Below are 53,061 nucleotides of genomic sequence, written 5' to 3'. Positions count from 1 at the left end.
TGTGTGTGAGAGAGAGAGAGAGTTTGCGTGTGTGTGTGTGTGTGTGTGTGGTGAGACTCACTGTGTACATAGATCTGATAGATCAATTCAGTTCTGAAAAATGTTAAAGGGACAGCTTTTAGTTTTAAAAATTTGAGTTGGAAGAGAAGCAATAGTATCATTCTTCACAGTGTGTTGTACCAAAGTTGATCTTTTTTGATACATATTGTGTATTTCTCATTGGTATGTGTTTATTTTTTCTTTTTAATAAAAACAGTTGTGTTACCACTTAGGAAGCTGTAACACCCTGACTGTTGCCCGCTTTCACCACTAGAGGCCACCCTAGCCACACTTTCCTCAGACTGTTCCAGGACTCTGATCACTCCATTATTCAATTATCATCGCCGCTGTTTTCCTAATGATCTTCACCTTATATACTCTCCGCCAAATGCGAAGTCTTGCCTTGCCTACCCGTAGCAATTCCGAGCCTTATAGCTAGTATTGTGTTACCAGTGTCATAACCATCTTGGCTTTCCAGACACCGCAACTGGATCCTAAATACTTCAGTCTCCACGGTTCCAGCCCTGACAGAAGCCTTGAAGGGTGTTTCAATTATCGGTCTCAATTGACTATATTATTAATTATTATATTACTATTATATATATTACTAAATATATTATATTAATAAAATAATGTTTTTTAAAGTAATGGCTGGCTTTAGGAAAATCCCAACTTTCACATTTTGAATAACTGTTTATCTATATTTATGTGTGTATGTGTGTTTATTTATAATCTAAATATATATGCAGGTTTACACAGGGGATCTTGAAAATAACATTTTGTGGAAACATTGCTATTATTTTTCTTAATTACATATTTCCCTGCTTTTAAGTCAGTCTAAGAGTGATGCACAACTACTTTAAACTTCAGCTTTAAATCTATCAATGATCTGGGAATTCACAACCCCTTTATTGGTGACCAAGTCAATCAATAAATTGATTGAGTGTATTACATAGTTGCGTTGGTCTAATAAAATGTCAAACCCAAGTCTTCTCATGAACACAATATGCTATGATGTGGATAGTGGAGAAATAGAGAAAGAATATGATTAAGTCATGGGTCTGTAACCAATAACTGAGCTTTGAAAGCCATGTTCCCATAGGATTGGGAGAGGCTTGTGTTGATTTTAGCATAAATACAATGAAGGAGCCCCTCCCCCTATCCAAAAAATAAAATAAAATGAGGTGAATGCATGCATTGTATCTGTTTCACACTCCATCTATGAATTTGAAAATAACTATCAAAACTACACACACACATTTTATAATTATATTGTGCACCACAAATACCATGATCAATTGTGAAGTTCAGATACTTATGATCAATTTAAAGAAAATGTCCTTGAACTTGTGAATTACGAATACTTTCTAATGTATTTGTGTTTGTTTGGCAACGGCGCCTGCTTTGTGGAACCATTGTTTTCAATTCGAGTATATGACGGAAGGATTTCCTTTGAGCAAGGAAAGGGTTTGTTTTGATAGTGCACAATACGAGGCACTGTTATTTGATGGACAGGACACTGCACCAATCATAATGTGAAGATTGCGCTGTGTCCAATACTGAAAGGACCAGCGGGAGTGCATTAGACGACAGGTGCATAGAAAGCGGAAGTTTCGATCATGGAAAAAGGTGGGTTGTACAGTAGTAATTTTAAATAATGAAATGTTTTTAAATATTATTGATGATCTCTGACTGTAAATCGGAAATTAACCCATAACATCAGATCAATCGAAATTATGATATAAAAATCAAATGTTATACCAGAATATTTCTATAGTGGATAGCTTATTAGCCTATTATTATTATTATTATTATTATTATTATTATTATTATTATTATTATTATTACTATTTTGAGTAGTAGTGCAGGCCTATTTTTATTAGTGGCATTTGTACAGAAGCGTCAATGCTGTCAATCGTTTTATTTTAATGAGTACGAAATCGACATTTTCAGTAATTTAAGATGATTGTTTTTATTATGATTTCTACTAGTCATGGAATATGGAGACACTACGATAGGCTTCATAATTGTAAATCAATGCTGCGATACATTGTATTACTACGATTGTTATCTAGAAACTGTGCAATCAAATAATGCATAAAGAAATGTCATTCGGATATCTAATATGACATTTTGACAAGTTATTAAACACTTATTTTTAAATGTCTGTTTTGCGAAAATACCATCATTTTTCTTTCTAGTATTACAGTTTTGTGGAAGATTCATACGTCATGTAAGCTATGTACTGTTTTACTAGATTAAACCATAAGACACTTTTCATACAAATTGAGCGTGTGAAACGGATTGTATTAGGTCAATTGAAATATTAAACGTATATTACGTGTTTTTCGTATGATCTCAGTGGCCGACAGAAAGACTTCATAATACTGCTTTCACTTTCAGTTTAAAATAAATGTGGACTAAGTTCTATATTAAAAATATTGTTTCTTTTCACAGATGTATTAAGTGAATCGATAGCTAAGCTAAGAATCTATATGCATAGTTGTTGCAAGTAAGGATTCTGTAGAGCAAGTCTGCAGCCCTGGCCTTGGTGAGCCTTAGTAGTACAGACCTTTAGATTGCTTAATATTGTCAATGACCTAATAACCGAGTTAACATCCTGATAAAGCATATTATTGGTCAATTTAAAGCACCCAGGGACCAGGGCTGCAGACCCCTGATATTTTGCTTAAAATGTATTCATACAAAGTTATAGCCATACACTGAAATGCAGATTGCCTTGTGCTGGCACACTACATTACTGGATAGCTTGAAAGAGTAAGGAATGTGTAGTACAGTCTTGTTCATATCAAATAAGCATGCAGATACTTATATGTATATATTCATAAATCTGATCGCTTTGTGTAAGGGTGGGCTGAAGGCTTCTTTCGTTCAGCCTAGTTTGATTCAGTTTTGCTCTTACTAAACCACAACAGAGCTGCCACCTTACCTAAAGTGAGAAATATAATTTGTAAGTGATCCTTTGTTATGAATTTATTCAACTCACAGAAGGTGACAAGGCTCATTAAGTGTACTAAATATGTGTAATGAGGCTGCATATAAATCAGTTGATGTGGCACTACAACATTCACACACTCACACAGTTCAATCAACTGGAGCCTGTAGACGACATTTTTTCTCTTAACAGTGATCAACAAAATGGAAAATATATAATTGATAAATTAATATACAGCAATATATATATATATATATATACACTCACCTAAAGGATTATTAGGAACACCTGTTCAATTTCTCATTAATGCAATTATCTAACCAACCAATCACATGGCAGTTGCTTCAATGCATTTAGGGGTGTGGTCCTGGTCAAGACAATCTCCTGAACTCCAAACTGAATGTCTGAATGGGAAAGAAAGGTGATTTAAGCAATTTTGAGCGTGGCATGGTTGTTGGTGCCAGACGGGCCGGTCTGAGTATTTCACAATCTGCTGAGTTACTGGGATTTTCACGCACAACCATTTCTAGGGTTTACAAAGAATGGTGTGAAAAGGGAAAAACATCCAGTATGCGGCAGTCCTGTGGGCGAAAATGCCTTGTTGATGCTAGAGGTCAGAGGAGAATGGGCCGACTGATTCAAGCTGATAGAAGAGCAACTTTGACTGAAATAACCACTCGTTACAACCGAGGTATGCAGCAAAGCATTTGTGAAGCCACAACACGTACAACCTTGAGGCGGATGGGCTACAACAGCAGAAGACCCCACCGGGTACCACTCATCTCCACTACAAATAGGAAAAAGAGGCTACAATTTGCACAAGCTCCCCAAAATTGGACAGTTGAAGACTGGAAAAATGTTGCCTGGTCTGATGAGTCTCGATTTCTGTTGAGACATTCAGATGGTAGAGTCAGAATTTGGCATAAACAGAATGAGAACATGGATCCATCATGCCTTGTTAGCACTGTGCAGGCTGGTGGTGGTGGTGTAATGGTGTGGGGGATGTTTTCTTGGCACACTTTAGGCCCCTTAGTGCCAATTGGGCATCGTTTAAATGCCACGGCCTACCTGAGCATTGTTTCTGACCATGTCATTCCCTTTATGACCACCATTTACCCATCCTCTGATGGCTACTTTCAGCAGGATAATGCACCATGTCACAAAGGTCGAATCATTTCAAATTGGTTTCTTGAACATGACAATGAGTTCACTGTACTAAACTGGCCCCCACAGTCACCAGATCTCAACCCAATAGAGTATCTTTGGGATGTGGTGGAACGGGAGCTTCGTGCCCTGGATGTGCATCCCACAAATCTCCATCAACTGCAAGATGCTATGCTATCAATATGGGCCAACATTTCTAAAGAATGCTTTCAGCACCTTGTTGAATCAATGCCACGTAGAATTAAGGCAGTTCTGAAGGCGAAAGGGGGTCAAACACAGTATTAGTATGGTGTTCCTAATAATCCTTTAGGTGAGTGTATATATGTATGCAACAATATTACACACAATGTGTATTTGCCTAACTGAAGGAGTCCCCAAATTTGCGTTCCAAATGAAAGTTGTCAAAAATGTAGACTACAATTGTATGTACAACAACAAAGGAATAGCCTATACGTGTGCCATCGTTTATTTTTCTTTCTCTTGGGTTTCTCATCTACAGAGATGCTTCCTGATATCCTTGGAGAAACCAGAGGACTTGTTTGCCTTTCCTGGGATCTGATACTTTGAAAAGTCAGCCCTCTGTATCCCAGGTGTCTGGTCCTGTCTCTGTTTGCTGCTTGTGCTTCTCCCTCTTGTCCCTCTACATTCAGGATGGATATAGTAGTGGCCAAAGTGCTGTGCCTGCTTGGGGTCTTCCTTCTCATGCTGGCTGGTGCCCTGGTGCCAGTGCGAGTCATGCAGGTGGACTATGAGAAGGCACAACGCTCAAAGAAGATCCTGGCACTCTGCAACTCCTTCGGAGGGGGCGTCTTCTTGGCCACCTGCTTCAATGCTTTACTTCCTGCTGTGAGGCAGAAGGTATTCTCATCAAACTGACAGATTGTCACAGTCTTTGTGTATAGATCCACCGCAGCAGAGGTGTAGGTTTAGTTTAATGCGCTAATTAACTGATTAATTAAATATGTCACTACAGGCTGCAAATTATGTTACTTGAATCATAATTTCAACCATTTACTGTGCTTTATGTGTTCTAGAACAGTCTTAAACAAGGTGTCTCAAACAAGGAATCTTATATCCAATGTTGAATAACTGGTTGAATTAGATACATCTCTACATGCAGTGGATGTTATTAATAATGTACCTTGACTCAAACAATCTAAAGTCATGAACTCTATAAACCCTTTAATATGTTTTGTATGTTGATCAAATAACTTTACTGAACAAAAATGTAACAACATGTAACGTTAATTCCAGATTTTCCATATACACATAAAGTTTATTCCTCTAAAAGTTTGTGAACAAGTTTTGTTTAAATCCCTGTTATTTTATTTTTCTCTTTTATCAATATAATCCATCCCCCTGACAGGTGATGGCATATCAAGAAGCTGATTAAACAGTGTGATCATTGCACAGGTGCACCTTGAGCTGTGGACAATAAAAGGCCACTCTAAAATGGGCATTTTGTTTTCACACAACACAATGGTGCAGAGTATTGAGGGAGCATGCAATGGGCATGCTAACATGTGGACCACAGTAACAATCTTTTAAATTGTTGCATGTTGCATTTATATTTTTGTTCAGTGTAGGTTAATTAAGTAATTGACTGCACCAGTTGGAAGAAAAAGAACAGAAGATGCTAACCACATGACAGTACCTTGGTTTGAGACACCTGATTCAGTGTTCATGGTGTATGGGGGGAACATGTTGGCTCTCCACCAGAACTAATTTATGAGTTCCTGGCTTTTATGAGTTGGATCTTGGCCTGTAAGCATCATATTAGCATGTACACAAATTACACAAAAGTAAATGTCAAGTTTGTTATTATATAACATAATTTTAAAAATGCTTTCCTGTTTGTCAGTGTCATTTTAAAGGAGCTTGAAGAGCGTGAAATATATGAGACTGCTACTCAATTGCAATCTCATTTCCATCCCTGCAAAGTTGGGCATTTCCATAACCTGCCCAAGTCAGTGGCAGACTCCAGCTTTTACAGTGTGCCCATATCTCCCCCTCAGGTGGATGAGGTTCTGAAGCTGGTCAGCATCCAGACTGATTACCCCTTGGCCGAGACCATGATGCTGCTGGGGTTTTTCCTGACGGTGTTTGTCGAGCAAGCAGTCCTGACCTTCCGCAAGGAGAAGCCCTCCTTCATCGATCTGGAGACCTTCAACGCAGGTGGCTCCGATGCCGGCAGTGACTCAGAATACGACACCCCCTTCATCGCCCAGCCCCGAGCCCTCAACGGGGGCCACCACCACCACCACGGACACCTCAATCCTTCTGAGCTGGCGCGTGCAGGGCCCCTGCGCCTGGCCAGCTTGGTTTTCGCCCTGTCCGCACACTCCATCTTTGAGGGGTTAGCCCTGGGACTGCAGGGGGAAGGGGCCAAGCTGGCCAGTCTCTTTCTGGGAGTAGCCATCCACGAGACACTGGCTGCCGTGGCTCTGGGGGTAAGCATGGCCAAGTCTGGCCTGCCCATGAAGGATGCTGCCAAACTGGCTGTCACCGTCAGTGTCATGATCCCATTGGGCATTGGCGTGGGCATGGGCATCGAGAGGGCCCAGAACTTGGCAGGCAGCATAGCCTCTGTGGTTCTCCAAGGCCTAGCAGCTGGCACCTTTCTCTTCGTTACATTCTTCGAGATCCTGGCCCGAGAGCTGGAGGACAAGCATGACCGACTGCTCAAGGTGCTGTTTCTCGTCCTGGGCTACACCGTGCTGGCAGGCCTTGTGTTCATTAAGTGGTGAGGGTAGAGACTGCAGAGGTTAGCTCACCCAGTTAGCTCAAGAGTTTCTCTAAGAGATTTCTCTGCCAGTTTTGCTAGACCAAAGACCAAAGGAATGACCCAGCCCTCACACACCTACTCCTTAATAAACTTATTTGGACTCTGTGGCCAAATAGTTGTTGGCATCCCTTTTTAGCAGTCTGGAGCATCTTAATGATTGTTGCACCTCTACTTTACTCTTTCTCAGTTCCTGGCCTTCCATAATATACAAAAAGGAATTGCTGTTGATGAAACTTATTTTCCTCTAGGTTTATTTGGGCTATTCCCGCTATTCAATCTTCCAGTCCAGGACCCTGTTGTTATTCGAAAGGTATATAGAAGATGTGTGAGAAGAGAAGAGAGACGTGGCTCTTTGCAACTTTAGGTTGTGTAATTCTCTTTTGAAATGTAAACAGTAAATAGGGAGGCACCAGATAGTTCACAATTCACCTTATGCTTTATGAAACATAGTAACTGCTGGGATAATAACAAGACTGCTGCAAACTTGACTTCTGGGCATGTAAAACAAAAGTCACCATTCTTGGGGCAAAGCACTTTTACTTGTACCTAACCTATGCAGTTATTTGCAGAAGTATTTTGTAAGGTAAAGATAAAAAGACTAATTAGTATTTTTCCACTTTCATGTCCAAGAGCATAGGTGAGTAAATTACTGGATTCAGCTTCTCCTTTGATCGTCAGGGCCCTGTGTTTTGCATGACTGAAATACATTAAAAAGCCATGCCATGCAAAACATAAGGTATTTATCATAAAAATTGTCTAAACATTGCCTTTATTCCCTCCCCACCTCCCCCAGCTTGAGGAGTCCTTGAAAATGTAGTTTTGTGGAAAGAACTGATGAGCTGAAACATTTATGTTTTTAAATGCTTTTTTTACACCTTTACAGGCAGCTTTTACTATTCAAGGCCCCCCAAACCCTACTTACGAATATCAATTTATAAATGTCTGTAAAACAAGGCTGATGTTTGGTAAAGTTTTTATATTTCTGTTGGTTTATTAATTAGAGATTAAAATAAAGATTGTTGTGTATTTGTGGGAATTACAATACCATGGATGAATTTAGTGGGGTGTATAAAATGTATAGATAAAGAGGGATAGATTTACAAAAGCCTATAGCAGTATTTGCTGCTATAAAAATAGGTATGTGGTAGACATTTTGGTTTATGTTTTGTTTTTGTTCATGTAAATTATTATTATTATTTATTTATTGGCAGACACCCTTATCCAGCGGGACAGGTTACAATAACAGTACCTCCTTCTCTCCATTCAAGCCTTTTCATACTTAGCTAGACAAAAATAGTGTTATTTTATTATGACATTTACATTGTTATTATTATGATTATTACGTTTTTAGCAGGATTACCTTTATCCAAGATGACAACACTAACATACAATATTCACATATACACAATATTGCAAGGGTCACAACATTACAGTCACCTTCACATTAAAGTGAATACAGTTATGGTATAAGAGAAGATTAGAGTGGTCTAAAGTTATACTGTAAATAGATGCTTCTAAAGGAGGTCAGACTGTGGAGTGGAGTTCGAATACACCAATCTTGGGCAAGAGAAGGTAGAGACATAATGAAGGGAAATGTAGATGGCAAGACTGCATATACTGCATGTCTATTTTTTTTTTTTTTTGGCAGCTCTTGAGCAATAATGGTTAGGAAAACACTGAGAGTGGTGGGTATGGAGTAGGGACGTCAATTTATTACCAACCACAATAGGAAGCCAAAGTAATCTGATGATGGTGGTATGATTTTAAACTATTTTCAAAAGCCCTAGAAAAGCCTAGAAATATCTGTACGTAAGCATGTAGCTTATTCAGTGTTGTAGGTGAATGAGATTAAGGTGTAGGATGCAAAACTACAGGTGGTTATCAGAATGGCACCTGCTTTAGGCCTCAATGTGAGCTCGTCATTACAGAAGCACTTGAGAGAACTAGTATAACAGTCAAAAACTATCAAACTCAAAAGCAATTTTTACTGTTGTAAAACTGTTACTGCTAATCTGCAGTATTTCATAAATTTGATTAATCTACATTTTGATTTGTTTATTTTTCAGTTGTTTCCATGTCAGTTCCATGGCATATGAATTCAACAAGGCCTGTACACCAAGGATGATGCTTTAAAGATACCAAGAATCTCAAATTAGTTATTTTGGAAAGAAAATTAGGTAGCACTAGAGTTTAAAATAAAAATAAAATGTATCCCTAGGGTGTTTTTCCATCAGATATTCTAGTGAATATTCTAATTTGTGACTGATGACTGGATCCAAATTTTGATTAAAGCAGATGTCTAAGTTACATTTGAAACAAATGGCTTTTTGACCCTCTTCCACAACTCTTTAGAAACCAAGCTGATTGTATGAGTGGTATAGTAACATTTACAGAATATTTATGACTACTACTGAAATAGATACAGTTTACTTGTTTCATTTATTACTTTTGTTTATTTAGTGTTTGTGGGTGGGTGTTAGAACATATCTCTTTTAAATTAAATTATTTATTTGTAATGGGAAATGTTGTGTTTTACAATGTGTTTTCATGTACTGTATTATCTTTCACCAAACAGACAAAACTGTATTTTGTTTGTTGTATTTGTTCTTGCAAATTTTGTTTCCATGTACGGTACATATAGATTTTAGTTAAATGGTTGTATTAGTCAGGAAGTGAGGCCAGGAATGCAGTTTTAGTACATTGTTGTATGTTTTTTTTTTTTTTTTTTTAACTTTATGTTTAATGCAGAAAAATGGCTTAATTGGAAATAATGCAAGTCATAATCACAGAGAAAACATGTATTGCAGAAGCAGAAAGTGGGGTGCAAGGGGGTGTGATGACAGAGTCATGAAAAGTCAATAAAAAAGACTACAATAGCCTAGAAGAGTCCTGCAATATAATCTCTTTGATATTATGAGATCCCAGATTAATTCTGAAATTCAGAATTCTACAAACACTCAGATATTTGATCCTAACTTAATGTGGTGCCATTCCTGGAAGAAAAGCAGTTTTCCACAAGGACCGCTAATTTGCTGTCTCATTGGATGAGAATAGCAAATAATATTTATATCACACATATTGTCTGGTCTTGTCTGGCATATGTTTCTAAATCTGGATATACTGGCGATCCTCAGACTATTGCCTCTTCAGGGAATGGGTTTCTGAAATAATCAGTTGGTTACAAAGGACTTAACCCATGCTTTAGATGGAATCCAAACCATGGTAAAACGGTCCTCTGATTTTCAGAATCTTGGATGACTTTTCATATTCTCAGCAGTGGTTAAGTACTGTTAGATTATGTTTTGTGGAATTGTTCAATAGAAGACACCCATAAATTTGAATGTGTCAATATGATACAGCTGTCCAAATCACATTGCTTCCAGTAGGTCTACAATGTCTATGGAAAAGCAGCTCTGCTGTCTTATCCGAGAGAACTGCATTCATCTTTCCGATTATGCTATAGCTGTGATGTTTATAAACAAGCAGGTGGATTGGCAGAGAAAATTTCAAGGATGTTGGTATCTGTGTGTGTCTGTGTATGTGTGTGTCTATATTTTAACTGTTTACATCGCTCCTCCCTCCTGCCTGCTAATGGTAAATGAAAAAAATGAAATCGGAAATGCGAAATCAACAAATTTAAAAATATAATTTCCTTTCACAATTATTCATATAATATTTGGGCTAAATATAATGATTCTCAACAGTACAATTTGTATTTATTTGTTAGTATGTACATATTGATTTGTATGCTTGATCTTGGCCTTAGTTACACAAAGTGTGTGATTTTGGGGTTTATCTAGCCCAGTTAATGCATTATACAGTGAGGGAAAAAATATTTGATCCCTTGCTGATTTTGTACATTTGCCCACTGACAAAGAAATGATCAGTCTATAATTTTAATGGTAGGTGTATTTTAACAGTGAGAGACAGAATAACAACAACAAAATCCAGAAAAACGCATTTCAAAAAAGTTATAAATTGATTTGCATGTTAATGAGGGAAATAAGTATTTGATCCCCTATCAGTCAGCAAGATTTCTGGCTCCCAGGTGTCTTTTATACAGGTAACAAGCTGAGATTAGGAGCACTCTCTTAAAGGGAGTGCTCCTAATCTCAGCTCGTTACCTGTATAAAAGATACCTGTCCACAGAAGCAATCAATCAATCAGATTCCAAACTCTCCACCATGCCCAAGACCAAAGAGCTGTCCAAGGATGTCAGGGACAAGATAGTAGACCTTCACAAGACTGGAATGGGCTACAAGATCATCGCCAAGCAGCTTGGTGAGAAGGTGACAACAGTTGGTGCGATTATTCGCAAATTCGTCTCCCTCGGTCTGGGGCTCCATGCAAGATCTCACCTCGTGGAGTTTCAATGATCCTGAGAACGGTGAGGAATCAGCCCAGAACTACACGGGAGGATCTTGTTAGTGATCTCAAGGCAGCTGGGACCATAGTCACCAAGAAAACAATTGGTAACACACTACGCCGTGAAGGACTGAAATCCTGCAGCGCCCGCAAGGTCCCCCTGTTCAAGAAAGCACATGTACAGGCCCGTCTGAAGTTTGCCAATGAACATCTGAATGATTCAGAGGAGAACTGGGTGAAAGTGTTGTGGTCAGATGAGACCAAAATCGAGCTCTTTGGCATCAACTCAACTCACCGTGTTTGGAGGAGGAGGAATGCTGCCTGTGACCCCAAGAACACCATCCCCACTATCAAACATGGAGGTGGAAACATTATGCTTTGGGGGTGTTTTTCTGCTAAGGGGACAGGACAACTGCACCGCATTAAAGGGATGATGGACGGGGCCATGTACCGTCAAATCTTGGGTGAGAACCTCCTTCCCTCAGCCAGGGCATTGAAAATGGGTCGTGGATGGGTATTCCAGCATGACAATGACCCAAGTGGCTCAAGAAGAAGCACATTAAGGTCCTGGAGTGGCCTAGCCAGTCTCCAGACCTTAATCCCATAGAAAATCTGTGGAGGGAGCTGAAGGTTCGAGTTGCCAAACATCAGCCTCGAAACCTTAATGACTTGGAGAGGATCTGCAAAGAGGAGTGGGACAAAATCCCTCCTGAGATGTGTGCAAACCTGGTGGCCAACTACAAGAAACGTCTGACCTCTGTCATTGCCGACAATGGTTTTGCCACCAAGTACTAAGTCGAAGGGGTCAAATACTTATTTCCCTCATTAACATGCAAATCAATTTATAACTTTTTTGAAATGCGTTTTTCTGGATTTTTTTGTTGTTATTCTGTCTCTCACTGTTAAAATACACCTACCATTAACATTATAGACTGATCATTTCTTTGTCAGTGGGCAAATGTACAAAATCCGCAGGGGATCAAGTACTTTTTTCCCTCACTGTATATATATAACTTTAACCGCCCCCCACCCCTCTGTGCCAGCAGTCAGCGCCAGCAGCCTTCAGTGCCCCCCTTCTGAAGGCCCCCACTTACAAAGGGCAGGGACTCTAGCTGCGGGGACTCCAGCGAGGAGAAGACTGCGAGGAGACGCTGCACAGCAACAACAGGCAACCATGACAATCTCTCCGATTCCCGTCCTGCTCTCTCCGTCTTTTCGGCATGCACCTGCGCGCCATTGTTTACCTAATCCCTCCAACCTCATCTCTTTGCCTCTCATCCACTCTCTGGGGGCCTGTGGAACTGCCATTCAGCTTCCAACAAAGCCGACTTCATCTCCGCCTTCGCCTCCCACCAGTCTCTGGATTTCTTTGCTCTCACCGAGACATGGATCTCCCCAGACAACTCTACCACTTCTGCTGCATTATCCTCTCTGTTCGTCCTGTCCCACTCTCCTTGTCTTACCGGACAGGGAGGAGGAACAGGGCTCCTGCTCTCCCCTTCTCTCCTCTTCTCTGTCCCCCTCTCTCTCTCCTCTATCTTGACCCACAGCTTTGAATTCCATGCAGTGGAAATCACCTCTCCCTCTCACCTCTTCCTTCTAGTACTCTACTGTCCACCTGGTCCACTCACCTCCTTCCTGGATGAACTCGACTTTCTTCTCTCCTCGCTGTCTTCACCTACCATCCTCCTGGGAGACTTCAACATCCACCTCTCCAACTCTTCCCACTGTGCCGGATTTCTTCCTCTCCTTCACTCCTTTAACTTCTCTCTCTCCCTGTCTCCCCCCACTCATAGGGCTGGCCGCCAGCTAGACCTCATCTTCTCTAGAGGCTGCTCCCCTTGTCTCCGTGACACCCATGGACATCTCGGACCACCACTTCATTTCCTTCTCCATTTCTCTCCCCTCCCTCCCCACTCCAACCACTCCCTCTGTTGCCCAGATCTTCCTGTCTTTTCCCTCTTCCGACCCTCTCATACCCTCTCGCATCTCTTCCTGCTTGTCCGCTATTTCCACCTGGATGCACTCGCACCACCTCAAACTCAACCTCTCCAAATCGGATCTCCTGTTTTTCCCCCACTCTTCCTCACCTTCTGCTGACCTCCCCATCTCGATCCCCTTGGAATCCACCACACTCTCTCCTTCTTCTTCCGCTAAAAATCTAGGAGTCACCCTCGATCCTGCGCTCTCCTACACCCAGCACAACACCACGCTGACACGCACCTGTAGATTCTTCCTAAGCAACATACGCCGGATCCATCCCTTCCTCACCGACTACTCGACTCAGCTGCTCGTCCAGTCCCTGGTCCTCTCCCGCCTGGACTACTGCAACTCCCTTTCTCACTTATTGATTCTTCTTGATACTTTTGCACAATGTGTGTCTCACTGGTGTTGATTAATAACGAAGCATTGCTTCTCTTATTCTTCTTTCTTGTGGATTTTATAATATTTCATTTAATTGATTGATTGGGACATACTGTTTCTTTGTCCATTGCACGCCACCAAGTATGTCATGCTTATCAAAATGGACCAGTGTGTGGTGATTCAGACCACTTGGTCAATGTGTTCTGGACCTCAGCAAGTGTACACAGATGAAGACTTAAAATATATAATTTAAAGCGGGCATAACTATATGCATAACCATTGGGTTAACAGACTTATTCCACCCCCTGTATTGTACGGAATAATAATAACAGTAAAACATTATTATTATAATAATAAATACATATGTAATCAATGCCCCACTCAAGATTTGAACCACATTCATTGAGCGCTCTCCACCACAATATAGTGTTCAGCTTGCTACACCACAACACAGAGCCTATCTACAAGTGTGGCTTAATGCTGTACTGAGGGGTTATGTCATTTGTAATGTGTTCATTATGCAGAATGAGCTTATTTACGAATAGGCACATGTAGAATATGCTAATATGAACATGTTTATGATTATTATGATTGTAGTTTGGATAGTTTTTAGGAATTGTGTCAAGAAAACACGTTATGGTATCATAGCAGACCTTACTTTAATTAATAAATACTGACAATAATCAATTAATACGAGCTGATATACATATGTATTACTGTCCTTGTTGGTAATATTGATAAATATAAGTATAATTGACATTATATTTTAAACCATTGATCGTGATGTTATTGTGCTTAGGCTACCTCACATATAGCCCAGACAAAAACAACAATATATATATATATATATATATATACACCGATCAGCCATACCATTATGACCACCTGCCTAATATTGTGTAGGTCCCCCTTTTGCCGCCAAAACAGCCCTGACCCGTCGAGGCATGGACCCCACTAGACCTCTGAAGGTGTGCTGTGGTATCTGGCACCAAGATATTAGCAGCAGATCCTTTAAGTCCTGTAAGTTGCAAGGTGCGGCCTCCATGGATCAGACTTGTTTGTCCAGCACATCCCACAGATGTTTGATTGAATTGAGATCTGGGGAATTTGGAGGCCAAGTCAACACCGTGGTCCAGTTCTGATGCTCACGTGCCCATTGTAGGTGCTTTCGGCAGTGGACAGGGGTCAGCATGGGCACCCTGACTGGTCTGCGGCTACGCAGCCCCATACGCAACAAACTGTGATGCACTGTGTGTTCTGACATCAGAACCAGCATTAGCTTTTTCATCAATTTGAGCTACAGTAGCTCGTCTGTTGGATCGGACCACACGGGCCAGCCTTCGCTCCCCACGTGCATCAATGAGCCTTGGCTGCCCATGAACCTGTCAATGGTTCACTGCTTTTCCTTCCTTGGACCACTTTTGATAGGTACTGACCACTGCAGACTGGGAACACCCCACAAGAGCTGCAGTTTTGGAGATGCTCTGACCCAGTCGTCTAGCCATCACAATTTGGCCCTTGTCAAAGTCGCTCAGATCCTTACGCTTGCCCATTTTTCCTGCTTCTAACACATCAAATTTGAGGACAAAATGTTCACTTGCTGCCTAATATATCCCACCCACTGACAGGTGCCATGATAACGAGATTATCAGTGTTATTCCCTCCACCTGTCAGTGGTCATAACGTTATGGCTGATCGGTATATATATATCAGAAACATAATGTACTAACGCCAACTAAAACCAAACAACGATAAGAATAGTCTTCCTCAAAGGACTGAATTCAAAGCACAGCATAAGGTGCTCAGCGGAGGAGTCCGGGGAACAACAGAGACCACTACGCAGTGGTTCCCACCACTCCTGGAATCACTGCAAGGACCACTCAGACCAGTGCAGGGACCACTCGGACCACTCGATCAATATGGTCCCTGACACTCATTCAATATGGTCTGAGTGGTCCGGACCACAGACCACAGAATGCTACAAACCCCTCTCTTTAATTGGGTTCCCAGTATGTAGTATTGCTATACCTCTCTATTGTTGAACACCAACAGGCATCACCAATTGCTTCAATTGAAAAGTAGACCCTTTCTCCACTTCCCAATGCCAAAAGACCAGTCTCCCGATGTATATGTATACACTGTATTGAAGTCAGAGGAATTGTGTCACCGTAAGGAGCTCATGTACACAGTGAGCCCTGTTACATAATGTGTGTTATTAAACATTACATATTTCAGAAGTACACAATTGTATTTAAATGATGTTCCATATTCTCTTAATGTTCAACTATTTGGGTGGATGGTAGAACAGAAATGCACATATACGGTATTGATGGTGTTATTGCATTGAAATATTTTCATGATATGATCATGTTTTTGTTAATCCTCATATCACACAATTGGTACATGCTACTGTCCTGTTTTCATTCCTAGATCCAAGTGGCCCAATTAATTTAAACTACCAAGTCAAAAATGTATATTAAAATAATAAAAGTAATACATTGTTTCTTAGATGTGACATTTCTAAGATTTCAAAATGCTATGAAAAAAAAAAATTGAAATATGATTTGTAAATGCTGTGTTTAGAGGGGAGTACATGAAGGAGAACATGAATGAATGAATGAATGAATGCAATTACACTTATTCCCTGTTTATTCACTAAACTAGCATCTATTCTGGAAGCCCTAATAGATTACAGCAGCTAAATAAAACACTCGGAGTATAAAAGACGTCTGTAGTCCTCGCTGACTAGAAGTTATTATTATTAGGGGCTCTAAATTCCATATACAAAGTGCTGATCTACCTCACTTTTCACTACCTACCCAGTCTGTCTGTCTCTCAAGCAGTCTCGTTATTGGCCCTTATGTAACTGCGGTGTGATGACATTGTAGGGAAACACAAGAAGCACAGCTCTAACGAAATGGCCTTTATTTCACCCTCCTTGAAATAAAACAGATCGCGAGGGAGTTCGATTATATTTAACAGCAGCAGCACAGGACACATAAGATACGACTCGCAGATACATGTATATACATATAATATTAATACAGTACCAGAATACGTTGCCCCCTGACCAGTGTCCTCTAAACAATATTATAAGCCTTTGTTACACAATCTATGCAATTGCTTTAACCACATTTCTTTAGATCTTTCTTCAATATTAAAAGTTAATTATTTGTAGGATAAAACCCAATGCCCATCTCACAGAGGGGGCATGCAATCACATAGATTGCAAATATCTATATTTATCAAACTACAATTACAGGAGACATTCCAACATATACAATATTAAATTAAAATTAAATAGTCCAAAAATACAAATATTTTATAAAAATATTTGATATATTCCCTTTAAAATGTTCATAAACAAAATGAAGATTGCATATGGAAAAGTAATTTAACAAATTGACTGACGTGTTTGAAAGGTGCATATGAATCCATGTAGTGTAAAAACACAGTCAACTTCACAGTAAGATTCTCTCAGATACCTGCAATGAAATACAAATGCCTGCAATAAAATAGGCACTCTCAAACTAATTTAGGTGCATTTGTATTTACTTTGGTTTGTGCTTTGTGTTTTGTGGAAAATCCATTAGTGTGCATCAAGGCTGTTCATTTTTCTGTTCACGCTGTTCACGAGCATCTGCTGCTCCTACCCCACAACTCTGACCTCTGCACCGGTCTCCTACATCAGTCTGCATGATTAAGCAACTGAAGATGGTCTATTTGTTGTAAATTAAAAACTAACATATCCTTCTCATTGTTGTGCCTTTTTTGTCGGGGACACTTGGGTTATAGGATAAAGGAAATGCATCTTTTAAAGTATGTGCAACTGCAGCATTTTGTGGGCTACTAGCTGCGATGGTCTCAACTAGGCTATTTATGGTCTATTCTCGTATATAGCCTAAAACATAGTGACATCATTTTGCACGTCATTATTCAAATTATTTCCAAGGTGGGCATGGTTAGTGATTCAGGCGCCGCCCCGACAGTACTAATGGCCACAAGCTGCTATTATATATGTAAAATAAAAAAAATCAACATATCTTTATGCCGAGTCATTCACATTGATCACAAATGGACTAATGTCCCTTACACAGTTTCTGGTATGTTAGGGCTTGCATACACTTCAAGACAGGTAAGTGCGGTAAACAGTTAAAACAGAGTGCACAGAAAATATCATTAGCATAATTTTCAGTACTTTCAGTCAAATTAAAACAGGTACATGATTACTTTTTTTTTGTAAAGTTGGTGAAACCTTTTTTTTCTGATGATTAATGTCATCTTTACCCAGTATGGAATGCTAACAACAATAACATTGTATTTTTCCAACTCTCTATCCTATATATATATATATATATATAAAATATGAAAGTTTAGACAAACTATATATGTATCTTCCAACATTGGATTCAGGTACTATGTTTTTCCCTGTGAGTCATTACATTTTTTATACCCGGTGCATTTCTAAGAGATACACATGTCTCTTTTCTCCTTTGTAGAAATAGCTTACCAAAATATGATTTTATGGAAACCTTGTAAACAATATGTTGATATTACCTTGCTTTGGCTCTGAGACCAAAAGAAGAAGGAATATTACTTCTCTTGAAAAGCACCTTCAGAATGTACTTAGACATTCTCCAGACTTCTCAAAACATACTCTTACTTTAAGCCATTGCTATATTTCCAGTAGCCCACTTTATGCACTGTTTGTACCGATTTAATCTACAGCAACTAGTGTACTTAAGAGTATGTTCAATCTCCAGCAAGATGATAAATAACCTTTTGGTTATTATAACAGTCTTTGGTTTTAAAACCAAAGCAACCAAAGGCTGCTAGCATTAAAAACATTGTTTATTAAAAATGAAAAGGTTTTCCTCCTCTGAAGTCTTGAAGAACCTTCTTAATCATCATCCTGGCTGGACAACATTATCCATTCACTCAGAACACTAATCTTCTAAACCCTCTGCACTGCCATGGGGCTGTGTCTCCTTGTACCTGAGAGAAAGAAAAGGGAGGGAGTTTAGCATATTCTTTCATTTTACATTAAACAGAACACCTAAACATATACATAAAACATATGTATTTTTTTTTCACAAATTTAGAATAATTTATTTTTTCACACCCCAAACACTTTTGCACATTTTACTGTTACAACATAGAAAATAATGGATTTACTTGGCGTTTGTCACTTATCAACACACAAAAGGCCAGAATATGTAACTGAAAAAATTATCTACAAATTGTTTTAAATGTATTAAAAATATAACACAGAAAATAACTGATTTAATATGTATTCACCCCCTTTGCTATGGCACACCTAAATAAGCCCTGGTGCAAAGACAGCCAGCATCATCGGCCCAACACTGGCATTTCATTGGCACTCTCAGCTTGCCGTTGCAGTCTTTTTTTGTGTCAATTCTATAATTTAGGTTCAAAACATCACCCATTTGACTCCTTTAAAAGCACTCTTGTGTAGTGAGCATTTTCAGCGCACCGTCCATTGTCCTCTGAGGCTTAAACATGTTCTAGCCCATAAATAAACAGCTCTTTTCAGAATGCAGACTATCATACATTTCATAGTTAATAAAAGGACTTTCTGAAGTAAGGTCTATTTGGGTAAGCAAAATAGAGACAATTATGTTATATGGGTCATTGTAACACAAAAAAGAAGAGGCTTTAAATGTGGCAATAAGCAATAGGCCAAACTGAGACACAACTGTATGTCACACAGCCGATTATTGCAATTTGTTATACATAACACATAAGGCTTCTAACTCTGTTTCCTGGAGGGAAGCTCTGACAGGAATAGGAAATAGAAAAATTACCAAAAACAAAAAATTAAAAAATGGAAACACTCAAGAGGCCAAGAGAATACAAAGAACAGAAGTAGAAGAAAGTGAAACAAAGAAAAGAAGCAAAGAATGGGAAACAATTGCCAAAAAAACACCTATTGATCACTGCTGGCTGACTGATCTAAAACATCATACAGTTCTTGTGAACAGGAAACAACTACCAAAAAGAACCAAAAAATAAATGCCCTGACTATTCAGAAATAATATTCCCAATGGTGAATAGTAATCATGTGCACAAATTATACAATGTTCTGTATGAAAAAATAAGCCGATTCCTTATGGATCCCCCCAAAAAAAACCTCAAATGCCACAACAAAACAGAAGACCATACGACCTGGGTCTTTTCATGTCATCCATCCAGGTACCGTTCTTTAAAAATTAAATTAGTTCTTAAAAACCAACTGAATAATAAACAAACTGTGGACTCTTGAAGATTTGACATACACTACTGAATACATACTCACTCATTCTGCAGGGAAAACTCCATAGAAGCCCCCATAGAAGTTATCTGTTCCTCTAATGCTACAATACGCAGGCCGATATACCCTGAGGACAGCAGCAGCAGGACAACCCTGAAACAAGCACATACACGCTTATAGAACATACTTGGAGTCAGTCTACTGAATCAGATTTGATTGATAATGCCAACAAAATGATCCTGGGTACAGCCTCAAGCCACTGGCAAAACCAGTATGGAAGTAAAAAAATATATATATTTATAATGATGCATTTATTCATATTTTTCATTTTCTTTCAACTGCCTGTGATTTTTAAACAGTTGTGATAAATCATATTTTTTTTCTCCATACTGAAACAATATATTATTTTATTGTGTGTAAAAGACTGATTCCTAACTTACAACATTAGATAAATGAACAGGAGGATGTTGACAGTGCTGAACTCTCGCAGGAGGAAAAAGGATGTGATCTTCTGAGGTATTGACCAAATCCTGGAGTCACCTGACAGAGCACAAGCAGAGTTAAAAACTGGACAAAAATTAATCTCCCCTTACATTTATATAATTATTGAAGTAAATACTGTAGCAAGTAGACGCTAAATCAGCTAAATTACCTGAGAGGGATTTACCTGCATTGTATTACTGATCTGTTTTTGCACTTAATTTAATATTTGAGTCAAAACTTACACTTTCTAAACCACTGAACTTGTAATTGTAATTGTGTAATTTAGATTTTAAGTCTTTCACTTACTGGTGAAAAGGAAATGAGTGGCATACTTAATTATTTTAAAGGGTAAAGGGCTAATTTAATTACTAAAAATGAATTGCTCTCATTGTGTTTATACGAATCAGAATATAATTTTGTAATGAAAATTGAAAGAATGCAGATTTCTGGACTGGAACCTTCTTTTGCCCCCCAAAAAAGAATGGTTGCATGAGCCAATCATATTTTAATTGGAGTGGATATATTAATACATGTGTTGTATTCTGTTATACTGTCCAATTCATTTTCTTGAATATATATTTTAGGGTTGGCATTATGCAAACCAGGATCACAATCTGAAAATGAAACATTTGATTCACAAAAGGACTTTGGTGGGTTTCACAAATTATTGAATACAGCCTCATCACATTTTATCTTCTGTTATCCTTAGCTTGTACTTCGCAGTTAATGCTGAGGCAGTGCTGAGGCATATTAACCTGGCAAAATGCACACAGCTCTGAGATTAACCATGTAGGTAGGTAAAACATATATTATATAAAACCCGAAAGGTACCATAAATATATAAATATAAAAATTCTTATTTTAGGTACTCTGCCTGGGAAAAGCAAACAATTTAGACCAGTCTTTTTTTAGTATCAACATACATATATATGTATATATACAACATATGTATATATGGTGACACACACTTTGCCTCTTTGCCGGGAGACTAAACTCCCATGTCACCTTGCAGCCTTTGGGTAGTGTTTTCTTTTTCAGATAACTTCAGATAATCATTTGATTAAATTAACTATACAAATAATACATATTTATTGGAATATTATTATTTTATTTAGAACCTGTAGAAATTGGTTGCTCATTAAGTTTTTCTCTATTTTATAAAAAATAATTAAGCTAATACGATCTACCATTGTCAACATTTATTCAAGGTGACTGCAGATCTTTTAGATTTTTTTATGTTTGTTGTTTGTTTTTAAATAACCGATAATTTTTTGCCATGCCATCCATTTTGATGGCACTGCATTTCAGTTTAGCACTTAAAGTTAAAGTTCCAGAAAATGTAAATTCACCCTGAAGCAGTACATGAATTTCTGTGAGTCAGACACTAACCTGGTGCGGATTTTGCTATGACTGAAATGTCTTGCGGTGAATCTTTCTCATCTGGCTGATCAAAGTCATCTAGGCTGGATTGGCTAGAGTTCTTTGGGGAAAATGTATTAGTATAAATCAGATGAAGGAACATATAGATCAAAAGCATCTCTACACTTAAAGAAATTGCTTAAATGTGCTAATTTTAGGCCACCAATGCCAGAAAGTGAATGGTTGCACTCACTATTTACTATTTAATTATATTATTAATAATAATAATACATCCCTGTCAAGTTTCTGTCGTGTTACAGGTTTCGTTTGCCTGTTGCAAATATAGTAGGGATATAGCTAGGAAACTCACTGTCTAGGATGTCGGAGCAAGGACATTAACATGCTATTGGTAAAAGAGTACTATGTGGGTGTATAGATACATTACATAACCCTAAGGCTATAGGTTTCTCCTCCTAGGGAAAAGCATATTTTGGAGATGATCTTCAGGACAGGCCCTGCAATGGCCTTATTGCGTTTGAGCTAGAGTAGCAACGGACGCACAGAAAGCGCAATAATCAAATCATCTCTATATCAAAGCTGCCAATGGCCCCTGTGCACGTCACTCAAAACAGGTCCCTTCCTACTTCCTGTTTGTATAAGAGGTCTGCACAGGAACTTTGTCTTTTGCCATTTTGCTTTTGGAACATCAAGTCGTGAGAGCTCTCTGTGTTTGTGTGCAAACTTGTGCTTTCGGTCGGCTGATGCCACATATTTCTGTCTCTGTGTGTATTTTGTAGTTCACCATTCTGTGCCGTATGTGCCCCAGAGGTCCGGCTGCACTTCGGTTTCAGTTTCAGTTTTAAAATACATCAAGCCTGGCTTATCTAGTCATTTTAATATAATTATTACGATATATTATATAATTTACAGACTAGTCGCTGTGTTGGTTTTTGTCCACAGGGCTTTTCCTCTACAGCGAGAGCATCAGCAGTGGCAGTAAACCCGAGCCCCGGCCACCCGGCCTAAGTCTCGGTCTGTCATAAGAGATCTCACCTACTCACTCCACTGGTTTGTGCCCACACTACAGCCTGCAGTTGCGGCTGTAGGAGATCTCACTATGCTCCCCCATCTGTGTGTGCCAGTTGCTGTGTGCCTCCAGTGCCTGCACTGATCGGTGCCACCGCTGCATGTTCCTGCCAATGCGCTGTGTGGCACTCACATCATAGCATGGAGCTCCTCCTCCGCTCACCCCCACCATTGCACTGCTTGTAGCCATAGAACCTTGCCCCCCGCGTGGAGTGGAGAGGTCATCTGCCTTGTTTGTTTGCCAACCACAGGTCGCAGTTAAAATTTGGACCCCGACCCTGCTACAGCACACTTCGGGTCCCTGTCACATACCTGTCCCTGTCACACTGCAACTCCCTCCTGGCCGGCCTGCCTGCATCTAGTATCCGCCCGCTCCAGCTCATCCAGAACTCTGCGGCTCATTTGGTATTCTCTCTGCCACAATTCGCACACGCTACCCCACTGCTCCGCTCCCTCCACTGGCTCCCGATACCGGCACGCATTCAGTTCAAGACACGGACCCTCACCTACCGCTGTCTCGACCACACTGCACCAAGCTACCTTCAGACACTCGTCTCTCCATACATCCCCTCCAGAACACTGCGCTCCTCCAGTGCCAGAAGACTAACTCTACCTCCTCTCCACTCTCCTTCCTCCAGAGCCCGCTCCTTCTCATCCCTGGCCCCTAAATGGTGGAACAACCTGCCCACCGAAGTCAAAACAGCAGAGTCCTTGACCTCATTCCGGCGCTTACTCAAGACGCATTTTTTCCGACAGTACTTGTAATATTAGTCCTCTATCCCTGCTAGATAGCACTTCACAGTTTTGATTATGCTTCTAGCGTTCTTGATTGTTTTCCTCCTTGCTCCCTTTCCCATAACCCTTGACTGTGACCCTACATCTTGACAGCACTTAGCTTTCACCGTCCAGGATGTAGGACCTCACTTACTGTACTTGTGTAAATTGTAAATTGGAATTTGTAAAATGTATTATTTTGAATTGCTATGTTTTAGCTAAATTGAATTTGTAATGAATGATGCCTTGTACTTACTGTATTTTTGCACCTATGTTTTAAGTCGCCTTGGATAAGGTCGTCTGCCAAGAAATAAAAATAATAATAATAAAAAATAATACCGAACGCCAACGGCATTGCCACAGCAATCCTAAGACCCTCCACGTTAGCAAGCAACAGTAGGGGCTCAGTGGATCAGAGTTCCACCTCTCCCTGAGCCCCCGTCTTCTCCTCCAGGCCAGCAGCATCGGAGGCAGCCAACACATGATGTGCCTGCTGCACCAGCTGCACCTGCTGTTCTTGCTGTGTGCACTCTTGTGCAGGCAGCAGAGCAAAGAAGGAGACCACTGGAGCGGTGCCTCCAGGCCCCCTCCTTTCCTCACTCCAGGCTCCCTTCTTACCAGACTGTGCCTTCCAGTGTTCACAGAGTCTCTCACGTGGCCTCCAGATACGTTGCATAACGAGGCCGCCTGGCCTTCCAGTAGACCACTGCCACTATTTTCACCTGATGGCGCTCTAGCTGTGCTTGCTGCCTTGCTGTGTATATAGTTTCTTGGTCAGCATTTCTGTGGCCCGCTCTGGCTGTGAACCATTGAGCAGGAGACTGCTGCTGCTGTCCTCACCATAAGAGCTACCTTTGCCCTGCCTTAGCTGTGCTAATCTGCAGGTGTCGACTGCTCCTGTGTTGCACAGGAGGTACATGAGCTGGCTGTTGTACCCCACGGTGTATATATATTTTTGTAATGGTAGAGCCTGCTTTTGTCCTGCATCTAGCTTTGCTAGTAGGTGACAACTGCTCCTGTGTTACGCAGAGGGTGAATGATCTGTTTCCTGCACCCCGTGATATATATATATTATGACAGCACAATGGAGCTGGCTGCTCTGTACTGTTCAGTTAAGCGAGATGGGTCCAATGTTGAATTACAGTGGGTCTGTGGCCCTCCTCCCATGGGATCAGGGGTCCACTGCCGCATGGTAGCACAGGGGGTGCAAGAGTTGCTCTGCTTGCCCTGCACTGTGTATGATAAGATCTGTGGCCTCACTCCTAGATGTGCTAGTAGAGCAATTGGCCTTTGCTACTGTGTAAGCGTAGAGTGTAAGAGTTGACCTCTGTAGCTTTGTATACGTTGTTTGTAGACAGTTCCCAGTAAGAGCGTGACTGCAGTCCTTGCTCCTGGGCAGCTCAGGTGTGGCTCCAAGGGGCACCTGTTGCTCCTGTCTGAAGTTGTTGCCAAGCCCCACTAGCGGTATGCCTCAGGGCAGGCTCCCTCATCAGCTCGCTGCCTCCTGCACCCCGCGGCATATATTTTTGTGACACAGGCCTGGCTTGTGAGGACAGTTTGCACTAAAAGGACAGTCAGTATTATGTGCATTACAAGTCTGACACCACTATACAATCTGTGTATTGCTCTGTGTGTGACACAGGCCTGATTTGTGAGGAGAGGAGAGCAACCAGAGTTATTCCAGGTTTGAAGGGAATGTCTCGCTCGGAGAGGCTGAGCGAACTGAAACCTGAAACAGAGAAGACTACGTGGGGACTTGACGTCAAGGCACTGACTACATCAAACCAGAGGAGCATTTTCCAGATCAGCAGGGACATATAGACCCGGGGACACAAATGGAAATTGGGCTTCAAGGCATTCTAGACGGAAAACAGGAGACACTTCTTCACACAGAGAGTTGTCACAATCTGGAACAAACTCCCCAGCGATGTAGTTGAAGCTGAACATTTGGGAACATTCAAAAATAGACTGGATAGGATACTTGGATCTCTTAGTTATTAATGGACAACAAACGAGCACGATGGGTAAAGTGGCCTCCTCTCGTTTGTAAACTTTATTATGTTCTTAAAAGTTGGCCTAAAAATCTTTCTCTATCTATATACTCTGTCGCAATGTATAGACAGCACTGTTGTAGCTACTGCTCCTCTCCACCTCTCTTCCTTTGTTCTCCCCTTAGCCTCTTTATAGGCCTAAGTGACCACACCTGTACTTGACAGGTCAGTTTCATGAGGTATAATTGGGGAGGTGATTTTCTATAGCCCTCTAGCGGACCCTATACTGGTAATGCAGGCCTCATAAGGGAATAGAGCTTTGGACAGTTGTAGGCTGACCACCAGTCCACACACTTCACCACAAATATATATATATATATTTTTTTTTTTTTCTTCTTTTTTTTTTCTTTTTCTGAAAAACAAAGTTAGGGAACATACCCTGGTTTTTTTTAATCAACAAATACAATTTAAGTTGAAACTTGAACTGTGTAAATAAATCAGAAATGTGCAAATAAGTTTTTTTTTTCTTTTTAGCACTCAAAAATGGAAAAAGTTAATTTTTTAATAGTTTTAATTTAAAAGGGAAGGGTAAAAAGCGAATTATTGGATTTATATATTTAGCATAATTCATTATTCTCAGTTATATAGTTGATATTCCCTTTTCTCTACAGTATACACTTGTGTATAGTCCTTGACACTACCTCACCGACTTTCACAAGCCAAAACATTTAAAAAGACCCCAAGTCTCTCACCTAGTACAGTGTGGCACCTATTAAAAGTACTGTGTGGAGAAGTGGGGTCACATATATAGTGCATGTGTTAGGATGCATTACATATATTGCACATTTTAGAAAACTGCAAAACAGTCTATGTCTTTACCAAGTTTCTCCCATTATCAAAGCTGTTTTTTGCAGAGGAGAATACAGGACTGCTGTTCACACTGGCATCCTACAGGGAAGAACAAAATGGAACTATTAATTATTGCCTGGAATTTTAAACATAATTGAAATTTTCAAGTAAGTATGAAGGTATATCATAACAGACTGCAAGCGGAAGCTTCTTACCTCTAGTTGAGCACACAAAGACTTCAACATCTTGAAACAGGCTTCTCGATTCCTCATTGACACAAAAATATACTGGGGAAAGAAGAATTTGGATGGATCTGCATGAACAGCTTGTGTGGTACATATATAGACTGAGTTGTATTTGTGGACTTGAGGCTGGTGTATAAAATCTTTACAGAGATGTACACACATCCAACTACACATGCCTTATATTTAACATTCCCCTTTAACAAAAATTAATTTGAGTAGGAAAAAGACTTTAATACTGAATATTTTAATAGTAACAATACACAATACTATTTTACTATGTTGTTCAATGTTATTACTGTTACTGATAGTAATAATTATGATCATTAATGGTATATAGTTATATTATAATTATGAAAACTTTGGTTAAATGGTCAATCCCATTATTAATGTGAAAAAGCAGAAAAAAACCTGAACATTATTAACAATTATATATTAAAAGAAATATATAGGCCTACATAACGATACAATAATAAAGTGCCTTACCTTTTCACCATCACTGGTGTGGATAGATAGTGCATTGGGCACCAGGAGGGCTGTGTTCTGTTTTTTTATAATGGCAACTGTGGTCACAGGGATCACCACCTGCAAAACATGATAAGCTTTGAGATAAAACATTATATTATAAGAACATATGAAAGTTTACAAACGAGAGAGGCCATTCGACCCACCATGCTCGTTTGGTGTCTATTAAAGTGATCCAAGGATCCTAGTATGTTTATTTCTGAATGCTCCCAAATTGTCAGCTTCAACCACATCCCTGGAGAATTAGCAGCAGATCCTTTAAGTCTGAGGTGGGGCCTCCATGGATCAGACTTGTTTGGCCAGCACATCCCACGTCAGTTGCTGTTATCCCAAAAAGGTCCACTTTTTAAACCCGTACAAACTATATATTATTGGATTAGGGCAGAAAAATGCAACCAACCTCGAATCTGCATGTTATTCACAGCCCGAGTAATACACGATTGAATTAGTGTGTTTTGGTTTTAAATTGGTTATGCGAGAGAACAATGGCTGCCATTTAAGACCCCATTCACATTTGAGATTTAGTCCGGCCCAGGGCTGCCTTAACTCGAGTGTGTTTCAAAGGAGACGCCACTTCTCGCCAATGCAAAAGTAAATACAGGCACCAGAAAAGCTTACATGACTTCACAAGACAAACAGTATATTGTTTTAATTTCACTCTGTCATATCAAGCTAGCCTTAAATGTACTGATACATTTCACTAGCTCACATCTTTATATATATATATATATATATATATATATATATATACAGTGAGGGAAAAAAGTATTTGATCCCCTGCTGATTTTGTACGTTTGCCCACTGACAAAGAAATGATCAGTCTATAATTTTAATGGAAGGTGTATTTTAACAGTGAGAGACAGAATAACAACAAAAAAATGAAAAAAGTGAAAGCACTGTTTACAATGTGGATGGAAGATAAAGTTAAAAAACAAACCGAAGGAAGTGTATGAGCGCTGCTGTCTATCAGGATATAACTATAGAAGCGATCACAGAAGGCTTCTTCGATGGGAATCAATCACTCACCTGACCAAGTTAAAATGAAAATACAAATGCAAACATGCAAAAAAAAAAAAAGTTGATGACAACAAACATCCAGGTTGCAAGTTTTTCCAGGGACATATGGGACTGAAGCAGAGCACTGAAGACACACCAACACTTTTGACGTACTAATACTATAATTTATTTTCAGATTTCAGATTTCAGATTGATAACTAATGCATACGATTTCTTGTGATCTTGTGTAGATGTCCTACTAAATGTGCTTCACTGGTAGAAGCAAAGATAGACATTTGAAGAGGGAAATATATTCGATTCCCCATTGAACCAGCTGCATTTTTTTTATATTAGAAAGCTTCAGCTGCAAAGCGTTAAGATTACTTTCAAAGAAAATATAGACGCGATCAATATATACATCTCAATATTAATAAGTTGAGATATAAATACATTGCATACACCAAGCAGACCTAATGTCATGCATAACTGGTTTGTTTGAGCAGATTTGTTTAATTTCCACCATGCAGGCCTCCTTTTTGGCCGCATATGAGAAAGCACTTAGGCCTCATAAAACCGCAACTAAATTTTAGGCGGCCGAGGGCAGGCCTAATAAGTGTGAACGGGGTCTAAGTTTTGTTTTGGTCATTAAAAAAAAAAAAACATGGCAAAATGGCTCCCCCAGTGGTGAAAGTATATGATTTCAGGCCAAGTATAGGAAAAATATGAGTTTAGACAAACTGTAAGTCAGAACTGCACACAAACCAATAGCATAACAATTGGTATCCTAATGTAATTTATCAAATCACGTGGTACTAGCTTTAAAGCTGTAGGAGGAGAATATGTTAAGAAAAAGTGGTTGGAAAGGAGAAGAATAATAAGAAAAAGAAACCCAGAGAAACCAACCTCTGTGTTTTTCAACGCAGACAAATAAGCAAAAAAATTATAAAGAATCCGAGAAAGAACAAGATTTGCTTTTTACAACGCAGATAACTAAACCACAAATTTTTTGCCACTGAAGCATGCAATCCCAACAGTCTTTCCAACATGTTCCCTGGCAGAATGCTTAGCATTACCCCTTCATCCAGAATATAAACGAAGGCTGAGATTAACTGAAAACTTTGACCACCCCCCGCTAATACAAATGTATAAATCTGTATTCAGTGGAGGGTTCATTTTTTATATAATGCTACTTTCTTTGACTCATAAATTTAACCACTATGATGTACAGGTTTGAAGTTTGCCATTAGCGGGTAGGCCAATGTTTTGATTTAACCCAGCAGGATTTACAAAAGTCCACTGTAATAATTGAAACATAAAAAAAAAAAAAAAAATTAGTAATCATGTATATACAATTCAAACTCAATGCTGGAGAGCTGGGCTCTTACCTTGGTGTCTTTGAGCAGCACAGAGGAGTAGAAACAGATGTAGTTTTCTGAAATGTACAGCTTGCCGTGGTAAAGTACTTCCCTTTGCATCGCACATGTGAAAGCTATAAAGCAACATCAGGATGAGAAAACTACTCATTGGAGCTGCTAGTCAAGATGTAACTATCATTATTTTGTAATAAGATTTTTACATTACCTAGTTGTTACATGGTGTTTTGGCAGAGAATTGTAAGTGCATTTCTTCCAATTAGTATTTTTACTCAAACCTTGTTTTGTGTGCTTACTTGTTCTTAATTTTATTCTTAATTGGTTCAGTTTAAAACTGATCATAACCATTGAAGCATACACTAAATTAGATTGCATACTTATGGTATATGATATATACCTCAACCACAATTAACACTCAAGATGTTTATAAAGTTAGACTTTTATGAAGTTAGACACTGAAACACTGAAAGTCAGGATCTTAATTTAAAATCTAATTTTAAGGACAATACCTTCTACAATAATTAAATGGGATGTTTATTGATTTTAATTTTTTCTACATCACAGTGCAATGTTTTCACAATTTATTGGAAAAGTTAACTAACTTGATAGGTACTAAAAAGCAACATATGCATCATGTAAGCAATGTCACCTGATTTTACATAATTAACTACAATTCTCCAAACACAGGTTAGTAGAATGAATGTTAAACCCTGACTTTTATACATTATCTTTCCCTCTGATCTATGCTGTATACTTTATATGTACAATAATTTCTATACATAAAAAACATTAAAAAAAAATATCATAATAAAACCTCACCATCTGTTAAAGGTTCTTTATCCGGAACCTCTCGGAAAAGCTTGTGGAATGTCTTATTGTGCTTTATAAAATTCTGCAAACAAACACAAAAACAACAGTAGGGAACAAGATATCAAAAACAAAAACAAACATAATCTAATAATATTTTATGTTCATAGTATCTGAAACATTTTCACAAAGAAAGATATTTATATGTTATCTGGGTACATCCTGTACATGACCAGTATGTGTTTACTCCTTGTTTACACATTCTTGTTAGTCTTTCTTGGAGAAAGGTCATAAAGATGATTCTTAATATAGAAACTTACACTCCTAATTGACCCGGTGTCTTCTGATCTCTCAAAGGTTTTTTCATATGCCAAGTCAAATGTCTGGGACCTGTGTTAACAAAAAGGATGAAAATGTAACATTGAAACAGCCTGAGGCCTCAGTTATTAAAAAAAAAAAAAGAAAGACAAAAAAAGATTTTGTTAACTGTGCTTTTGAATAAGAACAAAGTTTACAAATGAGAGGAGGCCATTCTACCCATCGTATTTGTTTGGTGTTCATTAATAACTGATCCAAGGATCCTATCCAGTCTAATTTTGAATGTTCCCAAATTTTCAGCTTCAACCACATCGCTGAGGAGTTTGTTTCAGATTGTGACAACTCTCTGTGTAAAGACTGTTTTCCATCTTGAATGCCTTGAAGCCCAATTTCCATTTGTGCCCCCGGGTCTGTGTGTCCCTGCTGATCTGGAAAAGCTCCTCTGGTGATGTGGTCGATGCCTTTCATGATTTTGAAAACTTGAATCAAATCCCCATATAGTTTTCTCTGTTCCAAGGTGAAAAGTTTCAGTTCAGAGCCGGGCGGCCCTATACGCTCACTACGAAAGTTGCGTAGGGCCCCTCCCAGGACTGGCCCGACATACAGGCAAGCTAGGGCCCCATAATATCAAAGGGATGCTAAAATGACATAAATAATATTTAAAACAAATTAATATCCAACCGAGCGCTTTTGCGCTGCACACAATATGTTGGCTATGAGCGGAGTGACCGTTGTGGGCCGACACCTGGAAGATGAAATTCAATGTGGCCAAGTGCAAGGTATTACATGCAGGTAACAAAAATGTCCACTATAATTACACTATGGGAGGAATATAACTAGATGAAGTAATGCATGAAAAAGACCTAGGAGTCTACGTGGACTCATCACTTTCCCCATCCAGACAATATGGGGAAGCAATATAAAAGGCAAACAAAATGCTAGGGTATATTGTCAAAAGCGTAGAATTTAAAACAAGGGAAGTAATCTGGATTACTGTGCACAGTTCTGGGCACCACACTTCAAGAAAGATATTGCTGCTCTAGAGGCAGTTCAGAGGAGAGCAACCAGGCTTATTCCAGGTTTGAATGGAATGTCCTACTGAGAGACTGAGGGAACTGAACCAGAGCCGGCCCTAGCTTTTTGGGGGCCATAGGCGAGATTTGATTGTGGGGGCCCCCACCTCGCTGCAAAACATTTTAGTGGTGCACAAAACAGACCTACAATAATATAGAGAGCATAATGATAATAGGAAAAAAAAAATAGCACTTTAACTTTAAACCCACAATAAACGGACCAGTTATGGTGCAATTTTAAAATGTGACCATTTCAGGATACATTATTTCAAACAGTAGAATTTGCACATAAACTGCTTGCTGAGGAAATGGGCGTGTTTCCAACTTTTTTGTGGTGGAGCAAAAATGTAATGCATCAATTACACACTGCAGCAGCATTTAGAACTAGTCAGCAGGTAATTAATTTTGTCATTGCTCCTTAACATTTGGTTGGCTAGTTATCTGCTTACATGGTATGTTGTGTTGATTTCAAAGCTAACTACTGATTCTGACTGAAAATTAGTTCAATAATAGTTAGCTTGTTGCATGCATTGAGGTCACACACAAGCATCACTCGACAGGTGAGGTTAAATTATGAATACTAATACTAGTTCACATTTTTAGGCGCGCTCACACTATATCTCGGTCACTCCGCTCATAGCCAACATATTGTGTGCAGCGCAAAAGCGCTCGGTTGGATATTAATTTGTTTTAACTATTATTTATGTCATTTTAGCATCCCTTTGATATTATGGGGCCCTAGCTTGCCTGTATGTTGGGCGAGTCCTGGGAGGGGCCCTACGCAACTTTCGGCTCTGAACTGAATCTTTTCACCTTGGAACAGAGAAGACTATATGGGGATTTGATTCAAGTTTTCAAAATCATGAAAGGCATCGACCACATCAAACCGGAGGAGCTTTTCCAGATCAGCAGGGACACACAGACCCGGGGGCACAAATGGAAATTGGGCTTCAAGGCATTCAAGATGGAAAACAGTCTTCACACAGAGAGTTGTCACAATCTGAAACAAACTCCTCAGCGATGTGGTTGAAGCTGAAAATTTGGGAACATTCAAAATTAGACTGGATAGGATTCTTGGATCAGTTATTAATGAACACCAAACAAATACGATGGGTAGAATGGCCTCCTCTCATTTGTAAACTTTGTTCTTATTCGAAAGCACAGTTAACAAAGTCTTTTTTTGTCTTTCTTTTTTTTTTTTTAATAACCGAGGTCTTCATTAATTTAACAGTATATTGCAGTTAGTTCAATTAAGGATTCAATTAAACAATTAAGATCTCGATTGGAACAAAAACCACCAGGGTAGGGGGTACTCCAGGACCGGTTTGAAAACCCCTGCCTTAGGGAATGAGTGAAGGGAGCCTAGTCGAGCTTTTTGTGCCCTTCAATACTCCCTTCGGTGGAGTGTACAAAAGAGCACACTTATGCGGAAAGTGTTTTAGCGCTGAAGTCCCAGAACTCTTTGCGTTAAAGGTGGACACAAGTCAATTGGGAAAATGTGGCAGTGGTGGGTGTATATCACTGTAATGTAATGCTAGCTAGACAGTTGTAGAAATTGTTAAATTATCTATCAAGGAAATTATAACATAGAGAGATAATATACAATTATTATATAATCATGATTTAAATATTTGATTAGAAAGTTCAGCCCAAAAACTTTTCGGCACCTATCAATTAATTAATTACTGAACCAGTACGTAGCCTATAAAACTTGGAAATACATTGTTTGCTAATACCACCTCCTGATTATAATTATAATAATAATAATAATAATAATAATAATAATAATAATTATTATTATTATTATTATTATTATTATTATTATTATTATTATTATTTTAATTAAATATAGAGACAGGTGACATGAAAAGATTGGGTAGGTACTTTTTCAGTCTGAATGCTGGCGCTGAAGTGTGTCCCATTGAGCGCTTTTAGCTTCACCCTACACCCTCCACCCTGGCTCACTCAAGTGCACACTCTGTGACATCAGCACAACGTCAAACGAAGTGTACACTTGTCGAAGGGTGTAAGAGCGAGGGTGCGATTTGGGACGCAGCTTTGGACAGGTTCATCGCAGTGTCTGTACAGATTCTGCGCAGACTCGGCAAAGTATGCGTGTTGTGAACGCAGCCATACATTGCACACCAGTCACCCCAGCACTGAGCGATTGGCCGTGGCTCTTAGAATCCCCCTGCTCAACCAACAAAAACACACAACCATACAACCTGATGACCTGGTCATAGCACGGAGACGCACCCATGAACCTACAGTAATTTGCCCTGAAAAGGATTGTCAGAAAACAGGTGATTGAATTCCAACATCCTTCAGCTTGGTCAGCCCTTACCATCACATAGGTTTTTGTCATTACTACATTAAAATGGTTAATTACTTCAAAACGTTTTAATCAGCTGCATCGTTATGTACATCTTACATTTTAAGACATACAATACAGGTCCTTTTGTGGTAATGGACAGTAAAGAGGAACTTGAACCTTATATTTCCTTGTTTGGCAAGGACTTGGGCCTTATTAAAGCTCTGGATCTCCAGTTGGGCTTCTTCCAAGCTCTGTGCTTTCCTTGGCTCAGTCTTCTTATTGTACTTCCCTTTCTTTAATTTCCCAGAGATGCTCCCACTTTCCATCTGATAGCTAAAAGCAAAAATAATGATTGTGTCAATTCACTTTCACATTTCGACCAATTGCTATTAATTTCAGGTGAATTGAAGCTAGTCTAGCTTTTAGAAAGGGTTACCAACTGAAGGGTTAAAATATAGTTGTTATGCTAAGTACTACTGGCACATTTGTTCTCAACCACTTGCTGATGACATGCTGTTTGCTGAATATGAGGTGTGTTTATTCTCTTTGCAGTAGGACTTCAGACCCTAATTGTTTCAAATTAGATAATTTCTGCATTGCCATCGGACAGTCAAATATTCTAGGTGAGAATAAATATGACCGTTTCAATGTAGTATACAGTTTGTTTTACAGATGTCTTAAATGAGAACAACCAATGTGTATTATTCTTATTCAGAAAAAAATGATTTTTGACAACTTACTTCTCAAAAGTATACCTAAATTACATTTTTCGCCCTATTGAATACAGGATTATCAGAATCAAAATATAAAATCACCGTGAAAAATATTTGATTAAAAAAAAAAAAAAACATTTTAATTTAGGTGATGTTATGTATACACTCCAATAAAGCAATACATTGTTCTAGACATGTGATATAAGATGTCAGTAATAGACAAAAAAATCTTAATATTGTTTTGCCCATAGTTAGCATCTTGAATCAAGTCAGTAATTTCCAATGAAAAATAAATTTAACATTTAAAGTAAAAAAAAAAACTTAAATGCACCAAAAACACAATGTAAACAATGTACATACAACGCAAACACAGTACAGGCTATATATATATATATATATATATATATATACACTCACCTAAAGGATTATTAGGAACACCATACTAATACTGTGTTTGACCCCCTTTCGCCTTCAGAACTGCCATATTCTACATGGCACTGATTCAACAAGGTGCTGAAAGCATTCTTTAGAAATGTTGGCCCATATTGATAGGATAGCATCTTGCAGTTGATGGAGATTTGTGGGATGCACATCCAGGGCACGAAGCTCCCGTTCCACCACATCCCAAAGATGCTCTATTGGGTTGAGATCTGGTGACTGTGGGGGCCAGTTTAGTACAGTGAACTCATTGTCATGTTCAAGAAACCAATTTGAAATGATTCGACCTTTGTGACATGGTGCATTATCCTGCTGGAAGTAGCCATCAGAGGATGGGTACATGGTGGTCATAAAGGGATGGACATGGACAGAAACAATGCTCAGGTAGGCCGTGGCATTTAAACGATGCCCAATTGGCACTAAGGGGCCTAAAGTGTGCCAAGAAAACATCCCCCACACCATTACACCACCACCACCAGCCTGCACAGTGGTAACAAGGCATGATGGATCCATGTTCTCATTCTGTTTACACTAAATTCTGACTCTACCATCTGAATGTCTCAACAGAAATCGAGACTCATCAGACCAGGCAACATTTTTCCAGTCTTCAACTGTCCAATTTTGGTGAGCTTGTGCAAATTGTAGCCTCTTTTTCCTATTTGTAGTGGAGATGAGTGGTACCCGGTGGGGTCTTCTGCTGTTGTAGCCCATCCGCCTCAAGGTTGTACGTGTTGTGGCTTCACAAATGATTTGCTGCATACCTCGGTTGTAACGAGTGGTTATTTCAGTCAAAGTTGCTCTTCTATCAGCTTGAATCAGTCGGCCCATTCTCCTCTGACCTCTAGCATCAACAAGGCATTTTCGCCCACAGGACTGCCGCATACTGGATGTTTTTCCCTTTTCACACCAGTCTTTGTAAACCCTAGAAATGGTTGTGTGTGAAAATCCCAGTAACTGAGCAGATTGTGAAATACTCAGACCGGCCCGTCTGGCACCAACAACCATGCCACGCTCAAAATTAAATCACCTTTCTTTCCCATTCAGACATTCAGTTTGGAGTTCAGGAGATTGTCTAGACCAGTACCACACCCCTAAATGCATTGAAGCAACTGCCATGTGATTGGTTGGTTAGATAATTGCATTAATGAGAAATTGAACAGGTGTTCCTAATAATCCTTTAGGTGAGTGTATATATATATATATATATATATATATATATATATATATATATAGAGAGAGAGAGAGAGAGAGAGAGAGAGAGAGAGAGAGAGAGAGCATACTTGCTTTACCTTTGTTACATTTGTGAAGACATGTCTTTTTCTAAGCAATACAACAGTAAAAGCATCTAACACACTGTAGCAGACTTGTTTCCAGGCATTCCATGTAATGTGCGAAAATTTTTGATTTAATCCGGCCCTTGATAAATTTAAAGTCAAATGAAGTTTGCATGGCAGATGACAAAAAACATAATTTAACAAGTGTTCCTCTGGCCTCTTGTATATCAGAAGTAAGCATATATTTTGTTTCCAGTTGTTATCTTCACTGAGAATTAATATTATGATTATTTAAAACATGAATTGCTTACAATTCAGTGCTGGAGAGCAAAACATGTATACGCTTTTATCTTCGAAGTAGCATTGCAGTGAAACGTAGTATGGTATAGTTCGGGAGGTGCACAAAAGTTACTACACAATATGTGTGCAATCTGTTTCGCTGATTACAGCAACAGAGATATTTGCCCGAGCACTGCTGCTGCTTGACCGTGACATGAGAGTTAAATTATAAATGCCTCCTGGGTTTGACAATACCCACTAATAAAATTAACACTAACACTATAACACTAATCTAGAAAAACTTGATTTTTTGACCACGCCTTGGAAATGGAGTTAGGCTTTTCCCACATCCTGTCTTTACATCTTGTGATGGTTCAGAGTTAGATTCAATGCAGGCTTTATTGTACTCAACTACTCTAAAAGCTCATTAATACCTTTCTAGTACACAATCTAATACAGGTAATTGAACATTTATTTATTTATTTATTTATTTATTTATTTATGTGAAGAAAAATAATTCCTACTTATTTCTGTAGTTGCACTTCAGTAAATGCTAGGTGCAATATTGTCAATGGAAATGAAAAAAAAAACTAATATAAAGTATATTTGGCAGTTATACAATTGAATTTTGCAATGTCACTGGACACTCTGTGTTGCAATGCATGTATTCAAAGCTGGCATGGGTTAACAGTTCAAACTGGTATAGCTGTGTAGACTACAGAATATAACTTTCTATACACTCATACCCAGCATGTAAAGTCATCAGATTAAAAAAATATAAAAGATCGTTAAACATCCTTATAAGAGGCAAAATAAATGTTATGCAGTAAGTAAATCAGGATCACATATGCTGATTTAATGTTGTGTGAAGGTTTCCATTGCTATGTAGTTTGATGCATTGAAACTTTAAAAATACTATGTTGAGTAAGTCAACAACAGCATCTCTATCAGTTCCACTTTGATTGCACACTATCTCTAAAGAAAGATTAAATCCAATTTAGCGTTACAAACCTTAAAAATGCAACATCATCCATTCCAAATGGACCTCTCTCTATTTACTTTGAAGTCAACTTATATTTCAGCATGATCTCTACTTACTGAGAAATTCTATAATTCAAAATTGAAGGATGAACAGTATCTACTTAAAATGTGGTTGCAGTTTAATGTCGATGAGTCTTAAATCAGTTCCAAATAACTGCAATAAATATGTATGTCATATATAAGTTTAGTTTAATGAACAATATATATTAACAAAGACTAATTATTTAATAATGTTTCAAATGAAGGGTGTTAATACTTTAGACTAAAACTGTACTTTTCCAAGTATGTCATGTCACAATAGCCAGGTTCATCAGGCTTTGCATACCTCACAATGCTATGATAACTGCATTTTCAGATGTAAAATGTCTGAAGTCAATGTACCCTGAGGAATTTGTATGCCATTTTCAAGCCTCTTCCATTTGTTTGTTTCTGCATATGGTTTACATACTTACAAATACCCATAGTAGTTGCTGAAAACATTGAATACTGCAAAACAATATTACACTTAAGTATTGTTCATTTCCATAAATTTAAACATATTTTTGCGCAAAATACAACAGTGTTATCCCATCTCACACTAATGCCAGTTTAAACAAATCATTCCTATACTGTTAGCAAATTGGTACAGCAGCATACAGTACACCCTCACAAAAGTCCACAGCTTAGTTTTAAGAGACAGTGTTTGATAGGACTGATAAGTACTATTAGCAATATGTAAATATGCACTTACTTTAGACTGTCTAAAGAAAACTTCCTATCCACACGTGGCCTCATGATCTGCATTATTTCCCCCCAAAAAAAAAACAACAACAACACAATAGTTCTCTGTTCTGCTAACCAAATACCCCCAAGTCTATCTCCTCACTAATAGCAATAATGTGACCTCCCCTTCTACTTGACTTTTCTTATGTACTGCAAGATCAATGGCTGATAGAGACTTGTGTGGAACACTTCCTGCAGTCTCGCCCAATCAGGTTTGCCACAACATTCTGTGGCAAAAGCCAACTGTTGCTATAAACAGTGCCTTATCTACACCTTTCACCTGCAAACACATATACATACACATGAGCACACTCCAAAAAAATATTTAAAAAACATAGGCAAGTTCAACCTATTAGCAAGTAATATTTGTTTCCTTCCTTTAAGGTTTTAAAGAGTTTTATAACACTAACACGATATACTATACTGTCACTTTACAGCACGTATACTTCAGGTACTGTAGATACTGTTTTACATTATTATTTTTCACTTTATCACGTTGTGTAATTACTTTAAATGTTTTAACATTCCACCAATTCCACTTTTTACATTTACAACTGCCTAATTACTTTAATGCTACAAGTGTATTTCAGTAACCATCTAATGATTAGATAGGTCAGGTAGGTAAAGTGGAACTGAGGATTAATATTTAAATAAATCTTCAATATCCCTGAAAGCTCTTGCTTCAGTACACATTTGCAGAAAATGAAAGTTTAATACCCTTTTAACATTCTTGACTTTGACGTCTCTGGAGCTATTACTGCAGTTTACGTTTGAATGTGTTTATAGTATTATTCAAGGCAAACTAACAATTAAAACAACTACAATCTACTTGATTCCAAAATGTATTTCTGTTACTGCACCATTTACCTGTAAATCATGAAATTAAAGCTAAATGAATATAAACAATGAATAAAGTCAATTCAAACTCAATATATTTAAACTGATGTATTATGATTCATGTATTGAACATATAACTTAACTATTACCATACTTGTTTGAACCATATTAAGTCTGAACAATAACTAATCTGAAAGATCAGCAAGTCAGTTTCTAACCTCTCACACTGATGAGCCCTGTATGCATATTGTGTAAGCACAGCATTTAAAACAGGTTTACCACATCCCCAGGAAGTTACTGCATCTGCAAGATGAATTGCCAGACACATAAAACACTCACCCGAATCAGGGTGCATGATTCAGGGCTGAGGGAATCTCCAGCAAACTCAAAGTTAGAGTAAACTCTTCATCTGATTTCCAAGAAATTTATTTGAATAACTGGTTATTCCATGTTGTAATTTTAGGAAGGACTCTTCTTAGACCCACGTTAAAACCTTTTCAAAGCCATACATTATAATAACACCAGACAAAAGAGAAAAAATAAATACAAATTGAACATTGGATTCAATCATGTAAATCAAAAAATGGTGGAACTGTACAAAGAAGTACAGAGTTAGCAAAGCAGATTTAGGTTAGGATTAAATAAAAACCTTGACCCACCCACAGTATCATTTTTAGTTAGATGCCATTTTCTTCTAATTAGAAATGTAACAACGGAAGCGTATTGCTGCCACACACAAAAATAAGCACTTGGTCGTATTTTGGGGGCGTGTTGCTGCCAGTAGTCCAAGGCCACTTGTAGTTAGTATGGGTAACCTCGCATTATGGTATATGAGCACATTACAAGTGACTTGACCACTCATCAAAAATGTCAGTACAGTGTTAATTCATATTGTGAAACCAGGTTTTTTGGTGTAGTGAGTTTAACACTCTACTGTGTTAGAATGGCTGTGGCTTCTGTGGTGCACAGTTCGAATCCTGGCTACACTTGCCATTAGCATTTTGTCTGGTACATGTTTCAAATTAATATATTTTGTGGCAGCATTTTGTTTTTGTTTAATGACAACACAACACAATGAAATGTATCAAACTTTTAACTAAAGAGACGCATTTTTTGAACGATTTGCAGGAGCAATATAGTTTCAGTTCCTTTCCAGTTCTTTCGAATCATACATCACCTTTATTATAAGTTTGTTATTATCATGTAAACCGGTTTTGGAAATTAATGTTTAGGGATTTATGTTTTTGTAACCCCTATTTTCTAATGGTTGGGTCTAGGGGGTGGAGCTAAGCTGAAATAGTCAAATCCACTAATTACAAGGGGTGTGCACATAGTGTCCATGTAGTGTATATACTGTACACACAAACACTTTCTATTACCAAAGGTATTAGGACTATTCACAAAGTATTTATTAGGTTATTGGTTCCCACATAAGATAGTAAAAGAAGGGTTCATTTCCACTACCATTTCAAACAATGCATAACAAATATTGTGCAATACTTGCTGCAGTGCAATGTGTCTTATTGATGCCTATTCATGATAGGCCCTTACCATAACATTCCATCATACTATGGTCAGTAGATACATTTGTAAGATGCTTGTCTCCTAATTGATGTACAGCGTGTGTGTATATATACACTGTACTAATTCACGCAAACACATACATTAGTGTGATATTCATTACTCATTATGATTATCAACAAAACTGAAAGTTATTTTCTTTTCTTCATGACCTGTGCTGTTGCTAAACCTGATTTTTAACATTCTTAACATTAACCCCCCCTCCCAACAAAAAAAAGGAATTTGCTCAGCATGTGACTATAGTGTGCAATATCATCTTTATCTAGGAAAAGTTAACCTGTGCTCAAGTACATATGTGACATGATTATGTAGTAATAGCTGCATTTTTGAATGCCCTATTTTATACAAACAAACAAACAGTACTACTTGCACAACCATACATCAGAGTTTTTACACTTCAATCTGTAATATTACACATCTGTAATCTGACACTTTGTCTGACACTAATTGTTGATGGAGAAAAAAGTTATTCTTTTGAATTTAAAATATTGATCCACCAATTTTTTTTAACTGACTTTTTACTTTGTCACTGGATTTATAACTTCTACAATTTATATTTCCATCAACTAATGGAGCTTTTTGTGGTATACCCAGTGTCATTGTGAATGCAGTTCTAATTTTGTTGTAGGTGTTGTGCAAGCCTATACTTTTTCGCTTGATCTTTTTGTACCAAAATCTAGTGAACTTGTTAATTTCTGAAGGTGCTTCTCCTTTGTGATAGTTATTATAGAAAGGGTAAGCACTGCAAGGAGAATCAAAGTCAGCATCATTAAAAAATCCATAGCAATCAAACGCAACACACTGTGTAGGTCTGTACAGAAGTGACACTGAAATGTGAGTCATGCCACATCAGGCTGCATTTCAAGTGATCCTACAGCCAGTGGAGTGTTACCACCCGGTTAGGAATACCGCAGTGAGATGTGCCATTTTGCCCCTGCCAGTAAAAATAAATGACATTTTGACACTTCATGTATTTGAAAATTCATGACACAAATGATTTCCCAAAAATATTTCAGACCTGTTTGAACCACACAAAAAAATACTACTAACCCCCCCCCACCCACCCACCCACACACACACACACACACACACACACACACACCACATGGAGAAGTATTGATTGATACAGAGATAGAAATATAATGGCATGTACAACAGTGATCAGTTTTAGCGCCTTTTGTGTACAAACAATGTGCTTGACTATGGAATTGTGGGGTTTAATTATCAGAGTTGTTACAACTTGCTTAAGACAGTGGCAAACTGTCTGCATGAGGTTACTGGGTATCAAGTAACACACATATAACAATTGGTAAACACGCAATGGATCCCCTGCTGGAGTGATGAACACAATGGAGAGCAGCAGATAAAATAAAAACGCCAGCACAAAATGTCGAATCATCTGCTGATATTAAAATGATAAAATGATAATGATAAAAGGATATGAGACCCAAACAAAAGGTCAACCAGGTGTATTGAGGCAGGCAGAAAACAAAATCAGAAAAAATAAATACATAAATACATACATACATAAATAAGAACTTGATAAATTAACTCTGCCTTAATTTGGACATTATCATGGCAAAATATGTTTATGAGATTTGTATTATTTTGTCTAGATGCTAATATTAGAGGATGTCTAGCTAAACTAATTCTTCCTTTTAAATGACCTTTAAATGAGCTTAAAGCAACCAAAGTTTCAGTTTATGTTTAATGGGATACAAAAAAAACCTCATGATTAACAATCTGGAGCACCAGGAGAATACCTGGAGGCTGAAGAATGAGTCAGTGTGTGAGCTGTGTTTGATGCACTAATAATAAATAAAACGAGTTGATGTTGTACCCGCAATGATACTAAACCACACTTCAGGTGTCCCTCATAGCATATCTAAAATAAAACATTTGATTTGTATACTGCCCATTTCTTGATGTATATAACAAAGTTCAAAACCGTCAATTGCAACTGTCGTGTCAGCAGACATTGGACCAGATTAAATGTAAACAATGTATTTTGAATACCTATATACTATTACAATGATTTATTTTTTTCTTCTGAAAGAGCAGTACCCCCATTTGCCAGCATGCCCGTCGACCACTCCGCGTTATTCTATTTTGTTTCTTTACCCGTAATCTTTACAGCAAAATGTTGTGCAATATAATGCCCAGACAGCACAGGACGTTGAGCCGACGTCTGCATATTGTTGGCATGGTTGGACAGCACTATGGTCGGCGGGGTGGCGAGCCAACGTCGACATATGGTTGGCATGGTCGGCCTGCAGTTACTGTCGGCGAGATGGACCATGTCCATCTAAATGCCAATAGATACGATATCAGTGCAACTTGTTTTAATACATTGACCTATATAACTTTAAAATATCATACGTATGAATAATAATCATTATAACTATGTTTGATACTGTGAATAATAATCATTATAACTATGTTTGATACTGTGAATAATAATCATTATAACTATGTTTGATACTGTCACAATGTTCAGCTTCAGTATTGAAAGTGCTTGAGCGCTCTTCCCCGAGACCACATTAATGGGCGTATCATCGGATGACGTCACTCCAAGACCGCGATGGAAGGTAAGTTCACTTTCAGACTATTAAAATGTTTAAATGTAATGGAAAGTAGAATATTGAATTGTCTGAAGTACAATGTTGTATAAATGACACATTAAGTGTGGTTGTTTTCAAAATAACATTTTTTTAAATATCAATGACAGGCTTTTTATTTTCTGTATCGCGGAATGGCTTATAGCCAGTTGGGTAATTAATTATGTAGCGAATGTATTTCAATTTGTAAATAATTTGTCAGAAGTGAAAAACAGAAGTGTTCACATTTTCTTCGCATTGCATATTTCTTCAGTGAGTCGGTTTCATTAAGTACAGGCGTAGTGTGTGAAGATGCCACAGTGCCACGCCCACGAGTGCCCCGACGCAACGAGCTGGTTTTACAGGTAGCTGGCTATCTAGCTAACGTTAGTATTTATTTATTTATTTATTTATTTATTTATTTATTTATTTATTACAAAATATAAGCGCAATACAAAGTGCAAAAATGCAGTGCAGTACAACAACAGTACAACATTACAAATTCAAATTCACGTAATACAGTGCAATTCAAATCACAACACATTTTACAAATTCCAATTTACACAATATGAGGCCTTACATCCTGGATTGTAATACCTGATGAGTGCAGACAAGATGTTAGGTCACAGTCAAGGGCCCGGGGAAGGGAGCATAGGGGAGATCAATACAAGTACTAGTAATGTAAGGCAAGTAATATGATAAAACATTGTAAAGTGCTATCTTACAGGAGAGTAAATGATTAAATTACAAATACTGTCTGAAAAGATGTGTTTTGAGTAAACGCCAGAAGGAGGTAGTAGCAAGTTAGTTGTATTAATGGTCACGTTAGCACAAATTATTTATTATGTAGGTATTGGATTTATATATTTTCTTCCTGGAGTTAAATAGAACTAACAATTATAAGGTGATTAATAAGGATTTTACACAGCTTCTCTTAATTATAATTGCATTTCAATAAGAACAACGTTTCAGGCAACGTGAATAATAGCAAACAGTGGCTCATTTAGTGGGGTGCCACGATGCCATGCTCCCCCTTGTAATTGTAATGTTTCTGAAGGTCGGAGCTCTGAACGGGGTTGAAAGCGCACCTTAAGGCTGGTTTACACTTCTGCGTCTGCGTGTCTGCGTACATGCGCGGGCGTCGTACGCAGACGTTCGCGTAGGTGTCTGCCAACATACTTGCACGTAAGGTTGACGCGTCCATAGGGGGCAGTGTCGCATTAACACATCGCAATCTACCGAAAATGAAATCCGTTTTCTATGGTGCACCTACGATTGTATGGATGTAAATTAACACTTACTGTTAATGATATGTTACAGAAACTACACGCACACACAAATACAAATTGCATCCTGTTTGTGCAGATCTATTGTCTTGCTATAGTTGGCTAGAGACTTAACACTAGAACATACATACGCACATCTCTGCGTATGTGAACTTATCCTGCATATCCGTTCTTATATGTTACTAAATATTTGAATTAAATACATGTATGATGTTTCAGCTGTTAAACTCATCAAAATGAATGAGCTATAAATACGTTCTTCTCCAACCGCCAGACCCGCAGTTTATGTAACAGGCTATGGATATAATAAACATAGCGGACAATATGGGCTTTGTAATCAAATTAGTAATTGTGAAAGATTTATAATCATGTTGATTGGTGAAACACGCTATTTTCTACACATCATATATTATTATCATTATTTATTGTATTAGATTTGCACTTGATACAGCTCTCGTCTGATCGGCTCAAGTTTCTAACTTTCCTTTGGAATTCAATCCTGATCACGTTGCAAACCCGGGTATCTGGATCAATGGCTTGATCATCACCTGTTTGATCATGATGCTAATTGTTCATTCTGTCCACGGAAAGCAAGTACATTTTACCTTTCGTCCAAAATTGCCAAGCACGAAATACGTAGGCATTTCGTGGGATAAAATGTGAATTATGTCCATGAAATATGAATTATTTTAAAGAAATGTGCAATTTGAGGGACACAATACTGATTATGTGGACAAATGCGTTTCATTGATGAGGAGATGCAATTTAAATACTACACTGTAAAAAATAAATCCGTAAATATACAGTAACTTTTCTGACAGAAAGATAAAAAACATTTTTTTACATAAATATTAACAAATTTACAGTACTTGTACTGTATTTTCACATAATACCATCCATGTTTTTTACAGTACTTTGTAACTGTAAATTACATGTTTTTTTTAAACACTCTTAATAGAAAAATTTCCATTATAAACAATAAATAAACCCCAAATTATATTTAGTTTAAATGGAAAGATTTGTTTCACCCTATATAAAGGCAGTTTGCTGCTCCCCACCATTACCTCTTCCTGGCAAGAAACTAAACAAAGAAAAAACAACTGCTTTTGTGGTGTGAGAGACTTTTAATGAGGTAGTTTCCTTTGCATTTGTGGTCAAAAGTGTCTCAGTGTAGGGAGATTGTAATACACTGGGTAGAATAAACTTTTAGAGTACTTTTATATATTTGTATTTTATCAGTTTACATTACAATATGGCTGCCATACCATCTCAGATCAGCAGTTTAATTTTATTTTTAACAATATGAAGATCTGACATGGTATTCCAGGCGTATTGTACACAAACATACACATACTGTATGATAGACAATGTAAACTGAAGATAAAAAATGAGTGAAAATAAAAAATAAATCTTAAGTGCTGTTGAAGTGTTTTCAGAGACTGCAGAGCTTCCATGGGTTTTCAAAGTCTCTCAGATCTGAAAGGAGTCTCAGGATTCGGGGGGGGGGGGTGTTGTGGCTTTTCTTTCCACGTTTCTCCTTTTTTGATCCTCATTCTGGATTTATTCCAACAAGGCATCTAGAATATGAAAGGATAAATGTTAGGAAGGAAAAACAAAAAAGCAAAAACAGAAACAAGCTGATTTTCTGGTCCATACTGAACCAGTATTGCGTCGTGGTCGAGAAGACAGGCAAGGTTCACAGAAACAAGGCTAGACGGCAAATGCTCAGGATTTCAGGGTGAACTGAAAAAACTTCACCACAACTGAGCGAAGTGAGGGGATTATAAGGGGAACAGGAAACTAGGTAGGGAGGTGCAGGGCGAATGAGAACAGAGGGTAGAAGCAAGAGTGCACAAGGGTGATGAGGAATGTTAATAGGATGATTATTGGGAGAGTGCTAGGAAAGGCAGGGAAATGGCAGACTCTAGCGGGGATAGTATGTGAGTGCTAGGGAGCCATGACATTATCAGTATATCATATGTCAATGTATGACATTTAAAAAAAAAGATCAACAATCTGTCAATAATTGGGTCTATTCTGACAAGAGCTTCATAAAAAATACAAAACATCAAATATTTAATTAGCCCTCTAAAACATCTAATTACATGTGGAATAAGTTTGCAGGTACTCACTATTAGTTTATTTCTGAACCTAAATAGACATACAGTACTTAAAACAAATTATAATTTGGATAAAACATTTAAAAAAGGAAGTGTTCTGCATGATGGTATTTTTTCTTAGTCTTAACTTAAAATATTCATACAGAATGGCAAAATAGGTGCATCGTCCTACTAATTATCAGAGTCCAGTCCTGTTTTTGACAGCCAATACAGAAATCGCCCACCTAAAATAATGAATTAGGCTACACTAGCATACCATAAGCCCCACAAAATCCATACATTATTTGAAAGTATTGAATATTTAATATGTATTATGTAGCAACGAAAAGGTCAAGGCAGTCAGTGGAGAATGAAGGTGATCATTCACGATGATCTGATCTACAGCAACCATAAAGTGGCCTTCAGTCAGCACCGTTTTGCCTGAAAAATACAATTACAAAGCAAAAGTAATAAAATGGCAGTAATTTAACTTAACAGGTTTCCTGAAGTAGTGGATTTAGAAAAGATGTTCCTCTTGATTTATTGAAAGTAATTGTGAAAATGTAAATCTTCAGTTGTTGTTAAATACATAGTTAAATACAATTTGCATTAGAGCAAAACACTTAGGAGGGCTGTCACAGACATTAACACTAGTTCTATATACTTACCTAAATCATTGGTAGTCTAAGATTAGTGCTAATCAGCATCTGTGAAAGAAGAGGTAAATGTTCTCTTATAAATTGACTTACCAAGGGCAACAATGCATGGGGTGGATGGAAGGTCTGCCTTCACTATGGAACTGGTGGTTTCAGTTTCCTTTATGAAATAAAGTAAAAAAATAAAAATAAAATATTACATTATTGTAGCTGATTCAAATGCATATTGTAGAGGTCTGTCATATTCTGGCTGATCAGGCCATAAAGCAAAATTAAAATCAGTGATATTTCCCTTTAGTTGTTAGTCAATTTGCCTGTCTGTTTTCAATATAGTAGAGTCCAAGACTGTGCACTAAACCCATTTACATAATTGAAACAAATAACTTCTACAATTTAGAACAGGTAATTGTATTTTATAACTTGACACATTATTCAATCAGTTAATACATAAAAAATGAAATGAACCGCTTTAAGGATGACCAGTTCTGTAGAGTTGTCACCCAAGTAGGTAGCCAAAAGAAGCAGCAGGCCAAGTAATTGTTGTGATTCAGTGCTGCTGTTGTCATCATTTTCAGTGCTCAGATGATCTGATGGGGCTGCTTTTGCTTGTGGGATAAATGTTGTGATCGTTGGTCCTTTTTGGGAAAGCTCCTCTGCCAATTTAGTTTGAACTGGAATCCCCATCAGAGTTTCAAAATGCTCAAAGAGGTGGGATGCCTCAAATAAATAAACCATGTTTAATTTAAAGCTGCTTCACACTGGTATCAGAGAGATGCTTTTCATGAAATGCAGTCTGCAACTCTGTTTGCTTCTCTAGCTGACTCTTTCATTAGCAGGTAAAACTCCAGGCTGCCACTGGACACAGCCACAACTGTCACATAACTTCTTTCTTTTCCATCCACTGCCACTTTCCTTTTGAGTTGGACTCCTTTCTGTTAATGGTCTTTTGCAATTTTCAACTCTGTTTTCGAATTGCAGCATTAAAGAGTCATAGCCAGATCCGACCGTATTGTCTCCACTCACATCGCGAAATTAAGCTGGATACTTAAGTACAATTTCCTTTGCTACTTCCCTCAAGTATTTTCTGCACAGCTAGCAATTCATTCACAACTATTCTCACCATTTATTTTCTAAGCATTGGCCTTGGCCTTTTTTGATCAGTGCCACGGAATTTCAAATCTGTCCCCAACACAGGTTCCTGATGTAGCCATTTCAGGTGATCTGCTTAATCCAGCTCTGCAGGGTGATTCAAAAGCAGCTGATGGTCCTGAAGTTAACAAACAAAAATAAAGTCAAAATAAGCATTCATTTTAGAAATCATAAGACGTTGTGCCTCATAATGTTTATAAAACACCCACATACACCAAAGATTATATATTCCAGAAGGCTTTTCCATTTCAGACTGCCTTGACTATTTAAATTTCTGCGGGAAACACTGCATCCCTATACAACACACATCACATTAAACAAATGTTTATACCCAAGAAGTTATCAGTGTCAATATAAGAAATCATCACCATTTTATTAGAAAACACAGCAATCAATTTAAGTAAATTGGAATAAATTGTATAGGCTACTTACATTTTATCATTGCAAAACTTAAAAAAATAATAATAATAATATACCTGCTATGAATGCTTGAAGCAGCTTTCGACCTTGAATTGGTCTCAGAATTCCCTCCAGGACTTCTATTTTTACCAGGGTCAAATCATCTATACACTCTACCCCAATCTCATGCAGCCTTTGTAGTAGGCTTTCAGTTGTGTCTTCACAGAGGGATGGCAGTGCCACCTTCAGCAGCTCTTTCACTCTTTCCATCATTTACAGGTTTGTGCTTCAATGGTAAAAGCAGTTTTCCCCCTCTGTGATAAAATGTGAGAGGCATGTAGTCATGAATCATAGAAGAGCTTTTACAAATGACTATACTCTGGCTAAGGTGTTCTTCTTCATACACACCAAGATCAGGAACAATGTTAGCCATCTTTTCTTGGAGAACAAAAAGCACCTCACTTTCATTTTTTACTATGATGCATGCTATCTGCCCCAGCCTTAAGTATCCCACATCATAATCAAGTACAACAAGCAAACCATTTGCATATGAAGTGCCTTGTACTGTAACCTTATCAGTAACTACTGCATTCTCTGAAGACAACATGTAGTCCTCTACAGCATCCCTCATAGACTTCTCATACATCTCTGCATAGAACTTGGTGGAGTCTGTAATCTGCACAGGGGATGAAAAAAAACTGCCACTACTCTGATAAGCCTGCAGCAGTTGGTCTCTATCAGCTAGTGACTTGGTAATGTTTTTGAAGTTTTTAGATGTACGAATACACCTTTTAAAGTTACCATGCTTACATTCAAACCTCAGAGTCCAAGTTCAAATTAGTGGACCATATTTCAGAGTTAGGTCTGCATAATGCTGAAGATAATGGTGTTTTGGCCTTAGCTTTTTGTTTGGGAATAGCACAAATCTGTGTTCTATGTACTCTTCCACAATGAACTTCATGTATGCAACCTGTGATTCTGCTATTTTTGGAGCACAAATGAATTCAACTATTTCCCTGAGAAGCAATAACAATTGCCATACCTCATCCTTAGCATCTGAGATTTTGTCCCAAAGCAAAATAGGTATGAACCTGAGCAGCCACCAGTTTTCAGCTGCATGACCCCCGAGCTTCTCTCCTTTATTCTGCACCACATTAGGTTTATTGGCACTCTCCCCAGGGAATTATTTGATTCTACTGTTCAGCAATGCATATGTGAACCACTTTCTGTTAGTAACCAAAGAATGTAAGCAAAGTGACAAGTCATAATCAACCACACCCTCAAACAAGTCATGAGCAAAGCATGGAGGCAGCCCTGGCTGACACACGTGGAAATATGTCAATCTATTAAATATGCTGTCAGATTTTATCCCCAGGTGCAATTTTTCCTCAGGGTGGTTTTCTAAATACTGAACCGACTCAGTGTAACTATCAGGCATCCTCTCGGCTGCAGAAGCAAGAGGGTTTGCAACAAAGTCAGGCTTAGCAATCAGACAATATCTACAGAAATCCAAGATTATCCCCTAGAATGCATCCTAAAGTCCCTTTAAATGTTTCATTTCCTACAGAGATGCCAACTCTATGTAATGCAAATCATCAACCATCCGATTAAAAACCTTCTCAGAACCAAAATATTTACAGTCCTTTTCCAGACACAACAATGTAAGTTGTATATGATTTACAGTTGAACGGTGTTGTGGATACAAATTTCCCACGGTGTAATACACTGCAAGGACTTTGTGCTTTTGCTTTGCAGATCCGAGTGGATTAGCCACTTCAAATGCATTTTAAAACAACAGAATTTTGAGTGTCTGGGGATCAGAAGCAAACAATTAACATGTCCATCACTTATATCTTGCAATATACCTAGCTTGGAAGGGAGTGTATTTGAAATCTGACTCATGGTGTGTGTGTCTTTAAGCAGTACCTGTAAGGTTTCTTTTAAAGGGACGTAATGGAAGTGCCTGTGCTGACGTTAGTCATTCCTACCCAAAGAAATCTGTAGCGGCTCCACGAAAATGAATTTTGTTTTACAGAATTGAACTCTCTTATGATGGGTAATAAAAACTCCATGATTAAGTGCCGCTTGTACAGAGCTTTGTACAGATATGGTTTTCCCCACATTTTTAAATATCAAATGTAATGACTAGAAATCTGGTAATTACAGAAACACTTATTTTATATAGAGGGAAAAAAAAGAGATTACCTTCCGAAGTTGAGCTAGAAGCCGCAATTAACTAAAGGAATTGTATTTTTATTACACCCCACGTAATTGTCTAAGTCAGCTTTTCCCAAACTGTGGTGCACTTGCTGACCACAAGGGGTGCGCGAGAAAAAACAACAAATGGCAGATGTAAGCGATAAGTTTGCAGATATTTTGATTTGTATTTTTAACTGTCCTGCTTCACCACCACGGACCGATACAGTGCCCGCAATACTGCAGACGCTGCAGCGATCCACCTGCCAATCTCACACTCCCACTTTCCATCACTCATGAACAAAACCCTGAGGTACTTAAACTCCTCCACTAAAGGCAGCTGCTCCCCCCTAACCTGGAGCGAGCAATCCACTCTTTTCCGATAGAGAACAATGGCCTCAGACTTGCAGGTGCTGATTCTCATTCCATCCGCTTCTCACTCGGCAGCAAAACGCTCAAGTGCGTGTCGGAGATCACAGTCGGATGGGACTAGAAGCACATCATCATCTGCAAACAGCAGCGATGCCACCTCCAAGCCCCCAAACTGGATACTCTCCCTACCTCACAAACAGGAGTGGGGACAAGATGCACCCTTGGTGAAGTCCAACGCCCACCTTGAACGTTTTTGACTTAACACCGAGAATATGGACACAGCTCTCGCTCTGAGAATAAACGGACCAGATGGAACGCATAAGCGGCCCCGAGAACCCATACTCCCACAACACCTCTGTGATGAACGGGTTTGAGCCGTCATCCTGTGTTTAAAACTGAAACCCAAGTATACCATAACGTCGTTAATGTGTGTGTGTGTGTTACGAGGACAGTTGGATGTACATTGTTTTGCGCATTATACATCTGTCTCTCTCTTTGTCTAGTTATTTCTTCTATATTTTAGTATTAAAACTCCATCTAACCTAATAATTCAACTCTCCTTCAAGTCCACACACACATACGTGCATATAAACGGGAGGAGTTGACTATTCAAAATACCAGTATTTACCTTTGCTTTCTGTTCAGGTCAGGATCTGCCGCGGGGTGCCGATCTGAGGATGTCAGAGTTTTTTTTAATTAAATAAGTAATCCAATTGAATGCATATGTTCTTTATGCAAGGGGGCTTTTGAAAAACAACTGATCTATGTATGGGTATGGGAAGTGTGCATTTTCTTTGGTTCTACACGGAGGCAGTGCTGTGGGTTTGTAGTGGGGAGGAATTAGTTTTCCTCTATGCGAGTGCCGCGTAATCTCCTGTTTAAAAGGCGTGCGCTTAAGCATATTTTCATGGTCGGGGCGGGGGAAATAGCGATGTGCCAGAAGATGTATGGTCTACATAATTACTTGGAACTTTGCATGCAAGGTATTATCCAGTTAGACTGATAGAAATTATTATTATTGCTGATTATGCTGTGTATAGATTCTGTACAAATGGAATGTTTGTTTTTTCTTAATTTTTCCCTACCTCTGTAATGGGGCGGGTGGATTCTTCCATTTTTGGGGAATGAGCATAAATACTGTACAAGACAGACAAGAAGGGGTCTTCTGTTTCTGCTGGTGAAGAGGGAGGGTCACTAGCAATTAGTGGTGCTGTTTTTGTTGTGCCAAGGTAGTTTTTACTGTTATTT

The 53,061-nt window shown here is 38.4% G+C and overlaps 2 protein-coding genes and 1 long non-coding RNA gene across 4 annotated transcripts; 1 reads left to right on the top strand and 2 right to left on the bottom strand.

The window, feature by feature from the left end:
- The first annotated feature begins 1,587 nt into the window (after window positions 1-1,587).
- LOC136718609 (zinc transporter ZIP3) lies at window positions 1,588-9,820 on the top strand. The gene is made up of 3 exons (XM_066696394.1): window positions 1,588-1,668; window positions 4,659-5,017; window positions 6,175-9,820. The coding sequence occupies exons 2-3, from the start codon at window positions 4,811-4,813 to the stop codon at window positions 6,904-6,906; spliced, it is 939 nt and encodes a 312-aa protein (XP_066552491.1). The 5' UTR covers window positions 1,588-1,668; window positions 4,659-4,810; the 3' UTR covers window positions 6,907-9,820.
- Window positions 9,821-16,581: 6,761 nt separating this feature from the next.
- LOC136718608 (GRAM domain-containing protein 2B) lies at window positions 16,582-38,775 on the bottom strand. 2 transcript variants are annotated; one of them, XM_066696393.1, is made up of 12 exons: window positions 38,610-38,775; window positions 34,312-34,467; window positions 30,750-30,819; window positions 30,442-30,514; window positions 29,635-29,738; window positions 27,215-27,313; window positions 26,702-26,773; window positions 26,517-26,585; window positions 21,817-21,907; window positions 20,385-20,484; window positions 19,986-20,097; window positions 16,582-18,668 (listed from the first exon to the last, which is right to left on the bottom strand). In XM_066696393.1, exons 1-11 carry the CDS (start codon window positions 38,660-38,662, stop codon window positions 19,986-19,988), a joined length of 999 nt encoding a protein of 332 aa, XP_066552490.1. In that variant the 5' UTR covers window positions 38,663-38,775; the 3' UTR covers window positions 16,582-18,668. The 2 variants fall into 2 exon arrangements, with proteins under 2 accessions (XP_066552490.1, XP_066552489.1); XM_066696392.1 differs by having other exon boundaries at window positions 19,990-20,097.
- Window positions 38,776-46,032: 7,257 nt separating this feature from the next.
- Window positions 46,033-52,678, bottom strand: LOC136718321 (uncharacterized). The gene is made up of 4 exons (XR_010805275.1): window positions 52,442-52,678; window positions 48,818-48,964; window positions 47,791-47,857; window positions 46,033-47,482 (listed from the first exon to the last, which is right to left on the bottom strand). It is a non-coding gene; the product is annotated as an uncharacterized LOC136718321 (long non-coding RNA).
- Between the last annotated feature and the right edge of the window lie 383 nt (window positions 52,679-53,061).

Source organism: Amia ocellicauda, chromosome 22, assembly GCF_036373705.1.
Source record: "Amia ocellicauda isolate fAmiCal2 chromosome 22, fAmiCal2.hap1, whole genome shotgun sequence".
Classification (NCBI taxonomy): Eukaryota; Metazoa; Chordata; class Actinopteri; order Amiiformes; family Amiidae; genus Amia; species Amia ocellicauda.
This window is presented reverse-complemented; position numbering and strand designations above follow the sequence as displayed.

Coding starts and splice junctions, on each gene's coding strand:
- LOC136718609 (XM_066696394.1), top strand. CDS start 4,811: ATGGATATAGTAGTGGCCAAAGTGCTGTGCCTGCTTGGGGTCTTCCTT. Junction 5,018..6,174: donor TTCCTGCTGTGAGGCAGAAG/GTATTCTCATCA, acceptor TCTCCCCCTCAG/GTGGATGAGGTTCTGAAGCT.
- LOC136718608 (XM_066696392.1), bottom strand. CDS start 38,662: ATGCAGATCATGAGGCCACGTGTGGATAGGAAGTTTTCTTTAGACAGT. Junction 21,908..26,516: donor TTGATAATGGGAGAAACTTG/GTAAAGACATAG, acceptor TTTTCCCCAAAG/AACTCTAGCCAATCCAGCCT. Junction 20,485..21,816: donor CATAGCAAAATCCGCACCAG/GTTAGTGTCTGA, acceptor GTGCTCTGTCAG/GTGACTCCAGGATTTGGTCA.